The 68,763-nt window shown below is 55.3% G+C and overlaps 2 protein-coding genes across 4 annotated transcripts; both read left to right on the forward strand.

Moving 5' to 3' along the window:
• The first annotated feature begins 22,446 nt into the window (after positions 1–22,446).
• PRODH (proline dehydrogenase 1) lies at positions 22,447–34,908 on the forward strand. The gene is made up of 14 exons (XM_051774146.1): positions 22,447–22,749; positions 23,534–23,730; positions 29,346–29,380; positions 29,672–29,821; positions 29,970–30,034; positions 30,386–30,502; positions 30,650–30,729; positions 30,975–31,056; positions 31,381–31,473; positions 31,564–31,710; positions 31,856–32,031; positions 32,119–32,217; positions 32,578–32,666; positions 33,938–34,908. The coding sequence occupies exons 1-14, from the start codon at positions 22,450–22,452 to the stop codon at positions 34,117–34,119; spliced, it is 1,812 nt and encodes a 603-aa protein (XP_051630106.1). The 5' UTR covers positions 22,447–22,449; the 3' UTR covers positions 34,120–34,908.
• Positions 34,909–38,732: 3,824 nt separating this feature from the next.
• Positions 38,733–59,603, forward strand: SCARF2 (scavenger receptor class F member 2). Of its 3 annotated transcripts, XM_051774144.1 has the most exons (12): positions 39,324–39,397; positions 44,776–44,834; positions 45,730–45,772; positions 46,460–46,561; positions 46,853–47,372; positions 47,477–47,695; positions 48,069–48,197; positions 50,763–50,866; positions 50,946–51,063; positions 52,504–52,625; positions 56,865–57,017; positions 57,345–59,601. In XM_051774144.1, exons 5-12 carry the CDS (start codon positions 46,891–46,893, stop codon positions 58,547–58,549), a joined length of 2,532 nt encoding a protein of 843 aa, XP_051630104.1. In that variant the 5' UTR covers positions 39,324–39,397; positions 44,776–44,834; positions 45,730–45,772; positions 46,460–46,561; positions 46,853–46,890; the 3' UTR covers positions 58,550–59,601. The 3 variants fall into 3 exon arrangements, with proteins under 3 accessions (XP_051630103.1, XP_051630104.1, XP_051630102.1); XM_051774143.1 differs by lacking the exon at positions 45,730–45,772 and having other exon boundaries at positions 38,733–39,397; positions 57,345–59,603; XM_051774142.1 differs by having other exon boundaries at positions 45,730–46,561; positions 57,345–59,602.
• Positions 59,604–68,763: the final 9,160 nt, after the last annotated feature.

Genomic DNA, 68,763 nt, shown 5'->3' on the forward strand with positions numbered 1-68,763 from the left:
TGCCTAAACACACTCTGTGTGGCTGCAGCCCATCCCCTCCACCAGTGACATATAAAATTAATCTTTTCTTAATACAATACGTTTTCATTATGATTCACTAAAAGAGCAAAAATATTTGTTATAATAATGCATTAACCTGTATATTTATTTCCAATATCTGACCTATCAGGCAACTGTTGAATTACGTCTCTAATTAGTTTTCCCATTTGTGAAGGATATGACCTTCCTCTCCAGAAAGGAAAGAATAAATGAGAAGCTCTTTCTTGAAGGCAACACCATGAAAACAACAGTCATATAATGGATAAAGAGGGACAGAAAGATCTGTTATTAGAGCAGAAATAAAAACATTTTCCTTCAAGACTTAACACATTTTCTCCATTTCCATAGTAGGGAAAAAATAAACAATAATACGAATATAGTCTGCTTTTACTGCCAGTTCATGAAGCATAAATCACTGTGGTCAAGAGGGAGTATCTGACTGCAATATCTTTCACAAATTAATTCCATTATTAACTCCAAAGAAATCCCCAAATCAAAGCCCCCCGCCTATCTTCCTGCTTGCAGAAGCTGTTGTGCTTGATGGCCATGCTGGCACCAGCAGTTGTTCCCAAGCCTCTGGCTGCAGCTGGCCATGCTGCCTCACAGCTAGTTGCTGTGTCTGACCTCCAAGGATGACAAGAAAAAGCTCCTGAGGGCAAAGACTCGTCCAGGGTGCTCTTCCCTCAGCACTTAATGTTTTGCCTTCCAGTTCTTCTGAGCATTCACACCTCATATGACCATGTGTTCCACACTACAAAGAGGCTAAAGAGGCTCTCATGCATGGCAGCCACCTCTCTGAGATCATTCCCTCAGTCCTGCACTGGCAGATGTACCACACATGACGTGGAAGCAGTTCTTTCATCCCTTCCCTTGAATCACCCACAGATGAGATGTTATTTTATGCAGGATGGCAAAGCACTGTAGGAGGAATGGCCATCCAGGAGGACGGAGACAAGGACATCATGCCTGCATGCTGTGGATATTCAAGTGTTTGCTACCTTTTAGCACATCTTTATCCAGGAGTCTTTGATCCGCCTCCATCCCATCTGTTACGAAAGCTCTCCTGTGGCACAGAGCATTCCTGAACCTGGGAGAGGGAACCATTGTCTCACAGCCCCCAGCTACTCTCTTAGTCCTGCTTTCACCCAGTCCCAAGAGCTCAGGGACTGGATGTTTTTAATGTACAAAAAGTCTCTGTTCCCACTTGAGGACACGGGGAGGCCTTAGCTGGCATAAGCACAGTCTGCCAGGAGTGTGGTGTGTTTTCCTCCCTTCTCCACACTGAGAAAATAACCTCTCTGCTGAGAAGAGAGGAGAAAGTCATTCCCCAGCCAGGTTGTCCCCTCGCTTCTCCCAGCAAGGTTGCCTACATCACCCATGGCCAACAGCAGCAAAAGGCAAGAACAGCCAGCACCACTGTGGGAGTAGATTTATCTTCCCAGGGGAGTTGAACACCACAGAAAAAACATCTCTGGAGAAGAGGCAGGAAGAGGCCCTACTTGACTGTGCCTGTGCAAGCTCATTGCCAAGGAAGGGGTGTCACAGACAGAGACAGTCAGTGACTGGAGGGATTTAGCTTCCTGCCCCAGATGGAGGCCTCCACCCCTGAATGGCACAGAGAATTCTCAGTGTCATGCCTCTTCCAAGAAAGTCTCCATGGGAGCACAGTGAGTGCTCACACCCAGGTCTGTCCATTTGGCTTTGCATTGTTTTTGCCATCCAGAAGCTTGACCTTTCAGAGAACTAAAAAAGCAAATTTTTCCTGATGCTTCTCAGGATGCATCTGGAACCATCAGCTGTGACTCTACAGCAAGAGCACCCAGCCCCTCTCAACTGTCATCTGTGTCCCAGCTGCCCCATCAGCTCACAGCCTGACACCCTCTGACAGTATCTAATGATACTCCAGCAGAGTATCATTAGAAAAGCCACATGTCTTCAGCACAGCCCCAAAGCAAGTCAATCTGAATGGGCTGAATATGCTGTAGGGACATGGTCACCTGCTTTTGCCTCCCTTGTGCTTGTCTAGACCTATCCATTGTGGCATGTTTGCTTACAGTGTTTAGATTCACCTTTCCAAGGGCCTGAAGGGATGTGTAGGGGCACTTGTGTGGGAGGATGTTCTCCAGAGAAAGCCCTGTATTTGGTGTAGTTGAAGAAACTCATGCCTGCTCTCATCGCCTGCCCAGACACATGCCCACATATCCTATGTGCCTCATGTCATGTCATGTGTGTCCCATGTCAGGAACAAAGGCACTGAGAGATCTGTCTCTGGGGCAACCTGCAAGTATCTCAGGAGACAAGGGCCCTCTCCTGTTTGATAGCCATCATAGTAGTGGTCCCACGGCCCCTCACAGCTTCCCCACGCTCCTTTACTCCCCTGACAACCCAGAAACACCCAGCTCAGCACCCTTCTTCACCTCCTTCCCAGGACAGGTTTCTTCTGAAGGACCAGAATCCCCAACATAAGACCAAGACCCAGAGAGATGCTGTGCCCCCTACTCCTCATCCTGCCCAGTGATCTGCACATCCTCAGGGTCCAGCAGGAGCAGGAGGATGGAGGGATTCTCTGCACAGTTCTCCAGAGAACAAAACACCAGTTGTGGCCTGAGTGTGGGGGTATAGACCAGGAATCTTAAGCTAAACTGGGAGCACCACGTTGAGCAGATGGGCAGCAGCAACTTGATGGATGGTGGCTGGGCAGCAGCACAAAGCGGAGATGCAAAGGAGCTGGCCCAGCCCTGACCTGCCCAGCTCACCAAGCTCTCATTGCTACTGGAGAGCATTTTATTAAGATGTAAATAAAACCATTCCTGCAACCTGGATATTTGGCTGTTTTGATGTCACCTTTGGACTTTTTTCAGTCACAGAGCCTGGCAGCCCCTGTTTCTATTGGGAAGATACCGCTCATGCTGGAACATATTCCAAGCTCTGTAATTGCCCAATAAAACCGTGTTTCTTCACCATCCAGTTGAATTAGTGCCTGCAATATGTTTGAAAGTTTTATAGCCAAGTTAATTGTGAGGCAGTAACAAGAAGGGGCATTATGGCTTTAGGAACACAAGTTGCATCTGTATTTAATGATATTAAACCGTAAGAAGCCTCCATTCGAATAAAGTAATGGCTGCTCTAGTGCCTGTAAAAGCGACAATCTTCGTGATCAGCAGAGATGCTGAGCTTGGTTGCAGCAGGATCAGGGACACCAGTGCCTGAGGCAAGGACATTTCCCAGCTCCTGTGGCAATTCCTGGTGCAAGGACATTGCCCAGCTCCTGTGGCAATTCCTGGTGCAAGGACATTGCCCAGCTCCTGCAGCCATTCCTTGTCCATATGGCTAAGAATACCCAGACATGCACCCCAAAGACCTGTCAGTCAATGCATGTGCCTGTTGCACACATGCTGTTATCCCACAGTCCCCTCAACTGTCCCTTTGAAGGGAAAGATCACCACCCCCATCCTGGCCATCAGACTGCTCTCATCTTCTCTACAGGTTCCTGCCATCACCCTACCCCTCCAGGAAACTGAGACTGGGCATCTGCCCATGTCTCTTCTCATACTTAGTGTGGATGGAAAAACTTCTCTGAGAGTGGTAACTAAAGCATAAGTATTCATGAGTGAGATGTACTCTTTATTTTCATTAGGAGGACACTAATCTGGGGCTGGGGAGGGTCCAGAGCAACAGAGCACTGAGAATAGCCCATGATGATTCTCATGGGCTCAGTAACGTCCTTCCTTGGCACATGAAAATAATTCTTTTGGGGAACCTCTCCTTTCTTCAGTCAGAGGAGTATCTGGACGAAGCTCTGGATGGATTAGGGATGAAGAAGCTGGGGATCCCAGTTGGTGATGAAGAAACATCTTCTGGAACCAGCATCAGGGGACATGAGTGTATTGACGGACTGGGGCTGCACAGCATCTCCCATACATCAAAGGCTGTTTCTGGGCTCATTCTTGTGCAGGAGGGAATTTCAGCAGTGTCATGGATGCTCCCACATCATGGATCCTCGCTGCAGAGACTTCATTTCACCAGTCAAGGACAACCCTAGTCAGACGCAGATGGGACAGAAGGACCCACCAAGGAGGGCAGCAAGGGCTGTGGTTGATGGCAGATGAGCTGTGGTCAATTCAGTGGGTCTTCACAGTCCATTCCACCCCTCTTTACATCACTGAGGGTGTGCACACCTCTCTGCATCTCAGAGCCTGGACACAGAGCTACCACTAAGACAGGAGGGCCTGAAAGATGGCTCAGCACCAGTGGTGGTCATGGACAGAGAGATACAGCCCCATGGCAAAGCAGAAGAGAAATCCAGGGACAGAAAGTGGGCCCTGGTCAGAGGCACTTCCTACTTCCAAACAAGAGGAGAGTAATCCTCTTCCTTTAGATGCTTGGACATTCCTGGAGCAAGCATGAGGCCATGGACACCATTTCCCAGGGTCACATACCTGCTGAGGGTGACAAGATTGGCATGCCTGTCATGAGTCATGATCTTCCTCCAAAAGGGTTTCAACAAACAGAGGGCTGAGAGCCAAGAGCCAGGGTCAGGCCAAGAGACCTGACTGGATGCAAACCCCTGAGAGCACCAGCCTTGGCTCCGTCCTTTGGGTGCAAAGGGTGAGTATTCAGCACCTACCCAAGTGGTTGAAAGGCAAGTGACAAACCTGTGGCTCCATCCACACTTGTGTTTGCAAGTACGTCAGCTCTGTAGAGAATAATTCAATGTGCCGGTAGGGAAGTGAGTTGCCAGTGAGTTCATTTAGAGTGAGATATGCAATCAATGGAAAATTGATACAATTAATTTTCAAATTGTCATTTAATAAAATACCTTTTTGCAAGTGGAATATTAATTAGGACATAAACGCTGAGATGCTGCTGGAATGTACTGCTCCCAGCCAGGGAGGCATTTGTGCCTGAGAACTGTGCATGCACCCCCTCTCCACCACTACAATTTGTTAGACAGACTCTAATTATATATTTATAGTTTACAGAAGTTTCAGCTAACTGCACGATGCCTCTCAGAAGCTGCTGCAAGGCCCTGCTGCTGTTAATGGGGCATTGGTTATTACTGACCTACCCGTAGTTGAGTTTCAGAGAGGGTTCAGTAGATCTGCTGAGGAGCACAAGCCTCAAATCTCCCTGTCTGACACTTTAACTGCATGCAGGGACATTTCCACTGATAGTACAGCCAGAAAATGAAATGTAAAATACCCCAGTTGCTGGTTTCTGTCATGAATTTGGAGAGAAACTGCCCCTTTTCCAAAGTGATGTGTACAGGCCAAGCCCGGAGCCCAGCCATAAGAGGACAGTGATAGGACAGAAACTGCTCCCAAAAATGCTACATGACCCATTCCAAGAAGTTTTTTCCCATGGGGTCATGGGGTGAGCATTGGTATTCCAGGTTAGTAGGCACCATGCGAGATGTACAGGAGGAACTGAAGATGCACAGGGGCATGTGGCTTCAAGAGGATGAAGACATGGGTGCAGGCAAGGGAAAGGGACGTGGAGGAAGGATCACGGCCCAAGCAGCCCCTACACACCTTTGCAGGATTTAGCTCAGACCATCTCTCAGCCTCTCTCTCCACTGAACTTGAAGCTCTGAGGAAGCAAGGCATAGACCCAACGCTCCCTGACAGCTCCCTGGTAGGAAATGGTCAGCGACACCAAATCTGATAGATCCTTAATTGAGCTGTCCATGCACAATTTTATTTCTGGTCTGACTCATCCTAGTGACTGTTTCTACCACGAGCTCTTCTCTATGTGCTGCCCTCACCCAAATACCGGTCTCTCACCAACACTTTTCTCCCAAAGTGAGGGCTCCTGCACTGCCAGCAGGTCACCTGGTGCACCTGCCCCTCACTGCCCAGGCTAAGGCACGTTTTCCAGCCACTCTGCCCTTCCTGCAGCTCTTTTCTGTTCATTTCCCTGTTTATCAACACCATGCCAAACTGGGGATGCCATCCTTGGCAGAGAATCCTGTCACCCACTAAGAGCTGGGTAGGGCCACACACGATACTGGACTTGGCAAACAGCTGGACAGTCGCAGTGACAAAGTGAAGGTAATTAACAGCAATTGCTTCCTGGGAAAGATGCAGTCTTGAATGTCACTTGCACAGCCCACCGTGCAGGGCCACGAGCTGGCAGAAAGGCACCTCAGAGTGTGTGAGTGGGAGAACAAACCCATCCAGGTCCAGTCAGACAGAGATTGGCACTGCAATGCCTTCAGTGTTTCTGGGATTAGTGATTCAGAGCCCCGCTCAGAGTCTGTCTGTGCATCACACATCCCCAGCCCCGGTGCTGTGGGAGCACAGCAGTAGGACCCACACCCTCAGCACCTCCCAGAGGGGCAACAAAAATGGAAACTGAGACTCGGGGAAGCATCATCATTGCTGTAGGTTTATTATATGAATCCCAGAAAGAGATGCAGTGAAATGTGTTATTATGTTAAACGAAAATAAAATGCATTCTGGAAAATGTTTTAGAATTTATTGTGTAATTAAGCTATTAATTTAATGGTCTTTCTTATTTGGAAATTCATATGGGTCTTTATCTCACTCCCTTTATTGAAAAACATGCTCATCACATGCAGTCATTATGCATTTTCACAAACGTTTGATGAACAATAACTGTGAGAAACATAAAATACTGATTTTGTCCTTCAACTGTAATGGCCATATGGAGACACGTGCATGGGAGTCAGCAGTTGTGCCACATCCTTGTTAATAACAACACTTGCTATTTTTACCGTTTACAGCACAAATGAACCCCTTTATGGAGGGAACAAGGGTTTAATCTGTAGGGCCTTTGCAACAATTTGTAAGCGAGGTGCTGTGCCTGCATTCCTCTGTGATTCAGTGCAAGCTATAATTACTCAGTATTCTTGACAGCTCTCCTACAAGATCTCAAGCAGAGTAAGGCAGAGCTTGGGGATATCTCAGGCCTCTCCCCCTATAAACACACATGTGGTTTCCTTGGGTTTGCAAAGAAAATATTTTACAAGGCAATGGAGTGAGGTCTCACCCTGGAAGCAGCGCTGCTGGAGGTCTTGTGGCTGAGCAAGTATATCGCCCTGATGGTGGCCAGGGCACATCCTTGAGACAAGTCACTGGCTTGCACAGGCACCTTGTCTGCTTGTGGTCACCAAGATGGGGATGGAGCCATTCCCTTGGCTTCCCCTCATTTCAGTTGCCCTGTGTTCATTCTTGCTCCCTGGTTGACATGGAAAGGACCATGGTGCTGCTCTGAGGAGAGGAGACTTTGTCAGGGTGGGTAATAACTGCCATGCAGCAAGGCTGATGTACAAACAGGGTGGTCAGGGATGGCTGTCAGCAGCAGGGGAGAGGGCTGTCTCTGGTCTGTGCTGTCAGCAGGCTCAGCTCAGGGTTGCACCAGGCTGAGCAAACCCACAGATGATGTCTCCAGCCCCAGCATAAGAGGCTGAATGAGATCACTCCAGCTCCTCCACTCCCCTGCTGCCGTTCAAATCCTCAGGAGATCCCAGCTGCGCCCAAAGAGAGGAGCCAGGACACTGCTGAGCTACCTACAACATATTCCCCTTGGGCTGCACTTTTACTGCAAGCCTGGAGTGCAGAGCTGGGAACCTTCCCCAGCAGGTTCCTACGGCGGCAGTGCCTGCACCTGCTCTCAGGCACTGCCTGAGACACCTCAGACGACAACCATGCCTTGAAAATGCTTTTACCCGTGGCCCAGAGCACTCCAGAACCTGAAGCAGAGCAGTTTTGTCTACAGAACAAGTGGTTATGTACTGAGGACCAGCCTGGACTCAAATCCTCCACTGAATTCCTAATCTGAGGAGGGATATAGTTTGCACCAGAACAGCTTCACAAATCAGAGGATAATCAAAGTCACAGAAATATGTGCCACTTCCTGTTCCCCCTCCCAACAAAACACCCAGATCTCCTGCCCAAAGAAAGCTTGGGAGCATTAAACGACCCATCAGGAGTGCGAGGATGCTGCAAAAGTGGACAGGACAACCTATAAAGTGTGGAGATGAATGTACCAGTGCATGGATGCATCTGTCTCACTGTGCATAGCATTAATATAAGTATCTCCCAGGGCAGGACACAGATTCAGACACAACAGCACAGAGTCCCGGGCCAGTGTCAGCCCCACGTGGATTTATGGCTTTCTGCACTCGTAAATGCCAGCACTGCCAGTGATGGATGGGAGAGCTGGAAAGCGCTCCCCCCCCAGCTTTGGGAGACTTCTTTATTTTTTTTTCTGATCTTTTACAACAGCCATAAACCAGCTGCTGAGTAGTGACGAGTCTTAAAACTTTAGGCAAAAGCTGTTGAAATCAGCTTTAAGTGCTAAGCTTCTCGCAAAGAAGAGCAGCTTAGTGTTTCCCTTTTGAGGTCATATATGTGATGTGTGGCCCTCTGAACCACTGCTGTTCCAAGAGCAGGACTGGACAGGCCTGACGGTCCGCTGGGTCAGGGACCAGTCATGCCCTCCCTGGTGGCATAAGCATCAGATGTCCCCACACAAGTCCATGCCTGTGGCCCCAGGGCTCACACTGCCCACACTGTGCCAGACAAACGGCAGAGCCTGCTCTCCTCTCAGACCCTGGGAGAGATGTGAGGGGCAGGAAAGCACAAAATGATGGGCATTCCCACCTCTCCATCAGGGCAGTCTCCTCCATCCCCTTGGGCTGGTACAATCCCCATGGAGACAGGCTGTTTCTCCCAGCCTTGATCCAGTGATCTCAGATGATGGATAGAACAGACAAGGACATGGAGTGAAAAAGGCTGTGCTGGGAAAACCTTCCCATTAGGATAATCCTCACTTCCCTGAACACATGACCAGGCTGCTGGTGATTGTTTCTTGTAGCAAGTGGGCTACTGCAATCATATTTGCTCATGTGTTCATTAAGTGTCAAATGCAGAGGCCACAAAATTGCAGAAAAATTTGCACAAAATTATGCAGAACATGTGTTCACACTGGGGACAGGAAATTGTCTTCTGGTGTCTTCTGATTGATCACAATTCCTGGCTTCCTTCCATCTTCCAGCCCATGACTGAGTCCGTGTCCCCACCCCAGTCTCTGTGTTGACCCTTCCTTGGCTGCTCCATGGGGCTGCAACTGCAGTCTTTCCAGGCCACTGCAGCACCTTCAGACACTGTTTGGATTGTGCTCTTTGCCCCCTTGGCTCTAAGGGTTTTGCAGGATATACAGTCCCCTTTCCCACTTCACGTTGTAAAAGATAGCAGAATGTGATGGGTTGGCTTCAGCTGGACACAAGATGCCCTCCAAAGCCACTCCAGTCACTGCCACCCTCATCTGGACAGGGGAGAAGAAATACAACAAAAGTTTTGTGGATCAAGATAAAGGCACAGAGCGATCACTCACCCATTACTGTCACTGGCATAACAGACTCAGTTCAGGAAAAAGGTTTAATTTATTGCCAGTCAAATCAGAATAGGGTATTAAAAAATAAACCCAAATCTCAAAACACCTTCCCCTCACCCCTCCCTTCTTCCTGGGCTCAACTTCACTCCTGATTTCTCCCCGTTTCCCCCAGCAGCACAGGGGGACAGGGAATGGGCTGACACCATTTTCTCCCGAGGGGAGGACTCCTCACACTGCTCCCCTGTTCCAGCATGGGGTCCCTCCCACAGGGTCAGTCCTTCAGGAAAAGGCTGATCCAGGCTGGGTCACCCATGGGATCACAAGTCTTGCTCCCACTGTCACGATGGTTACAGCTGTGGGTCTGTCTCGGAGCCAGCTGGCATTGGCTCCACTGGACAGCAGCTTGTCATGGTTTGAGATGGGCCCCCCGGGAGTCAGGGGTTCAGAGGTGATTGGGTGCCAGGGCAGTGTTGGAGTTCTTGGAGAGCCAAGCACTGTCCATGTTGTTCGCTTCTGCTCAAAATCATATATCACAGCACAGGAAGCTGCTGGCAGTTTTTTGTTGGTGGGGTCTGCTGCATGTAGGGGTAGAAGGCCAGGGGGTGGCTGGGCTCCTTCTTTCCCCCCTCCGGGGGGGAGGGGAGCACTGCATCCCCCCCAACTCTGCCTAGGCCAGAGTTAGAGGCAGCATTTGGAGTGAGTGTTTGTGAGGGACATGACTCACAGCACCTGAGGTAAGAGGAGAGAGGCAGGCTTTGCAGCCAAGCCCTCTTTCCCTTCCTTTTTGCAGTTAAGCTGTGGAGGGGGGGCCTTTTCTTTCCCTCCACTGTAAAGTGAAGAGGAGGCTCAGCATTGGAGCAGAGCCAAGTGGACAGGCTGATAACAAATCAGCTCGGCGCTCGGGAGAAGAATCCCAGGCGAAACTGGAGACAGGCCAAGGGCTCGGGAGTTGCCCTGCCAAGGCTTGACCGGGGGCAGCCAAAAACTGACTTGGAGGAATGAAGATTCCAAATGCCTACTGTGATAAGCTACACTACAGCAACAGCAAACAGAGGTATGAGACTGAGAAAGAGAGATCACACAGCAGACAGAGGAGAAGGGACTGAAAGCTACTTTCTTGGATTTCGTGAGGAGAAAGACTGTAGCAAACAGCTGAAGGTTTGTTAAGGAGTGTTCAGGGGCCCAGAACACTCCCACGAGAGAGAGACTGCGTTACCCAGCAGCCTTGAAAGGCTCTTCCTGGATTAAAGTTAAAGGGAGGTGCTTAAAAGGACTGGTAGAAATGTAACATATATATATAGTTGCCTTTAGTTTGTATAGTATTTATTTGTGTAAAATAAATGTAAATACTTCCCCCTTCCCCTATAGAAGCCTCTGGCCTGAAAGTTTCTCTTCAGTGTTGGGATGAATCGTGGGAAGGGGTGGGGGGAGGCCTGGAAATTGGATTTTGGATTTTCTAATGTGGCTCAAACTGCCACACAGCTTCTCACAGCAGTCACTCCTGTAGCCCCTCCACGACCAAAACTTTGCCACAAAAACCCAGTACACGGACAGATGGATGGAGGGATGGAGGGATGGAGGGATGGAGGGATAGAGGGATAGAGGGATGGAGGGATAGGTGTACACGCTGACTCCAGCTAGAGAGCAAGTGTGGCATTTGGGGCATATTTCCTCTAGGTCATACCCACTTTTTGACCCACCCCTCCTGCCATCCCACTCCCCATTATATGTCAGGGCTGAGCAGAGAAGGAGCCGTGCTCAGACCTGGAAGGTCCCCATCACCCCCACGGCAGGGACAAGGATCTGCTTCCCTGCAGGATCCCTGTTTGGACCATCTGTCCCACATCGAGGCTGGGCACGTTCCCTCCCTGCTGCTGCTTCTCTCCGGAAGAGAAGTTAGTGAAGATTTATCATAGCACTAAACTTCAAATTGAGCACATTTGAAAGAAGAAGAATTTATCCATCAAAAATATAGCTTCATTTTATCTGTAATTATTCTCAAGTTAAGGTTCCATTCAGCAAGCATTTGGCTGGATAAACAGCAAATTTTATGTCTAAACAATCTTATTTTGACATTCCATCACACAAACATATGCAGGAGGACACAGCCTACCCAAAGATCATTTGGAAAATTCTCTGGATACTTTTTATTTTCCAAAGTGCTTGTCTGGGGTGGTAGGGTGGGGGTAGATCTTCAAGTCCTGACTCTGACCACTAAGGAAGGACCAGTTGGGCATCTGTGGGGCAGAGTAATCACCAGCATTGGGTTTCATTAGTTTTGACATTAAAAGAAAGGGAATATCCAACAAAAGACAGATGGCTACACAACCGAACAAACTCATGGGGATGTTTTACCACCAGCAACAGTCCCTCGGTAGAGCATCCTAAGGAAAAAGTCAGAAATACTGGACTGTGGGAAGTTACTAAAAGAGAGTATATGAGGTGCACAGCAGCTAAATATCCTGCTGCAGGGGAACCACAGGACAGCTGTAAAAGACCAGTATTGCTGGATTAGGAGCTCTTCAGTGTCCCGAAAATCAAAAAGGAATACTATAAACTGTGAATGAGGGTATAAGGACAAGTGTAAAGGGAAACTCACATGCATGGTGGTAGAATGAGAAAGGGTAAGGAGCAGAGAGAGTTACAGCCAGCAAGGGGCATAAAAGGCAACAAAAGAAGTTCCAGAAATACAGTGGAATTGCAACGAAGAGAAAAAAAGATTCAGCATTTTTCCATCTTGTGATGGAAAAAAGAACAAAAGTGATTATACAGAGATGTAAACAGTGACTTCCTCAGTATGGCTGCAGAGTAAAAGGCTGTAACCCATGCCTAGAGCAATCTTCAATAGCCAGGGGGTGGGACTGAGGTCAGTGTCTGGAAGGAAGCAGGGACAGGAGGCTGAGGTAAACTCAATGCATATGAGTAGTAAGGGGCCAAGAAAAATCATCCTGGAAAATGTAAGCAACCTTTGAACAGTTAGCAGCAGTTTGTGACAAATTTTGAAGGCTTAGAGGATACTGGGGAAGTGCAAAAGTTTACTTATGAAAAATAAAAATAAATAAAGGAAATTAAAAGTTTGGGGAGTTACAGATCAGCCAGACTGGTTTCAGTTACTTGAAAGATTTTGGAACAAATTATTGAAAAATTCATTTGTAAACACCTAGAGGAAAATAATCTAAAAAATAAAGGATAAAACCAAGACAATACAGTTTTACTGGGAACAAATGATGTCAGAGTGATCTAATTTCCCTTCCTGACAGGGTGTTTGGTCTAATGAAGGAAGAAGAAACAGTGGATGTGATAGGTGTTAGGCAAATCCTCTGGTGTTCTCCTGTGCAGCATTCTCATAAAGAGGCAAGGAAGTACAATCTGAGTGAAAATGTGAGAGAGGAGTAAAACTGAGAGCAAACAAATGCTCAAAGCAAAGCAGGCGGGCTGAGAGCTGGGGATGAGGGGGCTGGCAGGTCTCTCCAGGGTGGGCTGGACACCTTCTTTTCCTATAGCATAGCTGGTGGGCATGTCAAAATGCAGAGGTGACACCTTTGTGGATCCCCAAAGTCACTAGGGACCCCCAACCCCTGACAGACACTCAGTTGTGCCAAGTCTCCCTTGGAAAAGAGGGTAAGAACTTCTTCAAAACATCTGCAAGCTAAAGCAATTCCTCTTAACTGAACATTTCAGGTGATGTGAGATGCCTGGCTGTGATTAAAGCCCTGTTAAATATATATATACATATTCAGATTAAATAAATCTATTTTTATTACTTAATTCTGCCTCATGCACTAGATTAAAAATTCAGTTCTTCCTCCAATCCCACTCCGAAGCCTCCTGGCTTATAAGCAGTGACCAGCAGCAGCTTCAGCTCCGTCTGCCAGCTCAGGCCCAGGGCTGAGAGTCAATGTTGGTGCTGTGAACTCCAGGCAGCTGCAATGAGGGGTGATAATGGATCTTCCAGTTTAAACTAGTCCAGCACAAACCAACAGGAACCACCCACCACCCCACAGGGAGCAGAAGCATAAGTTCCAGCCCCACCTCCCCATCAGGGCAGATGGTTACTGAAGCTCTAAATGCTCCTCTCTGGACAGCCCCAAACAAAAAGTGTTTGAATCAGTCTTGTGACCTTTGCTTCCCTCTTTTCTCTACCAAGACCTGAGAAAATGCCCTGTTTTCAGAATAAAATAGTGCAGAAAACCAAAATGACACAATCTTGTAGTTTGCCATTGAGTAACAGACTCTCGGCCTAAAGAGGCTTGGCAGTTTGAACCGGGAGTAAGGTGTGATGTTGCAATGTTTCTTTGGATGGAAAAAAAAAAGGAAAGCAAAAAGGATGGCTTTTATTTTTAGAAGTTTCAACTGTCAAATTTTTGTCAGACTGTCTGTGCTCTGCTGAGCAACACACAGTGCTGGGCACAGCCAAGAAGACTTCTTGCAGAGAGCAAAATATTATAATAAAATCAGGTTTTATCAGAACCCCAGCACCCTTCATGGAAAAAATGCCAAATTGTGGACAAATTGTGTATTGTTTATCATCTTTTTTTGTTACCATGATACATTTATGGCTGAAGAAATATGGCACTGGGCCTTGGCCTGAACTGCTGTTTTCTGTTGGAACATGCCACATTTCCGTTTGGTGTCCTCTGGTGATGATGGACAGGTAAAAGAGGTCTGAGACTTTAGTTCTCTTCCATCTCCCATCGCAACCTTGTTTGTTCTTTCATTGTTGTCCATCCTCTGCAACTAGAGATATTTACAAAAGAAAGAAAAACTGGATTCTTGTTTCTCATTTCTTTTTTCTGGTCTTAAACATTTGCCCAATCTTTCCAGGGTTTGACACTCTCATTACAGACTCACAGCACAGATGAGGTTGGGGAATATCCGGAGACAGTCCAATGCAATCCACTGCTCAGGAAGGGTCACCTAAAATTGGATTCTCTGGGCCATATCCCACAAGCTTTTGGATATCTCCAAGGATGGAGAGCACCGTTTCTGTCACAATGAGCTCCAGCAATTTAATCATCTTCACAGCTCTTCCTTGGACTCGGTCCAGTAAGCCAACATCTGTCTTGTACTGGGGAACCCACAGCTGGATGGAACACTCCAGATGCCACCACACTTGTCTTTAAAATAAAACTGGTACTCCAGTAATTCTTGCATCAGAAAGCCAGGTTGTGGGACCTGCACCTGTCCTCGTGCTCACAACCACAACTGTACTCATCTCTTCCCAGACTGGCAGATTGGCATGCTGCAGTGTGGCCAAGGGGACTGTAGAGTGTGGGGAAGGGCAGCACCGTCAGCCTGGGCCAGCCAAAGGGTGGTCCTGCGGGAACCAGGAGGGAGAAGGAACAGGCATGGGCTGCGGGGCTTTTGATGAGCCTTTGTTCTTCACGCCAACATCCTGGCAGGTCCCAAGGGGAATTTTTTGCTTCAGATTCCTTATAAAAACCAAGTCAGTGTGTGATGGATGGGCTGGAAGCTCCTCCCAGGATTCTCTCTGCAGCAGATCTCGGGAGCAGCAATAAAATGCCATTGCCACTTGGGCCAGGATGAGGCACAGGCGGGACAGCCTGGCAAGGAGCTGTTTTGGGGAGCCCTGCATCAGCCAGGCACCCCTGGGCCACAGCAGGGACAGGGCTGACAGACCCACCTTGGTCTTGCTGGGCACTGCTCCATGCACACACTCCTTCCTCCTCCCACCCTCTGGACATGTGTGTACCCCAACAAACACCCCCTCCACCCAAACACCCCTCACACATGCACTGCCACTCTCTGTGCACAGCCCCGCACGGGCTCACTCCTGCACTCCAACATCCCCACTCCTTCATCCCACACGTGCAGTGACACTGGTGGAGCTGGACGGCAACACACATGGGACGAAGGCTTGTTCAGAGAGCTGCCATGTCCCATGGCATGTGAACAGGGGCCCCAATCTGGGTGCCCCCAACCCACCTGCCGCCTCCCAGCACCCTGCAGGAGCCCCAGTGGGGGCAGAGCAGGGGAGGAATAGACACAGCCACCCAAGGGCAGTCTGGCACCTCAGTTCCTACCTGGGACACCTATCTTAGGGCTCCTTGGGGACCTTGTCAAATCCCAGACACCTTGCAAACTCCATCCACACTATGGGAGATCTGAACACACCCGCCTCCTGTGCATCCCACTGCCCATGGACACCGGGTTCTGGCTGGAGGATGGACACAAGGACACCCTGGCTAGAGAACAGCTGGAGCAGGGATAACTTGAGTTGAGAAAAGAACGGAAGGGCCCCTAGAGCCGTGCTGACGGCGGGGTAGGGGGAGGCTAGGGCAGAAGGTTGAAGAAGCTTGAGGGGCTGCGGCGGGATAAATTCACGGGAGCAGCTGCTTCCAGAGCGGTTCAGACCTCGCACTGGGGATGGAGAAAGGGGAACGTAAATCAGGACGAGCTCCTCCGTGTTTGAACGCGGGGCTCGGGGGCCCGGCCCCGGTACCGGCCCCGGGCGGGACCGCAGCGACACCGAGCGGAGCAGAAGCGCCACCGCCTCCCAACCGCGTCCTTCCCCCACCCGGCACAGGATCATGGAATGGTTTAGGTTGGAAGGGGCATTTAAAGGCCATCTAAGCCACCCTGCCATGCATAGGGACACCTTCCACTAGACCAGGTTGTTCCAAGCCCCGTCCAACCTGGCCTTGGACGCTTCCAGGGATGGGGCAACCACAGATTCTCTGGGCAACCTGCACCACGGCCTCACCACCCTCACAAGGAAGAATTCCTTCCCAATATCCCATCTAACCCTTGCCTCTGTCAGTCAGAAGCCACTCCTCCTCATCCTGTCACTCCAGGTCGTGGTCCCACGTCCCTCTCAGCTCTCTTGGAGCCCCTTAAGGTGACCCTGGAGTCTTCCCTGCGCTGAACACCCCCCGCTCTCCCAGCCTGTCTCCATGGCAGAGAGGCTCCAGCCCTCAGAGCATCTTCATGGCCTCCTCTGGACTTGCTCCAACAGGTCCACCAGCACACAACCTCACACCAACCCACATCCAGCCCCAGCACATCTTGCTCCCTGTCTGCCCCCTTAGCAATGGACAGCCAGGAACCACTGCCATCACCATGTACTCCCCCAAAATACATGTCCAAGCTGCATTGCTGTCTCAGGTGGGTGATGTGACCCAAGGCGGGGCAGGAGCATCTACTGAGTATAGTCATATCTGCATCACAGTGCTTTGACCATCTCTGCTCCATATCACAGATGTATCCACCTCCTGAGGGATGAGCAGCCCCTTCCTGACAATGCGTGTCCTCAGCCTCTGATTATCCTCTTGATGGCAGAACACGTTCAGCAAAGCAGGGACAAGAGACCTGCAGAGCCAGGTTGTTGGAGCTTTCCTTCTCTTTCTGGGGAAGAAAAATAAATCTGTTCTCTCCAAAATTCAGGGGAAAGGAGGTGCCACAGTGCTCCCTGGAGGGAAGGAGAAGAGAGCAATCCCGCATCAAATTTGGTGATGATTTTTCCAAAGTTACATGGGAGCAGATTCATCACTCATCTTCAATCTGCTTTTTTCACCTTGAATTAGCTGCCTTTTTCTTAAAAGGAAAATAAAAAAAAAAAAAAAAAAGACATTTTTAGTAGTGCAAAAAAGGGTTAAATTCTTGAAATTACTCAGATCCAATCTCCTTGTACAGCTCTTTCTCCACAGGTGAGGCCTTTGGCCTCAGCATTTGGGAGCTTCCTAGAGGACTGACCCGTGGGGTCCCTGTGGATTTAGCCTGCATGAAGAAAAAAAAAATCAGTCACTCCAGTGGAAAGCTGTCACATCGCCAGCTTGTGGAACAGGGACTTGGAGTGTTGCCTTCCCCTGTCCCCAGGAAAACCTGCAGAAATTTGGCCAGTGCAATTGAAAAATTATTTGAGTTCTCATACAGTTAGGGTGCAAGTTTTGGTTGCAGCTGCTAGCGCCATTGTCCCAGGTGCAGTGTCCCCTGGTTGTCCCCTGTGGAGCACTCTGCAGAGCTCTAGGGTGGGCTCTGTCCTGTGCTCTCTCCTGTCCTGCAGTCCTGGAGTGCCTGTTGTGCCTGTGGGACAGCAGGAATTGGGCTCAGCGATGGCAGAGCTGTGGGGGCCTCTGGCTTCTCCAGATGAGCCTCCCCCATGGAGGACCATTAGATCCAGTCACGGCTTGAATCCCTCCCAGGGAGGGATGTTCCCTTGATACTTTCCTGGGCAATGAATTAAAAAATTACATATAAAACTTCAACAGGTTTTCCCCTTCCCTATGGATACCTCAGGAGCACAAGGGAAAAAGGTACATTTTTCCTTTCACTGGAAGCGAAATCCAAGTGCCACTCAGTGCTACCTGCTCGCAATTAAATACACTGAAAACTAAGACGCAAAACTAAGTGACACTTTGAAAAAGACAAGTATCAATTGGCTGCTGTGAGCTGAGAATAGATCTGAAAAAGCCTGAAACCCTCATCCAGCCAGGAGCCATCTCTGGCAGTGGCCATCCAGGCTCTGCAACCAAAGGGGCTCTGCTGGGGCTGCAGCAACCCTTGAATCAATCAGATTTTGCTATGAGATACCTCTGCTTCCTGAGGCACAGCAATTAAGAGCCTATTTTTAGAGAAATGAGTCACTGCATTAATCAATAGGGAGCAGCCAGGTCCTCGAGGGTAAGGGGGGTTGGAGTTGGTCTGCTACAGTGTCAGGAGTGCTGCTTAGCCCCAATCCCATGATGTCTGGCTGCCTCCAAGTTGCTGCAGAGAGCCCTGCCCCATGCCCCCAGCTCACTGGGATCCCACATGGAACTTGGGGATCTTCAGCTCCATTGGCCTTCCCAGGTGATGCTCCTTGCAGGCAAAGGTGCAAAAATGAGTAGGGGGCTCCTCGGTAACATCACCTGGGAGGAAGCTGAAGGTTTGGGAGATGCTTCCGGCCAGCTGTACTCGGAGGCGGCTGGCCCTGGGGGACTCCCTGGCTCAGGTCTCAGCAGCAGCTCTTGATGGGGGCAGGAGGGGCACGGCCAGCCCCCCCCCACATGCTCCCGCTGTCCCTGCCAGGGCTGGCCCCTTCTGCTTCCCACCCACCTCCTGGGGACACGCACCCCTGCTCCGCCTGGGAAGCAGAGCCAAGCAGCTCCTTCCCCGCTGCTTTCCCGGGAATGTTCCCCTAGCACGAGGTGTTTAAATCATTTACAAAGGGCTAAAATAGGGTTGGCTCCCTTCCAGGTGCTCTGACATACAGGTTCTGTAAACAACTCACCCGCCAAGGGAGACAGCCTGGAAAAAAGGCTTTTTATGTCCGTTCCCCAGACCACACTTACACAGAAACCTTCCGGTATGATCCTTTCTCAGCTGTAAGAGCAGCAGAATTGTTTCAGGTCTTTGCTGATCTTCCTTTTCCCCAAGGCATACTTGTGGACATCTCATATGACTCCCTTCTGCCAGGGAATAAAAAAACAGAAGGATCCTCTGCAAAAAAAGTAATTAGCTAACATGGGAAGTCTGATGTGCCTTTCCCTGCCTTGACTATTTCCTAGATGCCCTTTCAGGGAAAATTTTCCCAATATTTTAATAGCGTTGACCTTTACGGAGACAGGAATTCACCTGGGTATTTTCTCATGGCTGCTGAGCTGTGCCAGACCCGGGAACTCAAAGGTGGAATCAAGAGGACATTTATTTCTTAGGCTGCAATGATTCACCAAAAATCATTGGGATGCAAGTGGAAAGTGCCAGGGATCAGAACCCAGCCCAGTTTTCAAAATCTGGACCATGCTGGGAGAGCAAGCTCTGGGATGACCAGGGGATCAGCTGCAAGAGGAGCCATCCAGCCTCCCTGTCCTCTGCAGAGTCTGTGGCAGCTCTGAGCTGTTCTCTCTGGTGCCCCCAATCCACAAAGAACACCCAAGGAGCTGGAGTTCTCATCCTGTGACTCCCGAGGTGACCAGCAAGTCCTCAAAACTCCCTGCTCTGATCCCAAGGAGGCAGGACACAGGGTACTGCACCCTCACTTGCTGACGCCGTGCCAGGATGGGGGTCATCCCAAACCCTGCGGCAGCAGCTTAACCTCCTGGGGCCTCTGCCACCTCAGGTGGAAAGAGAAGGACATAGTTCCCTCCTGGCTGTGGGAGGGCAGGCTGGCTCCTCCACTACACTGCCAGAGCAGAGCCTAGTGTGCATTGTACTGTGGCACAAGCCAGAGCCACCCCTGGGAGAGTGACAGGGAGGAGTTAGAGAACCAACTCATCATCCAAACACACCCCATTCTAGGGCTAGGAGCTCCTGTCACCCCATAGGGGTTTATTTCCTCAGAGTGGGAATAAGTGGATCTGGGGGTCTCCCTGAAGAATTGCACAGCAGGAGATGAAGCATCTTGTGAAGAAAAAGAACCCTCAACCAGATGGGGAGCCACAGGCAGCTGCAATTTGGGAAGCAGCATCCTCATGTCCACCTTCTCTTGGATTTTGCCAGTGGGTCCACATTAGATTCTGACACATATGGCAGAGCCAGATGCCAAATTTCCTCCTCATGTATTTGTCTCACATTCAAATATGCTTCTTCACATCTTATGGTTTCTCGAGCCATACATAACCACTTCTCCTGGATTTATTGCTATCGCTGCTGTGGCCCAGAGTGCCCATGGAAGGACTCAGATGCATGTTATTCAGCCTGGGGCATGTTCCCTGTGTGAGATACAGCAGCACAGTTGTGCTCATGGTGTATGTTCCAGCCATGGGCTGCAGGCACTGTGACAGCTGGAGCAGACCCTGAGTGTGCACTATCCCCTCTGTGCCTGCAGCATCTGCCTGGGTATGGTAGGGATGGGGACAGTGGTCTGAGGGTATAAAGTCACAGTCAAGGGGAATCAGGAGCTGGGGGTCAGTGGTCTGCAAGGTCACGATGCAGTGACCCATGGGGAACCTTGGCATGGTCCCCACAGCAGTCTGGAGCATCCCTTGTTGGTCTCCCTACCATCGACAGAGCTGCTAGCTCAAGGATTTCCTCTGCTTTGTGAAGCACTATCATATTTCACTTTCACCAAGAAATGGCTTTTTTACATTTCATCTCTGCATTTGAATCTGAGACTAGTTTCTCCAGAAACTCAGACCTGGTTTTGCACCACAAAGCCCCAGTCCCAGCTGGATGTTTGGGGCTGCAGCTCTGCTGGCACAGCAGGCAGCACTTGGAAGCTTTCCCTGCTAAGACCACGCAAGTATTTCCCAGGGAAGATTGGTGCCATTAGAGCCTTTGAAGGGAATTTTCTCTGTACCATCTGGCTGAGAAACGAGGTCTGAACTGCAGCCCAAGACTTCACGTGTGCAGCCTCATCACAGTGAGGAACTTCAGGTGAATTTTTTCGCTCTAAATATCATGCAACAGTTAACACAGCACAGGGAATGTTTTGAAGGAAGTGGATTCTTTTCCAGAGCTTTGTACCCACCTCTGTCAGGAGCAATGCCACTGTCTGGCTATCACCCTGGAAGGACAAGATGTTCCCAAAGAAAAGCTTGCAAATGAGCTCAGGGAATCCTAGTGGTTTCACTGCAATGTCAGTGCTGAGGAGGGGAGGAAAAACAGTCGCAGGGACTAATTTTCCCAGCTCCTGCCTGCGCTGAGCATTCCTGGCACGAGATGTCACTGAGGAGCTGGATTTGGGCAGCTCTGCATCAGCCCGGAGTCATCCTCCGGGAACCACTGTAAACAGGGACTGGAGAGGTGGCCAAGGAGAAGGGACACAGAAAGAGGACGTGGGCATAGAGAAGGGACGAGGACATGGAGAAGGGAAGAGGGCAAGGAGAAGGGACATGGGCACAGAGAAAGGATGCAGCTGTGATGCTGTTGTGAAACAATCCTGTGAAAAGGAAGGGAGGTGTCTGCTTTCTGCTCTCCCAGGCCAAGCCAGGAGCGTTTCTGGCCTCAGGGTGTCAGGGAGGTGCTGAGTGATCTCTGGAGCTCAGCACTGGGTGTGCCGGGGAGGAACAGCTCAGGCAAACGCCTACCAGGAACATGATAGGCACTCAGCCCTGCCTGGGAAGATCCCGAGGCCCTGCCAGTCCTCTCTGGGGTTCCACGGAGCAGATGAAACCAAATAGCCCCAGCCCACACTGAGGGAGCCAGCCTGCTGCCTCAAGCACCCCAGCACCCATGAACCCAGACCAAATGAGTGTGGACTCAGGTGAAAACCCTAAATTGTTTATGCACGGACCTGGAGGAGCAAGCGCAGGGGCTGGAAACATCTCTCCCGTGACAGGTCTCCCAGGTCCGAGATCCCCTCCCCAAAGGTCACCCAGCTCTGTAGGCTGGACATGCCACAGCCTACCCCAGGACTGGCCACGAGGGGACAGGGACCCTTTGGGGCATCATTTGGCCCTCCCTGGGGCTGCTCTGAGTGGTCAGGAGACCCCTGGCCCTGCAGGGTTGACCCCAGTTCTTCCCCAGGTCCCTTCCAGGAACCACTCCAGGGTTCCCTTAGAACTTTCATCACTCTACCAACGGCGCCTCCAAGGGCATGGGGCTCTCTTTGCCCCACTCCCAGCACTGCTCCGAGGAAGAAAGTTCCCTTCAGCCCCGGCCCAGGGCTTCCCTCGAGCTGCACCTGCACCTTCAGGCCCTTCTGGGGAAGGATGTGCACCTCTTGGCTGAGCCAAGAGGATGGCAATGGGGAAGGCACTGGGCTGGGGGCTGCGGGAGAGGGGTGCACTGGGCAGGGTGGCTCCAGTCCTGGTTCTGGTCCCGGTGCTGGTCCTAGTCCTGGTCCCGATCCCAGTCCCCGTCCCAGTGCCAGTCTCGGTGCCAGTCCCATTCCCATTCCTAGTCCCGGTGCTGCTGCCGGTTCCTGTCCGGGTCCCAGTCCTGGTGCTGCTCCCGGTCCCGGTTCCAATGCTGGCCTCGGTGCCGGTTCCGTTTGCAGTCCCGCCGCCGATCCCGCTGCCTGTCCAGAATCAGTCGCACTCCCGGTACCCGTCGTCGTCCCAGTGCCGGGGCCGTGGCGGGGCGGAGCAGTGCCGTGGCGGCGGGAGCCCCGGGGGCGGTGCCGGGCGGGCGGTACTTAACGCGGCGGCGGGCGGGGGCCCCGCCGTGCTCATGGCTCTGCCGAGAGCCGCTCGGGCGCTCCGCGCTGCCGTCCGCCTGTGCGACCCCTCCCGCCGCCCGCGCTCCGCGCCCGCCGCCGCTCCCCGCGGGGCCGCGCCGCCGGCGGGCAGGGGACCCCGGCCGGGGCCGCCGCCTCCTCCGCGGGGCGAGGAGCGGGACCCGCCGCCGCCCGCCGTGGATTTCGGGGACTCGCGCGAGGCGTTCCGCAGCAAGAGCAGCGCGGAGCTGCTGCGGGGGCTGGTGGTGCTGGGGCTGTGCGCCGTGGAGCCGCTGGTGCAGCACAACTGGGAGGTGGGTGGCGGGGGGGCTGACTGGGGGAGTCGGGGAGACTGATCTGGGGAGTGTTTGTCCCCGGCTGGTGGGGAGCTGCCGGCTCTGGACCGGCAGGGCTCTCTCTCCGGGGCCGCCCGCTCCAGGAGGCGTCAATTCCTTTCTGGGGGGTTCTTGCTCTGGGGGTGCGAGTCCCGCGATGGGGACTGCCCTTTCCGGAGGTGCCGGTGCGGGCTGGGAGTTCTCTCACTCCGGGGGTGCCTGCTCCAAAAGACTGTCGGTCCTGGGCCGGGGGTCTTTCGCTCCGGAGGGTGTTTTGGAGGATGCCGCTGCGAGCCGGGGGGTTCTCTCTTCAGGAGGTGCCCATTTCGGTGGGTTTCGGTCCTGGACCGAAAGGGCTTTCGCTTTGGGGGATGCCAAACTTATGCCGGGTGAGCTCTCGCTCCGGGGGTACCCATTTTGGGGGGTGCCGGGATCCTGGGCCAGGGGGTGCCGCTCCAAGGCTGGAGGGGTGCCCGTTTCGTGGGGTGCTGGTCCTGAACCGGGGCCTCTCGTCCTGGGAGTGCCCATTTCGGGAGGCGTCAGTCCCCTTCCGGGGGGACTCTCTGTCCGAGGGCTGCGTGGGCTGGGGTCTCTCGGTCCGGAGGGGTTTGGGGGATGCCAATCCTGGGTCGTGGAGTGTCGGTCCTGAGCCGGGGGAAGTGTCACCAGGGGAACTGCCCGTTTTGGGGGATGCCGGGGAGCTCTCCCTCCGGAGGGAAGGGAGTGCCCGCTCCGGGGGTGCTGAGCCGCCGCTGTCCCGCAGCTGCTGCAGTTGTGCCAGCGCGTGCTGGGGCAGGCGCTGTTCGAGCGGCTGATGAAGATGACGTTCTACGGGCAGTTCGTGGCCGGGGAGGACCAGGAGGCCATCAAGCCGCTGCTGCGGCGGAACCAGGCGTTCGGCGTGGGCGCGGTGCTGGATTACAGCGTGGAGGAGGATCTGCGGGAGCGCCGGGACGGGCGGTGAGTGCGGGGCCCGGCCGGGCTCCCATTGGCTGCGCCTGCCCGTCCCACCGCTCCCATTGGCTGCGCCTGCCCGTCCCACCGCTCCCATTGGCTGCGCCTGCCCGTCCCACCGCTCCCATTGGCTGCACCTGCCCGTCCCACCGCTCCCATTGGCTGCGCCTGCCCGTCCCACCGCTCCCATTGGCTGCGCCTGCCCGTCCCACCGCTCCCATTGGCTATATGCAGGGGCCGCGCACCAGTCAATGCCCCGCCCCCCGCCCGCCCCGAACACGGGGGGCTGTGACCCCCATGGGGTGTGTCCCCCCCCAAACCGAGGGAGCGGCCCCGAACACGGGGGGCTGTGACCCCCAGGGGGTGTGTCCCTGCTCCAGCCCCTCTGCACACACCCGGTACTGCCCCCCGGGCTGCTGCACCCCCTCTGTTCCCGTCTATGGGTCTGCATACACCGGGGTCCTGCCCCCGCTCCGCAGTGCTGTAGCCCCCCCCAACCCTCCTGCACACCCTGAGGTGGTTACTACCTCTATGCCCCATCTCCTCTAGGGTGCTGGACCCCCCATTCCATCTTCCCCTTGGGGTGCTACCAATCATGTCCCACTTTTCCCTAGCCCCAGTGGGGTGCTGTGTCCCCATCCCACCCCACCACTCTGCACACAGTGCGTTGCTGCCACCCCTGTAGTCTCCCCTCTTCCCCACACTGGGGTGCTGCCCCCCATTCCTGCTCCCATATCCCCCACCATACAAACACTGGGGTGTGCCACCCCACATTTTCCTGGATGATGATCTTGGACCTCTTTTCCAACCTTAACAATTCCATGATTTCCACTCCCCCACTAGTTCCAACCCGCTCAAACTGGGGTGATGCCCCTCTTTTCTCACTGCTCCCCCGTCCTGGGCAGCCTTCCCTGCCTCCTGCCCTCTGCCAAGAGCGGGCACCAGCCCAAAGCTGCCGGTAACTTTCCATTATTCGGGCTCCAGTTCCGGGCAGCTCCGCTCTCTGGATCGATGTGCCGCTGGCCGGCACCTCACGGTCACGGGGGTGGGCGATGTCTCCCCACCCACGACAAGGGTGGCCCTGCCAGAGGCCACAGGCTGGGGAAGCACCGACCCCCAGGCAAGCCTGCACAGCGCCATGTCCCTGCTCGCAGCTGGGGACACTGTCCGGCTGTCACATGCCTGTCACGTGTTTGTTACGTGATGGTAAAAACACAGCGGAAACGGCTTTTTGGGGTGGTTTGTGAGTGCAGCGCGTGTCAGGGTGATGATACAGGTGCTGCCGCTGGGAGCCTTATCTCTGCTCCACACCCGGGCGCTGCTTATCGGGGACCCTGATGTGCCGTGGTGGTGGGTGGCACTGCTCCTCGCCGCTGCTGCCAGACATCCCCTGGGACTGAAGGGCCAGGATGGGAGCAGGCAGCATGTGAGGGCAGCGCTGGCATGGGAGCTGGACGGAGGGAAGCAGAGGTGCACCATCCCAATTTGGGCTACAAACTTCATATTTTTATATAAAAACTTCAAAACATCCCCCCACTGCAGCCTGGCAGTGGGGGGCTGTTTTGAAGATGTGTAGCAGTGGTGTTTCTTCCCTGCACATGCAGCCATGGTCCAGGCACAGTGTTCAGCTTCCCCGTGGGGGTGAGCTGGCAATGCCAGTGCTGCCAGGCTGGCACTGCTCCCCTCCATGCCTGCCTGTGCCTGTGCCAAGGGCTTTCCTGTGGGAGACCCCAAAAGACTTTCACAGGCAGGCTCTGCCTGCACCTGTATCCTACCTGCTGATGAGTGCCAGTGGTTTGTGAGCTGACTCGACTGTGCTGGTCTCCCCCGCAGCAGGTTTGGCGGTCACATGTGTGGTACTCTTTGCTAGATCCTCAATGGCCCTGTGCTCTGTGGGCCATTCACACCCAAGAGTTTGCAAAGCCCATTCTCTGCACTCCCCAATGCATCCTTGCCCAAGCCCCAGTGGGATTTGACTGGATATTAGGAAATGGATCTTCCCCCAGAGGCTGGTTGGGCACTGAACAGGCTCCCCAGGGCAGTGGGCACAGCACCAAGGCTGCCAGAGCTCAAGGAGTGTTTGGACAACACTGAGGCACAGGGTGGCGATTGTTGAGGTGTCTGTGCAGGGCCAGGACTTGGACTGGATGATCCTTGTGGGTCCCTTCCAACTCAGGATGTTCTATGATTCTATGAATGCCATCCTGGAGGTTACCCAGGGTTGTCACGGAGCAGGGACAAAGCCCAGGGTGGCATTGGAAGGGTTGTGTTGGACCCTGCCCCTTGCCTACCCTTACTCTGGGTCTTCCTTGGCTCTCTTCGGGGCAGAATGCCAAATTCTCAGTGTTTCTGCCAGGGCTGGTGCTGAGTTGGGCTGCACGTGGTTGAGAGGGGTGAGGAATCCTGGGCTCGTGGCTGCTGAGCTCTGGAGCTGTGTCCCTGTGAATCCTTTAGGTTTGGACCCTGCTGCCAACCAGGAAACAGAGGCACAAACCAGGAGCAGGCAGCAGGTCTTTGGGGCTCCTGGTGCCATCTTCTGTTGTTCTTCTGAAGCAAGCTGGAGACAATGGCAGGGAAATACCCTTTCTGCCCCACCAATGGGCTGTGTCCACCTTTTCCACAGGCTTTCCACCTGTGAACAGCAATGCAATGTGGGCAGGAACTGGCTTATCCTGCCCGCCACAGGCTCCTGCCTGCCCTGCCCAGGCTAGCATCCAGGGCTCTGCCAGCTTGTCCCAGGAGGCCTCAGCAACGTGCTGAAGGCTTCTGCCAGGTCATAGTGACACAGCTGCAAAATAAGTGTGCTGCAGGCAAAAGAGCCTGGATGCTGCTTGTGGGCTGGGGGCTTTGACGTGGGTGCCAGCCTGGGTGGGGGCTGGAGAGGCAGTGCCGCAGCTGGGCAGGGGCTTCTGGTACCCATGGGATGAAAGAGACAGTCCCCCTCCATAGTGGAGGTGATTATAGTCAGCAACCTTGGGGCCCATGCTGGCCAGCAGGCATCCCAAGACTGGAAATGGGTTGGGCCTGTGCTAACACAGGGAGGGACAGTCCTGCCCTGAGCATTGTCAGATGCTGTTCAGGCTCTGCCATGTAGCACGTGGACTTGGCTTCCTCTAGAGATTCCTTGTGTGGACACCTGATAGGTGGTCCAGTGTGGCATCACCATCCAGCCTGGCCAATCCTGCTCCCAGAGCTGCCACCTCCTCTTCTCCTGCTCCCAGAGCTGCTGCCACCCCTGCCCAGTGCTCTGTCAGCATGTCCCTGGGATCATGGGGTGCCTTCTCTTCAGCCTGAAGCTCTCCAAGGAGGTCCTGTGGTGGCCCTGGGCTGGTGTGTGCTGGCAACTCATTCATGGAGCAGGTTGAAGGATTAGTCTGCAAAGAGCTTTGCTTTATTCCTACCTGTGGGATTTTAAGCACCTCCTATAGCTCTATTCTGGACTTTTTGTAACCATGAGTTTTTTTCCTTGATGTGGTCATTCAGGATAACTTTGCCAGACCCATTTGCTGATGAGCGAAGCAAACACACTGTGCTGCTGGCACCCTCGGGGTAACCTCCAAGGCCAAAGGGATTATTTCTGACAGCGTTCCTTTGTGCTGTTCCTGAGATGGTTTATTTAGCCTAATCCAAAACTTCCTGAAAGCCCCTGGATGCTGTGTCAGCTGGATTACACTTCCCAACCATCCATCGGGCTGTGGCAAGTCCTCATAACCTGCTTTAGGCAAGTGTGAGCTCTCAGGTCCTGAGTTCAACCTTGAGGTTGCTCCTTTCTGGGTACAGCCTGCCAGGAGTGTTTGGGCAGTGCCTGGAGATGGGTCCTGCTCTGAGAGACATGCTGTCAGTTTGCAAAATGGATGGCCAGGTACAAGCCGGGATCAGTGGCACTTGGTGGGCAAGGGAATGGCTTTGCTGGCCAAGATTAATATTGCAAAGTGAGCAGCTGATATCCAGGATGGAGTTATTTCTTCAGCTGTAAGGAGCTTCCTTTATTTTGCTTGTTGCAGAAGAACAAAGTGAGCACTGTGGCACTGCTTTAAATGCCCCCTGGGGGATGAAGGAAGGGCTGGTGCAGTCATGCAGCAGGAATGCTGCTGGGAAGGGTGTGTTTGTCTTCGGGAACACAAAACCAAGCTCCAAGGGTGCTGTTTGCTAATTGAGCTGTGTGCCTTTGCTGGAGGAGGTTTTGCTCCTGGCCACTTGTTCCCAGCACCTCAGATGTTGGGCCCAAGGTGTGCCTCGGGCTCAGAGCTGTCCTCAGCTGCAGCTGGAACCTGTCCACAGGACCCATGTCTGTGTGTACGACAGGACCCGTGTCTGTGTGTCCTCATGTCACAGCAGTATCTAGCTGAAGCCATTCTCTGCACCACACCGTCTGCTCTGAGGGGACCTTCCACCTGCTGAGGGCTTTGCTGGCACATTCCATCTCTAAGTGTATGATCTCTCCTCCTTCTTTTCATTTACCTTCTGTATTCAGGGCCAGAAAGCTGTTTTTCCTGTCCTCAGGGGAACAAAACCAAAGAGCAGAGCCTGCTAGATGTGATGCCTTCTGCTCCCTGTGAGCTTCAGCTGTTCTTGCCCCAGCTCCTCTCAGGCTTTGTGGCACTTTGAGCCATGTGGAGCTGTTTCTGGCTCCAGGAAGCTGGAGGGAATGGCTTGTTTCTGGTTGTTTATGCTTCCAGCAACTCCTAATCCCTGTCACAGGGTTTCCATGTGGGACAATATGTCCTGGGACCATGCCACATGCCTCTCTGCTCTCTTGTCCAAGCCTACTGGCTCTGGATGGGTGACTTTGCTGCTTCCCTCACAGTGTGCTTCCCCCTCGTTGGGCACGGCCAGTTTTGGGACAGTGATGCCAAGGCAGAGACCTCCTGGAGGAGATGGCTCTGCTGTCACTCAGGACTGCTCTCTGGGGGCTGGCCCTGTTTCTGGGTGAGACTTCAGGTCTGTGGCTAGGTTTAAGATGTCAGCAAGGAGGCTTGGCTGCTCAAGTTCAGGGAGTATCTTGTGCCTTGACCCGCATCCCCCAGGCTACCAGAGCCCTGTTATCTCTGTGCAGGAAAACTTGGGCTTAAAATTAATGAGGTCAGCTGGAATTGAAGCGTAGACGTTGTGAGTTGTTGGCTGATGCCAAGGCACAGAGGAGTGTCCTGAAGCAGCGGGACACCCTTGGCTCTATCTGGGTCTGGAGGAGCTTTGTGCTTCATGGTCCAGCTGCAGGTGCCATCAAGGTGGGGAGGCATTGGGTTGAGGTTTGCTGTTACCACAGCAAGGACCATTAGCTGGTTAGAGAGCATCCCAGCCCCCACCAGGGCTGACCTTGTCCTTGCAATGGGATAGGGTCTTGGAGAGCAGCTCTGGACCCTTGGACAGAGCATCCTCGCTGTGCTGCCTCAGGGCCTCCAGGTCTTCCCTGGATGGATAGTAAAGTCCTGTTCCCTTCCACAGGTGGGTTTGGGGCATCTTACCTGCCAGCTAGATCCCATCAGTGATGGGATGGTGAGGGAAGAGCAGGGTTCAGCACCAGGATGGTGGCACAGGAGCCTCAGAGCTGCCCTGGCCACCAGTGTGGGGTTGCAGGGGGTTACTGACCTGGCCCTTATCTTCCCTGTTTCTCTTCTTAGCTCCCGCACCTCTGCAGCCGAGAAGGAGATGGGAGGTGAGTGACAGGAAGGTCCAGCTCATCTGGGCACTGTGGGCCTTGTGTTGTGGGAGAAGAACCCAGCTCCCACAGCCTCAAAAAACAAGCTGGATGAGGAACAGTGTGATTCCTGGCCCAATCCTACTCCTCGTCAAAGACAGCTTCTGCTTGGGCACAGAACAGGCAGGGCATGTGTCAGCCCTGGGGGCTCTTCCAAGGTCCAAGCCAGAGACCCTCTCCCCTACACCCATGGCAGAAGCTCCGTAGGAGCTTGGCTGCATGGCCCATCTCCATCCTCTTCCACCCCAGGAGCAGAACAAAAGGAGAAGCAATACCAAGCCCATCAGGGATTTGGGGATCATCATGGTGGGGTCACTGGTGCCCACACCTATTTCTACACAGATGAGGCCAAGTGTGACCAGCATATGGAGACTTTCCTCCGCTGCATCGATGCCTCAAGTGAGTGCTCCATATGTCCTGGGCAGCCCCACTGTGTTGGGGACTACAGGGGTGCCTCAGTCCCACCACCACCACCATATCTCAGGTACCTCCTTCCTGCTCAAGTACCCTGCTGTTGGGCTGACTCTGTCCTTCTGGCTCCATCCAGGTGGCAGCTCAGAGGACGGTTTCTCTGCCATCAAGCTGACAGCACTGGCCAGACCTCAGTTCCTGGTGAGTTCCAGGGCTGTGACCAGGTGAGGTGGGGCAAAGCCAGGGCCACAGAGGATGCTTCTACTGGGGCAGGTGCCAGGCTTGCTGCTGTGGCATCAAGTGGGTACCAACAGGCTGTTCCCTGTGTGCCCAAGGCCCCTGCAGACCCTGCCTCAACTTTTGGGGAGACACAAAGGTTTAAAGGTCCCAAAATGAGGGGATGTGGCAGGGGAGAGGGTCTGTGCTGCTCGGCTTGGCCAAGGTGCCCCATTCTAGATCAGCATCTGCCTCAGGCTGGGTATGACCTTGCAAAGCCCTGGCATGACAGGAGGCTCCAGCCTGGGTGTCTCACCTGGAACTCTGTCCCCACAGGTGCGGTTCTCGGAGGTGCTGGTGAAGTGGCGGAGGTTCTTTCTCCAAATGGCTGCAGAGCAGGGCCAGGCTGGGTGGGCAATGCTGGAGATGAAACTGGAGGTGGAGAAGCTGCAGGTGAGGCAGGAAGGCCTGAGGGAGGCTGTGCTGCCAGGGATGTGCTGCAGGAGGTGACCAGGGACACAGAGATCCCAGAGCAGCCCTGAGCTGTGACACCTTAAGCAGGCAGACCCCTGTAGCCCCTGATGTTCCTTTTGGTGGCAGGAGACACTGGCCAACCTCGGCATTGTGACCAAGGCAGAGAGCCAGGAGTGGTTCATGGGCGAGAGCCTGGGCACAAGCAGGTAAGGTGCCTGGGATCTGGAGGTGCAGCAGGGTGGGAACACTGGGGGACCTTGTCCCTGTCCCTGTGGTAGTAGCAAGGGGAGGTCTCTACAGCAACCAAGTGTAGGGAAAGTTTGGGTGGAGGTGACAAGACAGGTCAGGGTAGCACACGTTATGCATCTTGCTTGCTGGTGGGGGTCGGCAGCTGGTAGAGACCCCCCTGCCCCTGCAAGACACCAGTAGGGACTTGACTCTCTGCTCCCAGCACTGTGGACCTACTTGACTGGAACAGCCTGTTGGACAGCCGCACCAAGATCTCCAAGCCTCTGCTCATCCCCAACAGGCAGGTGAGTACCCCACTATGCTAACCCCAGAGAGGTCCCACAGGGAGTTTGGAGGAGCAGAGTGTGGGTCTTAAGCTCTTCCCAGTAGGTTGCTGGTGGCTGCAGTGTTGGTGGCATCTGTGCTACCAGAGCCTGGCTATGCTGTAACCACAGTGTGCATCCACCGGGCTGGCAGGGTGGGCACCCTGTCACACCGTGCTCGCTGGTGCGTGCTGTGAGGCTGGGTTAGGCAGCAACCCTGGGGATGGGTTCCCTCCAGGGGGATTTGTGTCTCCGGTGGGCAGAGCTGGGTGCTGGCAGGGTGCCACAAAGCTGCACTTGTTTCAGACTGGGCAGCTTGAACCGCTGCTCTCACGCTTCAGTGAGGAGGAGGATCTGCAGATGAAGCGGGTGCTGCAGCGCATGGATGTCCTTGCCAAGGTGAGGGGGCACTGGAGTTGGGGTAGACACAGGGGGAGACGTGGTGCAGGCAGCCCTATGAGCCAAATCTGTGTGTCATTCACCGCCCAGAGAGCCATGGAGAAGGGTGTGAGGCTGATGGTGGACGCAGAGCAGAGCTACTTCCAGCCAGCCATCAGCCGCCTCACTGTGGAGACACAGCGCCGCTTCAACAGGAACCAGGCCATAATCTTCAACACCTATCAGTGCTACCTGAGGGTGAGATCCAGCACCTTGCAGCACCTGCTGGTGCAGATGGGTGGAGATCTCCGCTCCTGAAGTCATGCCAATGCAATGGCAGAGCTGCTAAAGTGAAGGGGTGGCACCGGTGTGATGACCTTTTGCCATCCCTTGCACCTGGTAGGAGGCTTACGACAATGTGACAGGGGACGTGGAGCTGTCACGCCGGGAGGGCTGGCACTTCGGCACCAAGCTGGTCCGTGGCGCGTATATGGAGCAGGAGCGGGAAAGGGCGGCTCAGTTGGGCTACGAGGATCCCATCAACCCAACCTATGAGAAGACCAATGAGATGTACCACAGGTAGGGGACAGCTCCAGCCACTCTCCTCTCTTGCCCCAGTGGGAATAGGCACAGGCAGCCTCACCAGAGGCCCATACTGCCTTACAGGTGCCTGGACTATGTCCTGGAGGAGATCAAGCACAGACGGAAAGCCAGTGTGATGGTGGCATCTCACAATGAGGACACAGTGAAGTTCACCCTGCACAGGTGAGTGCCGGGGAGGCAGTGTGGCAAGGCAGGGACTAGGGACTTAAGGGATGTGGGGGCCCAGCAAAGCTGTGGTAAGACCTGCTGTGGCTTCTGAGGTCCCCGCTGAGCTCACCTGGAGGGATCGTGGCTCCCAACTGGTATTCAGGGCTTTAGATGGGGCTTGGAGCTGAGGTGCAGCACCCAGGAGCTGTTGTGAAAACAAATCCCTCAAGTTCTACATCTCAGCATCCATCTGGAATGTGGTCAGTGCTATGCTGTTCTATTTGGAGGTGCTCCCCAATCCTCTGGTGGGACACACTGCTGAGGTGAGCTCCATGCTGTCTCTGCTCTCTCCTAATGCTGAGGCTTGGTTTGCAGAATGAGGGAGCTTGGGATCCATCCCTCAGAGAAGAAGGTGTGCTTTGGGCAGCTGCTGGGCATGTGTGACCAGATCACCTTCCCCCTGGGTAAGTGATGGGGTGGGGAGGGCTTGGCAGAGATGCTCCTGCCCCATCTGGACCCCTGGTGTCTCCCTGAGCAGCTGCTGTGGCGTCCAAAGGAAGGAGCGAGTGAGCCAGGCCTGTCACAGAGCAGGACTGGCTGAGCACAGTGCCTTGCTGTGGGGAGTGCTGTGACCCCTGCATGAGGTTTGGGGAAGATGTAGGTGAGGATGTAGGTGGAGAATCACATCTTTGTGCTGGAGTCCCATGAGGCCATGGTGGCTGGGCAGGGAGATTCCCACTTTGGATCTAAGTGGAAATTGTAGTGCCCTAAAATGGGGCAGAGACTGATCCTGGCAGATAGCATGCCCCTTCTGTACCTCCTCAGTCTGGGGGTGTCACTTGGCTCCATTGGAGGTGCACACTGAGTCCTGGACTCTCTGCTACCAGGGCGGCACCAGCCTCTTGCATGGCCTTGTCCTCAGCCACTGGCCCAGGCAGTGGAGCAGCACTTCCAGGGACCTGGACAGAGGGACACACAAGGGTCCAGCTGTCAGGTCAGGGACTGATCCCCCTGCCCACACCAGTCCAGAGCAGAGTCCTAAGGCCAGGAGAGCAGCAGGAGGCAAACTGGGCAGTTGTCCAGCACAGACACTGCTCTGTCCTGGAGTTCCCTCGGAAGCGGGGTTTGGCCGCCCGTCTGCAGCCTCCTCTGGTCATGCTGGAAAAATGTGTTAACTTGATGTTTCTGGTTGAACGCTCCTTGAGCTGGCCCAGCCCCGGCTGCCGACATTCCCAGGGCTCCTGGTGACCTCAGCCCGCTCCCCCTGGCTTCTTCCCAAGCTCCCGCTGCTGAGCCGGGAGAGATGTGCTGCAGCTCCCCTCACAGGCTCAGCCGCTTCCAGGATTCCCATCTTAGAGCCCAACCGCAGACTCCTGCACATCCATCCCTGCTCCATCGGCACAGCCCCAGGGGCGTGGGAGAGCTGGCAGGAAAGGGAGGGTGGCGCTTTTTTTCTCCTCCCCCTTTCTTTTTCTTCCCCCCGTTTCTCTTTCCCCCTTCCTCCCTCTTTTCCCCCTGTTTCTCCCTCACCCCCCTTTCCCCCTCTTGCCCCCTTTATTCCCTTTTTGTAGCCCTTTGCCCCCTTTCTTCCCCTTTGCCCCTTTTTTTTCCTCTTCCCTTTCACCTTTTTTCCCTTTATTCTTCTTTTTTTTTCTTTTTTTCTTTTTCCTTTTTGCACTTTTTTTTTTTTTTTTTGCTTTCTTGGCACTTCCCTGACCAACCTCTATCCCTCTAGGCCAGGCTGGCTTCCCTGTGTACAAGTACGTGCCCTACGGCCCAGTGAACGAGGTGCTGCCCTACCTGTCCCGCAGGGCCCAGGAGAACAGGGGCTTCCTGCAGCGGGCAAACCGGGAGCGGGACCTGCTCTGGAAAGAGGTCAAGAGGCGCCTTCTCGCAGGAAACCTCTTCAACCACTGACCCCAACCCCGGGGCTCCTGTGCCTTCAGCCGGAACCACTGTCACCATTCCCCATCCCAATTCTGCTGCAGCTCCCCCGAGCACCCTTTGCCCTTTGAGAGAAGTGTCCTTGTTGCTGCTGAACCACACACACCTTCCGGCAGTCGCTGCTGCAGGGTTGCCCCATCCGGCACTGCCCCAGGGATGTCCCTCTGCCATCCCACAGCCTCTTCAGCTGTCCCAGGGGGCAATGCTGGGGCTCTCCTGCCAGCCCTGCCCCATGCCTTGGTGAACACTGTCCCGGAGTTTTCCCCTGGCGGGATTGCGCAGAGAGATTTATCTGTCTGCTTCATGCCATGGGCTCAAGTACAGGTGGGCTGGGTGACCTGGGCACAAGCTGGAGACAAGCCAGAAGCTCCTCCAGCCTCTGCTGGGGCTGGGGCTTTGTCCCTTCCACACTTGTGTAAGGGCTGGATCGGTCCCTGCTGCCTGTCCCAGGACAGCCACTCCTTGCCTGCTCAGCAGCTTTGCACTGATCAGAGCTGGGCAGGTCCAGGCTCTCCCCCATCCCCCAGGATAAGCTGAGCCAAAGCCTCCTGGGGTTATCCATCCTCAGGCAAACGTCCAGTGGAGCAGGAGGGGCCAGGGGAGCGGGCTGGCCCCATCCCTCTGCCGTTCCTGCCCTGCCCACAGTCCCTGGCTTCAGTGATGGACCAGGGACAGTGGGAGCACCCAGAGCTGGACCACAGCCTAGCTCTGCTGTACACTGGATTTGCAGAGAATGGAGATGATTAAATCACAACTGTTCCTGCTCCTGTCTCTCCCTTGGAGTTATTGGGTAGCCACCTGTCCCCAGGCACTGCCCTGATCTCAGAGAGGGGTCAGTGCTGCTCTTGGCCCTCCAGCTGCACACTTTGACCAGAGCCAGGGCTTGGGGAAAGGAGCCAGAGGTGGGCTGTACAGAGTGAGGCCAAACTTCCTGGGCTAGGGATGGGAGAAGCTGTGGAGCTGCCTGTGATGGGCTTCAGAGGAGCTGGAAGCCCTGGAGCCTCCTCCTACCTGCAGAGGAGGGTGTGGCATGGGAGAGCCTCTCCCTGCCCTGAGACCTGCTTTTGGGGGATGTGCACCCTGCAGGCTTTCACACCTCAACATAGCTCCAGTTATTCCTGGGCTCTGCATGACCACAGGCATGCCTGGGATTCCCTGCCTAAAGCTGTGGCACTGTCTCCTTTTTCCCTGGATCAGTCCCTCAGAGGGATGATGTTTAGATTTCCAGAGCTGTTCACCTTCTGCCTTTTCTCTAGCTGAGACTCTCCTGCCTTAAAAAACAACTGGAGCAGAGCAGGGAGCATTGCTGGAGCACAGGGCCGGGGCTGCTGGAATTTAAAAACGGTACTGATGCAGGCAGCAGCTGGGCTCCTTGTGTTTCAGGGAAGAGGGGAGATGCTCCAGACACTGGGCTGCCTCTCCAGCCCTTGCAGGATGCTGCTGCAGTGGCATGCAGCACACCGGTGCCCCAGAGCCTGAGCTCTGCTGGATTCTGGATGCAGAAGTAATCCATTAGGACCTTATGCAAAGACCCCCAGACATCTGTGTACTATGGCAGGAGGAGCCCCTCTTGACCCTCCTTTTTTGTAGTTAACCCCCTTCCCATGATAAGATGACTCCATAACCCGGCTCGGAGGTGTTATGTGCTGCTGTTTGCAGAGGCTGTGTATGGGTGCAGAGTGCTGCCTCCTGAACACCCAAGGTACTGAATGTCCTTGAAACCTCCAAATCCCTGGTTCCCTGCAACCTTGCATGGAATACCCTAAGCTGGAAGGGACCCACAGGGATCATCGAGTCCAACTCCTGGCCCTGCACAAGAAAACCCAACAATCCCACCATGTGCCTGAGAGCGTTGTCCGAACACTCCTTGAGCTCTGGCAGCCTTTGGGCTATGACCACTGCCCTGCAGAGCCTGTTCCGGTGCCCACCCACCTTCTGGGGGAAGAACCTTTTCCTTGATATCCCGCCTAAACCTTCCCTGGCACAGCTGTACCCATGCTCAGCCAGAAAACAGTAACTGCCTCTTCTATTTCTGGGTGCACTGACACAAACAACCCCTACCTCGTGTTCCAGGCTTTCCCCACCCTGCTCAGTTTTAACTCTTGCTGCTGAACAGTGCTTTCTGCTTGTCCTGGAGGAAGAGGAGGCATGGAATGGTGGTGCATGTGCCAGGAGCCATGTTGCAGCATTCCTGTGTGCAAGGATGCTAGCTGCAGCAGTGGGGGAGTTGGAAGGAGAAAGAGCCCATATACTTGCAGCAACCATCTGGGCAGCCTGGCCACATCAGGGTATCCTATGACACCCCATGCCCCTCCATGCAGTCCTGCCCACCAAAGCAGCCACAGGGATTTTTGAGGCATTGACAAAACAGCATCTTTTCCCTGAGTTTTGTGTTCAGAAATACTATAGTTCTGGAGTTCCTTTTTTCTGTGGTATTTTTCCAAAAACAGTTCCACAGAAGACAGACACATGGCAGAGTCTGAAACAGGAAATGCAAGTGGAGTGTGATCGAAAGCATGGGCCATGCTCTGCATGGGCAGCAGCCTTGCCAGGATCACAGGGAGAGGAGGGATGAGTGGCTGGTAACTGTGGGCTGTGCAATCCCCCACGCCCTGGCAGCACCAGCCAGCCCTCAGCTTCTCCAGCCTCTTACACTAGTTGGCAGCATCTTTTGAGGGACCAGTTTATCTCCCTGGCTATGGCCCAACCCCTTCTGTGAGTTAGACTGGTGAAAACAGAGCAGCTGGAGTATGTTGTATGCTGGTGAAGAGGAAGAGAAGTTAAGTTTATAGAAGCCAGAAACCATCCAAAAGCAAACACATCCTCACACAAAGCACCGGCATGGGGAAGGTGAGGCAGCGTGAGGCTGTCCTGCCCCATCATGACCGGGGCAGTGGAGCACCAGGGCTGCTCAGCACTATGAGGAGGGGATCCTAGGATGGAAAGAGCCAGAGCAGGACTAAAATCTCTGGGTGGGCATGACTGCCAGAGGAGGCATGGGAATACCACCACCAAGCCCAGATTCCTGCCTAATTTTGGAGTTGACCCCTCCCCATCCCACTTTCCCTGACAGAAAGGGATGTGGTGAGCTCAGCCTGAGGCTGAGTCATCCTAAGGGAGCCTCCATGGTCTTCACATTCCTGCTCCTGTGAGCAGGATGGGACAAGAAGGACAGGGATGTGAAGGCAGGAGGAGATGGGCAAGGTATGCTGCTTTCAGGTGCTGCTGCCAAACACACGGAACGTACCAGGGCTACAGAGGGGAAAAAGGAGGGGGAAAGGGAGTGCTACACAATGGTTATATTCCCACTGGTAAGACCACTAGAGACTTTTCCACTGAGAGTCACCTGTCTCAGCAGGAGAGAAGCCTTCCCTGCACATCAGTACTGCAAAAACCGAAAGTGGTGAGAACCCACCAAATGCACTTACTCTCTGCTCAATGCAGGGATCCCTGGGCTGGGAAGGTGCTCAGGACACCACCCAAAACTCCCTAATCCTCTCCAAAATGGTGCTGCCCAACTCATGCCTGCTGGGACGGAGGCTCCACATCCACAGGAGAGCCCCAGAGGTATGTGACCCTCAGAGCCAGCTCCATGGGAGATGCACTGTCCGTACACCTTCCACAGTTCTTAGTTTGCAAGCAGCCAGCACTTCACAAGAGATGGATGCAGCTATTCAGCTGCATTTGTGCCACCATGGGGGAGATGGCCAGGGTGTCCTCATCCACAGTTTCCCCATACCACTATCAGATGTCCCAGGAGCTCAGAGAAGCTTGGGGCATCGCTTGCAGTGACCATTGAGCTGAACAGGCAGCTGGCTCGGGGTGGTGGCCAAGGAAATGCCAGCCCATTCAGTGCTACTGCACTGTCAAGCTGAAGCGGTTTATTGACTGGGCTGCCCTACCAGGCCAGAGGTGTGGGACCAGTGCAGGTTCCCAGGTGTCCCCCCAATTCCCAGCTGTGTCCTTACAGTGGGTTAACCAGTGGCTGCTCTGAAGCCCTTGTGTTCCTGTGCCGGGTCATGCTTCCTTGGCACCACTTGGCTACCATGTGTTCCTGCATGGCTCCCAACAATCTAGTCCAGGCTGCCAGATACATGGAGATGCCAGATCACTGCAGCTAGACCTGCAGGACAGCTGGACACTGGGGCTGTCACACACCTGGGGCTACCAGACCTCTGGGACAGCCAGATCCTGGGGCTGTCAAGCACCTGGAGTTACTGGATTCCTGGGTCAGATGGATAATGGGGCTTTCAGGCTTCTGAGGGCTGCTGGACCACCAAGACAGACTGACCCGTGGGCCCTTGGGCACTCAGGTGTGTGGGACCCCTGGAGCTGCTGGAACTCCAGGTCAGACAGATCCCAGGGCTGTTGTGCATCTAAGGCTGCAGATCCCAGATATAGCCAGAACCTGGGGCTGCCAGACCCCAGGGACTCCCAGGCACCTGGGACTGCCAGACCTCTGGGACAATCAAAACCCGGGGCTCTTGGACACCCAGGGTTGTCAGACCCCTGGAGCTGCTGGGTCCCAGAACAGCCAGACCCTGGGGCCATCGGTCTCCCGGGGCCTCCCGGGGACCTGGAGCTTCCAAACTACTGTGACAGCCGATCCCCGGTGCTACCGGATCTCGGTTCCCTCCAAACCCCGGGGACACTGGACTCCCTGGACTCCCGGGAGCTGCTGGACCCCCGGGCTGCGCTGGAAGCCAGGACTTCTCATCCTCCCATTCTCCCTCGGGGACCCTCCCCCCGTTCGGCGGCGCTGCCCACCCGGTGGAGCTTCCCCGGGGCCGTCGGGGCGGCGCTGCCCGGGGCCGGGGCGGCGGCGGCGGCCCCCGGAGCCTGGCCCGCCGTCAGGGGAACCAATGCGGAATTTCCTGGCTGGCGGCGGGGCCCCTCCCGCCGCTGCCGAGAGGGGCGCGGGGGAGGCGGCGGCGAAGCGATCGCACCGCGGCTTCCGCCCGCCGAGCGGCAGCCGGGACCGGCGGGGACCGGGGCGGGCGGGGACCGGGACCGGCGGAGCCGGGGCAGGGGGACAGCGACCGGCCCCGTATGGGCTGTGCCGGGTCCGGCCGGGCCCCGCCGCTCCGCCGGTGATGGAGGCCCGTGCGCTGCGGCCGCCCCGCCGCCCCCGGGCCGGGGCCGCGCTGCTGCCGCTGCTGCCGCTGCTGGTGCTGCTGGTGCTGCCGGTGCTGAGCCGCGGAGCCGCGCAGGAGCTGAGCCCCCGCGGCAGGAACGTCTGCAGGGCCGGCGGGTAGGAGCGGGGGCGGGCAGGTGTGCGGGCTGTGCGGGGCGGGACGGGACCAGACCCCCACCGCGGTGCGGGGTCGGGGCCGCGGGACAGGACACGGGACGGGCTCGCCGGTCCATCCCCCATCCCGGGCAGCCGCCGCGCTGGGCGCCTTCCAAGACAAAGTCCGTCCTGTGCGGGGCTGAGGCGGGGGGAGCCGGCGGCGGGGCGGGGGTGAGAAGCACAGCCTGAGTGGGGCCGGGGCGGGGGATGATTCTGATCCCCGGGGTGCTGCGGGGAGGCGGTCTCGAATGCCCTGGCTCCGGTCCCGCACTCCACCGGGACCGGTCGTGTTGAGGAGAGCCGGTCCTGAATTCCTTTGGAACCGGTTCTGTATACTCCAGGGCCAGTTCTGCTGTGGGGAGCTGGCATTTGGTGTCTCTGGGGATGGACTAAGCGGAAAGGTAGGGGTGGGGGGGAAATCCTGCATCCCTGGGGCAGAATCTGTGGTGGGAAGCTGGTCCTGGGTGCCTTCAGGGATCGGGTTGCACTGCGGGGGGTCGGTCCTGCACCCCCCGGGGGCCGGTCATGCTACTGAGCCTGGACTGGTGGGATGCAGGATGCTCTGGGTATCATGGTGGAGCTGTGCTGGGCTGCTGATGATGGTGGAGTTGGCAGCTTCAGGACCCTCGGGTTTGGCTTCAGAAAGTGGGTGCTGACACTGTCTAGCTGTCCCAGGGGTCACATCCTGCCTGCCTGGCCAGGGGCAGAGTCCTGGGAGGTGGCACTGCTGTGTCCCCACTCCCAGTGCTCTCTGTGTCCCACAGGGTGCTTTGCAGAGCATCACCTCAGCCGAGCTTCTCCACAGAGCTCAGGCATGGTGCTGCCCAGGCTCCTGGGCCAGGCTGGCCACAGCAAAGGGGGAGAGTGCCCACAACTACGGCCTCCTCCTGGGAGAGCTGGATCCCCTGCCCCTGATGGGGGGCCCAGGCCATAAATGCACCTTTATATCTCGCCCATGAGGTCAGACGAGTCCACAAGGAAAACATGTGCTGCGAGTGAGAGGGGCCGCATAATGGCTCCATTCAGCAGGCCCGCAGGGCGCTGGTGCCCCCTCCTCAAATTACAGCCTGAGTTTCCTAAGGAGGCATTTCACGAGCCAGAGCAGCCACAGCTCTTGTCCATGCTGTTCCACAACAGGGGAGGATGCAGGGAGCTGTCCCTCCTCTGCTGCCTGTGACCTGCACAGCAAAGCTGCCACCACATCCTGGGGATGGGGTGCCTGGGTGCTTCCCCTTGCACAGGGACGCCCCCCCCATCCACACTGGATGAAGGTTGGGAAGATGCTGCACCAGCCCTGCAGGGCTTGGGCTCGCTCTCTGTGCCACTCGTGGGGTGTGCAAGAGGCACTGGCTGTTGAGTGGGACAGGATCCATGGGATGGGCAGGGAGTGGTGTCCATCCTCCTGTGGGGACAGGACCTGAAGACAGCCTGGGAGCTGGGGATAGTTGGACAGGGATGGTCTCTAGGAAGCTCAGATGATGTTTGCATCACTTTTCACCCCTCACCCTTCCGCAAACCCTTCTTCTCTCTCCACCCGCCTGCCTGGCACCCACCACCATCATGACCGTGTACAATGGACATGGAGGACACTCCATATGTCACCATCCAAACCTATCCTGTTGGCCCCAACGCCCTGGTGCTGCAGGTCCTGCCCTGGGACTGGGGCTGGGGGCAGAGGGGCTGGAGGTGGCCTGGGGTCCCAGTGTCCCCCACCTGAGCCTGGTGAAGCTGCTGTTTGGACTCTAGGCTCTGCAAAGTCCATCCAGGCATCCTGTGGAGATGCCACCACAGGTTTTGGAGGGCTCAAGGGGAGGATTATGTGACTTCCTGAGATCTGGCTTGCAAGTAGCAATTCAAGAAGCTATTTAGGGCAGAAGAAAAGGGCATATTTGGGGCTCTTTGGGGTTTTGTGTTCTAAATGCAACTTGTCACTAAATTTGAACCTCTCTTATGATTGGTTGCCCATTGGCATGACCCTCTCCAAAGTGCTGGTGGGGATGCAGGCTGGTGACAGCCTGGGCACTGCTTTGTCCCTGTCCTGCTCTCTTGCTAATGCTCTCATTTGTTAATCTTGGGGGTTTACTTACTTTTATTTTCTTTCTTTGTCCAAATGGTTTCTGTTTATGCACATGGTCCTACTTCCTACCTGCCCTGGGGATCTCTGTCTGCCTGCACTCCAAAGCTGGGGTCGGGGAGCTGCAGCTGGCATCAGCTGGGGGTGTGCCACTGGCTGGGACCTGCTGGTACCAAGAGTCCTGTGTCCCACACAGTGGAAGCTGGGTGGCACCAAGTGATGGGTAACACAAAGAAAGAAGGAGATTAGCACTGGGGTGATGCTTGGGAGAAGCAGCGAGGCAGGGATGGAGGAGCTCTGGGGATGGGGAAGGTGCCAGTGATGCTCTGAGTGCCAGGGATATGCTGGGTGTCCACAGGGCTCCTCTGCAGCTCCATCCAGTGGGCCGAGCAGGGGGGTCTCACGTGGGACCATGGGCAGCAGCTCCCACCCAAGCCCCAGGGTCTTGCTCCTGCTTTCAGGGGTGTAAGCCTGCTCCTCATTGTTCAGGGAGGGCTATGTTGGTCTGGGTGAGGAGCCATCCCTCCTGCCTCAGGAGCCCTCTCCATAGCTGTTGGTAGAGAGGACATGTTACAGGGAATGATGTAGAATACTATCCACAAGACAAATATTCTGCCTCTGTGGAAACCCCAAGATCCTTTGCTGAGGTCCCACTGATGCTCAGCATGAGCAGGATGTGGCCATGGGCTGGGGCCAAGGCTGCCGTGGAGCACTTGTCCCTGCAGGTGACAGCTTCGTGTCTGCCCACATCCTGCTCCTCTTCCTCCACATCAGCTGAGCTCCCCAGCCCCAGCCACAGTTTGGAGGCAGTTTTTCCTTTTTCTTTTCCCAGCATTTGTAGCACTTTGAAGGAAAGAGAAAGAAATAGGATATGTATTTGCACTGGATGTCTTCAGTGGCATGTCCATGTGGGTCAGGAGCAAGCTTTTAAACACGTCTCCTAGTTATCCTTTTCCAGTGATCATGGGGCAAGTGGAGCTCTGTTAAGGAGCTGAGGCCATGAAACATCTTTTAGTCCAACATGCTAATGGCGCTGGTCACCTGCAGCCAATACTGCCCCTCCCTGTGGCTGGCTGTGCTCAGGGACCAGTCCTGGTACCATACTGGGAGCACTGGTTTTCCAGTGATGCATTCTTGCCACAAGAGAGGTTGATTGCTGTCAAAGCTGCGAATAAACGAGGCACGGGCTGAGCAGGGTGTGGGTTGCCATTAGCAGGCACAGGCAAAGAGAGATTAGCTATCAGGAAAAAGATAAACCCAAAAGATAAGAGATGGTGGGCTGGATCCCAGCTGGTGGTGGTAGAGGTGCTGCTCGCCTCCTCCAGCTCATGGCAGAAGAGTTTTTTCTCCTGCCGCTGCGTTACAGTGACTCCCAGCTCCCCGCTGTCAGCTTGGGGCTTTCATCAAGAATGATGCATTTTGGCGCATCCCCCATGATGCCCATTTTGGTGGCCAGGCTGAGCCATTGGAGAGAGGAGGTTGCCCAAGTAGAGGGGTTTCCTCTTGCAAACCTGCAACGGTTTCATCTGAAACCCCACCAAACTGAATTTATAAAGAGTGGAGTGGTGAAAGCAACTCCAAGTGGAACAGTGGGGGCTTTGGCCATGTCATGGGAGGGCAGAGGCACTGTGGACCCTTCCCCACCTGAGCATCCCAGCACATCTGACAAAGGTTTTCAGGAAGGGCAGCCTGAAGCCTCTTGCAGAGAAGAACCTTGACTCCAGCCCACCCAGTCCTCAGGGAGGTGATTTGGTGGTTGACCCCCCCTTGCCATTAACCCCGTGCATCCCCCTGCATGTTTGGCAGGATCAGAGCCCTCCACTCAAGCCCCGGGGTCCCCATGATGGGGGGTGTACGTGCCGCTGCCATCGCAGCATCTTGCGACCGCTTCCACAGGCTGCATAGATGGAGCTATTTTGAGCTCTGGCTGCAAGGCATTTTTTCCAGGCCTCGAATCATTTTTGTGGTTCTTTTCTGCCTCCTTTCCAACTTTTCACTGTCCACGAAAAGGGGGACACGATGCTTCTGGCTCGGCCACATGGGTGCTGCCCGCCGAGGGGCCAGGGGTGGGAGCTGCATCCCCAGCACCCCAGTTTGGCCAAGGGGCTGCTGGCAGCTCCCTCCTCGGCCCCAGGACGAGGCGGTCTGGCAGCCAGACGTGGTCCTGTGACTGCGCTGGGTTTCGAGCAAATACTTCCTTGCTGTCTCCTCCTCTTCTGCATTTGTTACGTATAAAGAGGAAAAGGAAAAAAAAAAAGCCAAATGCATTCCAGGCTGTGCTGCAGACCAGCCCGGGTGAAGTTTTCTTTGACTGCAGCAACTGCTTTGACTGTTTGTGACCCTCCAGCATCACTCCCATCACCCATGGGAGCAGGCAGCGTGGGTCACCCTGAGGACAAGTGGGTGGCTCTGGGGATGAGCAAGGGTCCCAAAACAGGGATTTCTGTGAGGTCGTGGCACAGGGATCGTACTTCCCACATTCACTTGCAGCATCATGAGCCCTCGAACATTTGCTTGGAGGAGGCATTGACCAAGTGCGGGTGAGGCGTCCCTGCGTGTCCCATCCAGGCAGAGAGCTGAGCATCCCTGGCTGAGCCTCTGAGGGGGTCTGAGCCCCCATCCTGATCAAGCTTGTGCCAAACATATCTTGCCTGATAACTCTGTGCCTGGTGCTCCCTAGAGGTGGTGGCACTGCAGGACGCCCAGGGGATCAGGGACACATTCCAGTTGCCTGTAGTTGGCATCCCCCTGCTCGTACATGGGCACATCTCCTGGGAGCTGACTGTGCTCCAGCTATTCTGGCCAGGTGGTTCCAGCCTACCTTTGGGGTGCCAATCCTAGGCCACCAAGCAGCAAGCCTGGGGTTCAGATCATGTTTTCCCCTGGGACATTTAGTCTTCCCTTTTTTCCCAGCTTTGGGGAGGGTTTTTTGGATTATTTATTTTTTTTATTGTAGAGGTTGCAAACATGACTTTTGCTGTTTCATCACTCATTAATGGGAGGAAGTGGTCTCATCCTTGCTCCTCTAGTCACCTCAGTGGTTGGTGGGACATCTCAAGCAGCACTCATGGGAGGCCCCCAGCAGACCCATAACTCCCTGAGTGCTGGAGGAAGAGCCAAGAGCTCTCTCTGCCCCATGGGAATGCAGCAACCCCCGGCAGGACCACTCACCATCGTGGTTTCAGTGCTCCTGGTGGGTTCTTGGGAAGGACCAGGACTTTCTGAGGGTTGTAACTATTTGTGATGCTTTTTTTCTCCCCTGCAGCTCCTCGGTGCTTGTGTGCTGCCTAGGATGGAGGCAACAAGGAAGCGAGTGTTTAATAGGTAAACACTGCCATTTTGCTTTGTTGGACACTGCCCATCATTTGCTGAGCCCTCCTGGCCTCACCACCACTGTCAGGGGCCACTCTGATGTGTCCTGTGGCTGGGACCCCCTGTCCTGGGGACTGCAGCTGGGGTCCTGCCTCTCTGCAGTGCTCCAACATCATGTGTATGGAAAGGGTGCTCAGCTCCAGACCTGGGGGTCACAGGGCTGTGGGGGTTTCTCTCCTTGACAGCCAGCTCTGGGTCTAAGGATTTGGGGCTGCTGCACAGGGACCCAAGGGACAACGAGGTGTCCCCTGGGGTAAAGGTGCAGCTGCAGGGATGGGACTGAGATTCCCCATGGGTGCTGCAGCAGCATGGGGAGCTGAGCCAGAGCCTCTGGTGGAGAAGAAGCTGCCCAGACCAGGCACATATGTATCATGACCCCAATGGGGAGAGGCTGCTGGGGCAGGCAGGGACCACCTAGCCTGGGTTGGGGCCATACAACGTGTCACAGCTTTTTACTGGGGCCACAGTGAGCCCAGCATGGATGCTCAACATGAAACCCTGGGAGCATCATCCCCTGCGCTGCCACCACAGTGAAGGTGGCTGTTTAGGGTTCCCTGCAGTCTTGGCTGGCCGTGGGGCTCACCACAGCCCGGGAGAGCCACAGGTGGCAGTTCGCAGCTGGTAGCAAAGCCCATGTAACCAACTAACCCACTGTGCATGAGCCCTGTAACCGTTCGCTGCATGCTTTGGGAATGGGATGCATCCCCTTTGGAAGGGAGAAGGACAGGATCTGCCAGGACAGTGTGGGGAGGATGGTCCCACGGTGAGCTGTCCCCATCTCCTGCCCCCCAACCTGCTCTAACTGTTAGACTCACTGCTTCTAATCTGTGTAATCTGTCTATTTTAGGGGTTTCTATAGTATCCATCACCATAGGTCTAACAACTCCCAGGTAAGGTGGTTGGGGTGGGTGGTTGTCTCTCCCGATGCCTAAGGAAACTTGTCCAGGGTCGTGTGGGATCTGCAAGCACCTGCCTGCACTGCAGTGCTGCCTGTCCATGCTGCCTGTCCAACATAATGTGCCTGCCTGGCTCCAGTCATCGGCCTCAGCACAAGTTCCCCTCAGCAGGAGAGGGGTGGGTGGCCTTTGGGGGCTGGTGGCCATGCAGGAGAGACAGTGGTGGGGTGGGAGTGGCACTGCTGTGGTCCATAAGGAGTGCAAGGAAGGGGACCATGCTCATGGCTGCCCACAACCCCTCTATCTCATGCCCCCATCTCCCCTCTGTCAAGGCGGAGCTGAGCAAGGGACAGTGCCCCACTGGGTGCAGCTGCTGGCATGGACGAGGCTTGGCTGGGTAGCAGGAGGCTGGTGACCAGGATGGAGTTGATCTGGGTGGCAGAGTTGGAGCTGAGCTGGGTGACAGGAGGCTGGTGGCATTTTCCTGGCGGGGATCCCATCCAGCCACTGTGGTTGCTAGGATGGTGATAGTGCCACAGCTCAGCAGCACTCAGAGGGCTACTGCACAGCCCTTCCCCTGCTCTGGGGGCTTTGGGAGGGCTTGGGGGAGCAGGGATGAGCAGGCAGTGCTCAGGGGAGCAGGCACTCACACTTATGCCTGCCGTCTGTTTGTGCATCCAGCCGTGTGCGAGGGGAACTTTACCTGCAAGGAGAATGAGGTGTGCGTCAGGCCCAGCGAGTGCCGTTGCCGCCACGGCTACTTCGGCGCCAACTGCGACACCAGTGAGTACTGGCAGGAGCCCTCCTGTCCTCAGCAGGGTTCACTGGGGTGGCTCCAGCTTATCCTGGGGTGACATTCCAGAGCAGAGCATCAGGGATCGGGCTTTGAATGCTTTTGCTCTGCCCTTACCTGTCCCCTGGGCATTGTCCTTTTGCCGGGGTCTCCTCTGAAATCCAGTGTGCTGCAGGGAAAAGAGGGAGGATGGTGGTCAAAAGGTCCTGTTGGGACTGTGGGTCCCTCCAGTGGTGGGGTTGTCCCCCTGGGTAGTCTTGGGCTGATGGATCTCCCTGCAGAGTGTCCGCGGCAGTTCTGGGGTCCCGACTGCAAAGAGATGTGCAGCTGCCACCCCAACGGGCAGTGCGAGGACGTGACAGGTCAGTGCACCTGCAACCTCAACCGCTGGGGTCCCAAGTGCGAAAACATCTGCCTCTGCAAGCATGGCAAGTGCGACCAGAAGACAGGCAAATGCACCTGCGAGCCCAACTGGTGGGGGCCGCAGTGCTCCAGCTCCTGCTATTGCAGCCACAACTCTCAGTGCGACCAGCAGACAGGCAACTGTCTGTGCCAGCCCGGCTGGTGGGGCCGCGGCTGCAACAACCAGTGCTCCTGCAACAACTCGCCCTGCGAGCAGTTCACGGGGCGCTGCCAGTGCCGGGAGCGGACGTTTGGGCCCCGCTGTGACCGCTACTGCCAGTGCTACAAGGGCAAGTGCAACCAGGTGGATGGGACCTGCACCTGCGAGCCAGGCTACCGGGGCAAGTACTGCCGCGAGCCGTGCCCAGCCGGCTTCTACGGCCAAGGCTGCCGGAGACGGTGAGTGGGCAGACTCTGCTGGGTCTGATCCGGCACTGGTGGGATGCAGCAGCAGGAGATTTTGGGGCTGCACTGAGTGATGGTTTCCCCCTTGGCCATTGCAGGTGTGGGCAGTGCAAGAGCCTGCAGCCGTGCACCGTGGCAGACGGGCGCTGCCTGACCTGTGAGGCGGGCTGGAATGGCACCAAGTGTGACCAACCCTGCTCGCCTGGTTTCTATGGAGAGGGCTGTGAGAAGCTCTGTCCCCCCTGCAAGGACGGCCACACCTGCAACCACATCAATGGCAAGTGCTCCCACTGCAACCCGGGCTGGATTGGAGACCGGTAAGTGCAGCCGGATCTTGGCAGAGGGATGCTTGGCTTCCCTGATTCTCCCTGCGCAGGGAACAGGGTTGCTGTGGGGTTCTGCAGCCCTGGAACCAATCCTGGGTACAAGAGTCTGCAGGAAAGCATCCCAGCTTGAGAGCTAAGCCTCACTGCTAGCACAAGGCATTACCTGGGCATAGGGCACGGGTCTTGCAGGCTCCCCCCAGTCCCATGACTGTGTCAGAGAGCTCAGTCCATCCCTGTACCCCTTTCCTGGCTTCAGAAACCCCAAGCCACCACAGTGACAGCCGGATCTCCCTGCATGTAGGGGGATGCCAGAGGTCCCCAAGTGTTATGGATGCTCCAGTCATCTGCCCTCATCCTTCCACAGGTGTGAAACCAAGTGCTGGAACGGGACATACGGGGACAACTGTGCCTTCGTCTGCAGTGACTGCGTCAATGGCCAGTGCCACTTCGAGACCGGGCAGTGCCTCTGCCACCCTGGTTCCCACGGCACCTAGTAAGTGAGGCACAGTAAGCACACTTTTGGGGGTGATGCTCAGGCACCTACTGCCCCATTGGGTCCTACGTGGTTCTCAGCTGAGGGGTTTCCTACTGTAGAAGCGCTCGCAGGTGATAATTCGGATGATGTGGGGAGCAGAGGGAAGGACATGCTCACAGACCCGTTAGCAGCAAGGTCATGCTGCGAGAGGGATCGTGCTTTAGAAAATGCCTATTTGGCAAAAAAAATTGACAAAATGGTGGTTTGTTGGGTTTTTTTAAGTCCAGGGTGGAATTTCTATCCAAAAAGAGAGAAGAAACCACATCCCAGAATAAGGAACAGCCTCACAGGCATGGCGTCCGCAGGGGGTCCTGCTGCAAGCTCTGCCTCTGGCCAGGGTTTTACCCAGGCTTTCTCCTTCTCCCTGCCCAGGAAAGGGGTGCAAGGGCCTGCTCCCATCCCTGGGTGGGTTTTCACAGCATGGGACTGAAATGTTGTTTGAAAACAAGAGGAAAGAGTTTCCCACCCATCTGGGACATGCAGACAGTTCCTCCAGGTCCTGCCGGGTGGTGCTCAGGATTTCCCAGCAATTAACTGCAAGGGTGATGACAAGGACAGGGATTTGGAGCTGGCATCCTGCCCATGCTGGCATTTCATTCAGGGCATAGAAACGGGGAGCATTTGCGTTTTGGGGTTTATTTTTGTGGGGCTTCACCAACCACTCACAGTGCTGAAAGAGCCACCGGCACAGGCACCAGTTCAGGATGCCCAGCCTGGGCATCATGGCCAACTTTGGTAGTGAAGGCAGAGGTGAAAGGATCCCAGTGCTCAGCAGGGGGGTGCAGTGATGCTTTTGGCACAGTGCCAGAGGACAGAGCATGGATTACAGAATCATGGAATCAACTGGGTTGGAAAAGACCTGAGATTAAACTGTTCTGAGCCCAGCACAGCACGGGACTGTGGGGATGGAGGATGTTCAGGATGCAGCCCAGCCCCAGCAACGTCCTGGTGCCAATAACCGCGAGCTGAGCTGTGTCATGCGGTGCACGCCAGGCGGGCTCAGGGACATTCCCAGCGCTCAGGCAGATCCCTGTCACTATGTGAAAACTAGCGTTTTTGTCAGCAGCGTATAATTTTACTAAAAATGGGATTTCTGGAAGGAAGGCAGAAGCAATGTCCTTGCCGTGAAGGGGTATCCTCTCAGCTCTGTGTCAGGAGGATACTAAAGGAACAGCTGCTAAAGTGTGCACAAAGTGCTTTATCTTTTCCCTGTCTTTCCCAGAGTTGTCAGGACCCTCCTGGAAAACAATCACCCCCCTCTGCTCTCCCAAAACCTCAGCCTGTGGCAGAAATGTGGGGCCAAGTGGTGGGGTGAAAGGTTTTGTGTTGCTGAGGGAATATCCCTGCTCCTGTTCTGTTGCATTTGCTTCCTGGCACAGCCATTGGAATGGACATGGGGGCTCAGCACCCATCCTGGCGGGCACATGGCAGGCACACAGCAGGTACACGGTGGGCACACGGCAGGCACACAGCAGGCACACGGCAGGCACACGGCAGGCACACAGCAGGCACACTGTGGGCACATGATGGGCACAAAGCTTGGCCTAGGCGGCGCTTTGCAAGTCGTTGGAGCGTGAAATGGGCTGAGCCGCCTACAGGCACCGTGCCAGGGACAGGGGGCAGCTGCGTCTCTGGAGGAGCAGGTTTGGGCTGGGGCCCACTGGCTCCTTACAGCTGCGGCTGCTGCAGCCAGGACACAGCTGGTGGAGGATTTGGTGTCCAGCAGTGCTGCTGGCATCTCCAAATCTATCTGAGTCAGGCTCTGCAGTGCCTGGCCCACAGCTGGGGAGACGGGTTGGATTGGTCCCGCTCCCGAGAGGCCCAGGTGCTTCTGCATGTGCCTGGTGCATGCTTTCCATGCTCAAGTCCTTGATGCTCATGGATTGGTGCCCATTCATGCATGTCCCCATCGCCTTGGTGACTCCACCATGGAGGTCATTTTACCAGTGGTGGAGATTTGACACCAGGCAGAGCTGAATGGGGGGGGCCTACTCTGATGGAGTTGGATGCCTTGGGGCTCCTCCATTTTTTTTCCTTCTTGGAGACCAAAAAAAACCCAAAAAAAAAATCAATCAGGGGATCTTTCCAGCTCGTGGCCACTGCAGGTCTGTGCAGCTTGGCAGGGATGGGCCTTGGGGTGCGCAGCCACATCACTGCTGAGCTGAGCTGGAATCCCTGTGCCTGACACCAGGGTGTCTTTAGATGTGACTGCTGGGTTAATGACCTTTCCTAATTACCATGTCTAATGGTAATGGTGAAGGGGAATGGTAAATGGGTGAAGGGGAGCAGTGACACTGTCAGAGATCCAGCTGGGCCAAATCCCCAGAGTAATAGGCGAAACTGCTGGGTGGGCAATGGGCTACTGATCCCTGTAGGTTACAGGGTCCCTCAGAGTGTGGTTGAGTTGGCAGAGCAAGCTAGAGAAGTGCTCCTTGAAGTATGGAGGGCTTGGGAGAAGGTAGCAGCCAAGCAGCCCCACACTGCTGTGCCCGATGCACCACTCATCCAGCCCCTTCCCTCCAGCTGTAACCTGACTTGCCCTGCTGGACGCTATGGAGCCAACTGTGCCGAAGCCTGCAGCTGCCACGACGGCGCCTGCGACCCACTGACAGGCGCCTGTCACATGGGTGAGTGCTGGAGGGCACAAGCGAGGGCTGCCACTGCCACAGGGCTGGCACCAGGCTGAGCCACGGGTCTGCCTTGCAGAGGCCAACCAGAGGATGGGGGTGATCGGGGCAGGGGCCCTCCTGGCGCTGCTGCTCATCCTCCTGCTCTCTCTGCTCTGCTGCTGCTGTGTCTGCCGCAAGAAGGACGAAGCCTGCAGGTGAGTACTGGGAGGGATCTCACCAGGCTGGGAATGTGGGGGACCAGTGGGGTCTGGGATTGACAGGGGGATGCAGGGACCATGCTGGGACAGTGGTGCTGTGGGGAAACTGAGACAGACCAGTGCTGCCCATGTGGCACCATGCTGGTCCCTGGGGTCTGAGCAGGTCCTGCTGCGTCATTGGGGCTGATAGAGGGGCTCGGGATGAGCCCTGCCTGGGGAACCCCTTCCTGCTCTCCCTGACTTTGTTTCCTCTTGTGGGCCAACACTTTATGGAGACCCACCAAGTCTCCTCCAGTCTCCAGGGGGTTGGAACTGATCTGCAAAGGGAATCCTGAAATACAACAAGGGCATTAAGACGTGGTGAAGACTCCCAGAACAAACCCCTGGGCCATGGAATGAGACCTAGGGAACAGGGAGGATGCTGACTGTTCTGCATGAGGATGATCAGGGCTGGGAGAGTGAGTTCCTGAAGCAAGGTCAGGATGTTGGCAGCATTTTGGCATCACCAGGTAACATCCCGCCATGAGGACAGGCATAGGGACAGACCCACAGCAAGGAGAAATGTTTCTGCTGCTCAGCAAGGGACGAGAGGACAGTTGGAGCTCCTCCAGCTGCAGAGAAAACCCCCTCGTGCCACCAGCCACTGCACAGGAATTTTCCAGAAGCCTCCCCTTGCAGCCCTGCCAGCTCAATCCCAGCCCAGCACAGCTGGCTTGGAGAGCCTGGGGGCTGCAGGAAATTATCCTGCAGATAAAGCACAAAGGCAGCCCTGTGGGCTGAGGTATAGCACCAGGAGAAGGGGAATGGCTCCAGTTTTGTCTCTCCCAGGGTGTCCGGACCACAGTGTCCCCAAACCTCTGGGTGACCTGTGGTGCTGTCCCAGTGCAGTCCCTTGCCAGAGCGTCCCGAGGGATCACAGCAGCAGTGGGCATGGCACAGGTTCCCTTCCATCCACATGCGAAGCCACTCACTTCTGCGGCTGCAGAAAATTGCTTGAAAACTCAACCCCGGGAGGCTTCCAAACCAGAGAGCAAATAAAGAGAAGCCATGTGTTTGGCTTTGGATTGGGATGATTTTAATTTTTTTTAAAGATTCAGAGTCTTGACCGGGTGCTGTGGGTATTTTGGGGCTGCACTGCCAATGGCCATGGCTGGTTCTGGTCTTGCCACCATCCCCTGGCACTACTCTGCTTCCTGGTGCAGTGCAAGCTGGTGCCCAGGGCTTGCAGCAGCCTGGGTGGATCCCCAACTCCCTGTGCCCTGGGCATGCCCCTGCTTTGATCCACCCTATTATTGTTCCAAAATCCTCTTTGCGTTTGCAGCATCCCTGAGCTCTCTCTGTTACCTGTGAAGGCTGTCCCTGTCACCCATGAAGTCTGTCCCCACCGCAGGGAGGGGAACGGTGTCTCTCTGACAGTGCCATTACCTTCTCTTGCAGCTCCAGCCAGGACCCAGCAGCAGCCAAGAAGCCGCCAAGACGCTTGTGCGGGCGGTTCAGTCGGATCGGGATGAAGCTCCCCCGCATCCCTCTGCGCCGCCAGAAGCTACCCAAGGTCGTGGGTAAGATGCTGGAGCTGGGGAGGGTGCAGAGAGCCAGTCAGGCTCCAGGGGCTTTATTCCTGTCAGGGCAGTGTGCGTGGCTCCTTTTGAGCTCCAAACCAGGGTGGTGAGCATGGCATAGTGGTGACAGGGACATGTGTCCTCAGGAGAGTTACCATGGTTGGTGCAAGCCTCCTGGCTAACAGGGGCTCAACCCTTTCTGACTGCAGCCTCTGGATCTCCAAGCACATAATTTTGCTTTGTGAGGCAAGGGTGGTACCTGGTGCTGGAGCTCTGCTTAGAAGTTTCAGATTTTGGGTTTACTCTCCTGAGGTTTCTGTGGAGAGGAATGGTCCCTGTCACTCAGCAAAATGCCTCTTTTACCCTTCTGGTCCTGAGCTAACCCTGCCCCAGCTTTGTCTGGAGCCAGAGCACCCAAGGGGGATGCCCCCCCTGCTGCTGTGTGCAGCAGAGTTGTGGGTGGAGGGGCAGAGACTTGGGTTGAGCTCCCCACACTGCCTGGGCACAGAGTGGGCTCGCAGGGGACTGCTCACACCTGGCAAAGCCCCTGACCTGGCGCTGTCAGGGCTGTTGGGGACTCCCTGCATCCAGGCAGCTGGGGGATGCTGTCCGCTGTCACCCTCCTTGCACCTCTGCAGCATGAGGAGCTGGGGATATGCTGCAACTTGGGGTGAAGGCAGCACTCCCCACCTTGTGCTGGATGGGGTTCAGCCCCAGCCTCCTTTCCTGAGCCCAGAACTTTTGTGGGCATGCCATGCTGGTGGAATGCCCCAAGCAGTCACATCCTAGTGCTCAGCATGAGGCCAAATTCCCTATCCCAGATGGGACACAGAGGTGACCCCCATCCCTGCACAACGTGCTTGAGCTTCAGCATCAAAGCTGAGCCCTCACCACGTGGGGCACAGCAAAGCTCTGCCTGGAGCAGGGTGTGTTGGGGCCCAAGAAACATTCCTGCTGCAAGGATAACAGAGGATCATAGAGGCTGTGTTTGTGGAAGGGGCCAGGAAGGGCTCAGGGAGGACAGAAGGTGCCTGTGTGTGGCAAGGGCAGGGGGGGCTCACGGGGGGCTGCCTGTGCCTTCCCCGTACCGGCCCATGGGCAGCTGGCACCTGTCCAGTCAGTGTGTGTACAGAGGGCAGCAGCGGCCTCGGGAAAGACTGAGGATGCTCAGGATGGTCTCAGGTCCTGGCAGGGCTGGGGCTGTTCCTGGCGTCTGTTATGGGGCTGAGGGTTGTTATTTCACTGGAGGGAAAGGCTTTGGTCAGGGCTTGCCTTGTGTTATCCATCACAGCAGAGCCCTTGTGGGTTCCAGCAGCTCCCAGTCCCACTGGTGCATGGTCTGGTAATGCCTCCAGACCCTGTTGGGTGTGGGGACTCCCTGGGTGATGAGGACCTGTTGAGCTGCCTGCAGCAGCTGCATTCATGATGCCTGGTAACCATGCTGCCACATCAGCATGTGGCCCCACCTGGAAGCCGCAGCAGGCGGTATCTGGCGACAGAGGCCACTTGTTCCCCACACTGGTCCTGCCCCAACAGGAGGGTCCAGGGTATGCTGAAGTGCCCCATTGCAAGTGCCAGGTCAGTGCTGGAGGTGCTCAGGACCCCATGGCTATGTTGCAGTGAAACTGGTGCTGGCTGATGCCCAGTCGATGGTCACTCTGGATCTGTTCACATTCTGGGCCATATGTTTACTGGAACCAGGTGGGTTTTCCCATCTGGGCTCAAACACCAGTGAGCACAAGTCTACACGTGGTAGAACCCTCCCAGGTGAGACAGCAGGTCTTGAAGCCCCACTGATGCTCATCAGGTGCCTGGCACCCCAGGTTTCTCCCTCAAAAGCTGCTCCCAACCTTGGCACCAGCTTTGGATCCACAACATCTCCCTAGGGATTACACCTGAGCTGGCAGCCTGCAGGGCCACATCCTGGGCTGATGCAAGCAGCCGTGGTGCCAGGGTTTGGGCGTCCCTGTGTGTGGGATTTGCTCATTGGAGTGTCAGTGGTACCAGTGTGGGTCTCAGTCCCATGTCACCCCACAGATGCTGGGGCTAACCCAAGCTCTGCAGCCCACCACCTCATCTCCTCTCCAAGCAGCAAAGATCAACCAGCCCTGAGGGTGATGCCGATCATGAGGAGCTTGGGCTGACTGAGAGAGGGTGGCCAGGAGGGCTCTGGAATCCCCCTCTCATGGTCCTTCTGCAGCTCCTCGCTGCTCCATCCTGGTCTAGAAACCAGTTGGCCACCGTGCAAGCAAAGTTTGGGTTGGTACCCTGGTGCTGTGGCTCCAGAAGATTTCAGGAAGCAGTGGCAGGAGAGAATATGCAGGAGGCATCCACATTTCTCCCTGCTCCACCAGCCCATGATATTTTGCCCAGGGGAAATAAATCCCTGGGGACCCCACACTTCCCAAAATCTCTGGGTGAGCTGTATATCCTCATTTCATCCTTTGGCTGTATCCTGGGTCTCACTGGAGTCCCAGAGATGCCTCGTGGCTGTAAGTCTCAGTCACTTGTCACGCCTCCTCTCAGGAAGCATCTCCCTTCATCTTCTTCCAGCTGGCTGCTTTTAATTTTCTCTTTTTGGTTTTTATTATAAGGAAAGACATTTTGGAACTGCTGCTTCCCCTTCTCTGGGTCGTTTGCTCTTTAAATATCTCTGCTTGGGTTTTTTTTACCTTAATCCAAGAAGCCAAACTATGCAGGGACAAACGTGCAGCACTGCCATCATATTAACAACCCTGCATGTCTGAAGCCAGATTCCCTAATAATGGATAAGCGTTCCAGGGGGCATCCCAATAACACTAAATTTTATTGTAAAACAAGGATATGGTGCAAGAATCAAACAGTCCAAGCCTGAAATTGCAGCACAACTGGGGTACAATTGGGATTGGGATGCAGTTGGAATGTGCAGGCAGAGCTTACTAATACCAGGAAATATCCATATACAGCTGGGACCCTGTCTGTGCACAGGGTTTTCATAGAATCATGGAATGTTCTCAGTTGGCAAGGATTATTGAGTACAGCTCCTGGCCCTACACAGGACAACCCCAACAATCCCACCATATGCTGAGAGTATTGTCCAAAAGCTTCTTTAGCTCTGGCAGCCTCAGGGCTGTGACCACTGTCCTGGAGTCTGTTCCAGTGCCCAACCACCCTCTAGGACCACACTTTTGCAGCCCTTGCTCCAAAGTAAGGCCCTGCCTGGCCTTGGAGGCAACTTGTCACTGTCCCAAGGGACAAAAGCCAGCATTATAGGGATTGGGACAAGTGCATCTGATGCTGCCTGGCTCTCTGGGAGGGTCCTTCCTCCCAGTTGGTTGCTGCCACAGTCCTGTGGGTACCCAAGGGCAATGCTGAAGCTGTGAGCTTCTGGGGAAGCCCTGCAGGGTGTGTTGGAACATGAACTTATCCAGCAAAAAGCCTCAAAAATTATGAAGCTGAAAAAAAACATCCCTCCAGCCCAGACAACTAACTGCTGAGCTTCCTTATTTCATTTTTTAAACAAGTTTTTTTTCTGGTGGTTTGTCTCTTCCACTCGGCTTCTCTGCAGGTGGCCCCTCGGCAGAGGGGGATTGCTCCTACTCAGCTTCAGAATGGGAGAAGCTGGCAAAGGGATCAAAAAGTTGCAGAATTCGGGAAAAAACAGTGATGTGCATCTCCTGCAGCAGGCATCCTTTTATTATCCTTCTGCATCCTTGTGTAGAAGCAGATGGAAAAGGAAAATGCAGTCAGTGATGCTGAAGTAGGAATTAGTGGAATTAAAGCTGGCAACTAATTTCTTCCCCTGAGAAGGGGACAGCCACAGTGCTAGGACTCTCTTTGTGAGGTGGCTTTGCTAGGTTGCACAGCTCATGGGTGACCACCAGGCCACTCACTGTGTCCTGTGGGACTCAGGGTTTTGGGTGGCTCATCCCTCTGCCATGTACATCCTCAGTCTGGACAGTGGAGACCATCCATGGAGAGGGGGATAGATGGAGGTGTGAGGCTTGAACAGTCTCTGCTGCCCATGGCCTAGGCATGGGGGATGCTGGTCACCACCACTGCAGGTTCTGTGGGCACTTGGCTGGAGGACCTGGTGGGGAGGTGCAGTGAGAGCTGTGCCTGTGCCTTGGATGCTGTCCCTGTCCCCAGTACCACCGGGAAGGTGGGCAAGGGTGTGCAGCATCCCACCCTCCTGGCTGGGAGGGGGGTACTGGGGGATTTGGCAGAATGGGCACTGACAGCAGTTCCTTACCCTTGCAGTGGCCCACCATGACCTGGAAAACACCCTGAACTGCAGCTTCATCGAGCCACCCTCTGTGGTGGACCAGCCTTCCCCATCCTGGTCATCCCGCGGCTCCTTCTCCTCCTTCGACACCACGGACGAGGGGCCAGTGTACTGCGTCCCCCATGAAGGTGAGCAGGGGGTACATCCCCAGGAGACTTTGGGGACATTACCAGGGGCCTGCTCGAAGAAGAGGTGTCACCCTTGCACAGTGGGGATCGTGTCACCCTGGTTTCTTGTGCCCCAGGAAGGGATGCAGGTGTTAGTCTTGCCTCCCACGCAGTTTCAAAGCTCCCTCCTCTGGCATTTGCTGTTCCAGGGTTAAGAGCCAAGAGGTCCCTGACTGGGAGGTGGGAACAAGGGTAGTCCAGGGGGAGCCCACTGTCCGGCAGGAGCATCTTGGTCCTTTCCCTCATCAGGCACATCCCACCTGACATCCCCGTGCTCTCTTCCCACAGAGAGCGTGGGTGACAGCAGGGACAGAGGGACACCTGCCAGCTCCGGGGACAAGCTGGTGGCCCCTACCGGCGGGGAGGAAGCAGGTGAATACACATTCTTGAAGGAGACCGGCTCTGTCAGAGCCTTCCCGGGCGACAGCAGTGAGACACCCCTGCTCAAGTCTTCGGACAGCGAGCGCTCCTCCTGCGGCTCTGGCTCGGCCGGCGCCGCTCTCTACGCTCGGGTCGCCCGCCTCTCCAAGCAGTCCAGGGAGGAGGAAGATGCCACTGCAGAGCCCCGCAGCCCCGGGAAGCCACCATCCCCGGAAAGGACCAAGCCCCGTCCCCCAGACCCAGCCACTAAGCCCAAAGTCTCCTGGATCCACAGCAGGTACAACTCTGGCCAGTCCAACTCACTGCCAGCACCCAGCCAATCCCCAGACAGAGCAGCTGCCAACTCCAGCAGCCCCGAGCAAGGACAGGGCTTGGCCAAGAGGAAGAGGAGCCCGAGCGAGACATCAGCCAGTGTGCAGGGCAGAGTGGAGGAGAAGGGCAGCATGCGGGGCAAAGAGAAAGCGCAGAAGCAACCGAAGGAGCCTGGTGTCCCTGAGGGCAAAGCCAACCTCACCGGGGAGCCCCAGTCACCCTCTAAGCCCAAGCAGAGGAGCAAAGCCAGCTCAGAGCCGATGGAGAGCATCAATGGGGCAGTGCAGAATGCCTTCCGAAAGATGGGCACCTTCCAGCCGGAGCGGCGGGTCGGGGACTCCAAGGATGCTCCTTGCAGCCCCAGCACCAGCAAACCCCGCTCTGAGCCACTGCATCCCCAGCTGGCCTCTGAGCTGGCTGCCCAGCTGAAGGAAAAGACTCAGAGCCTCAACAAGGGGGACGGAGGCACCCGGGTGAATGGGGTGGGCACCCAGCGGGAGAAGCCCACGCCTCCACAGAAAGCCAAGCGTTCAGCAGCTGCCAGTGGCCAGAAGACCAGCAAACCCTTGCTGCCCACCTCTCCCCACCTGCAAAAACTGATCCCTGGGGTGGCCGAGCCAGCAGCTGGGGAGCCCAAGTGGGTGGAGAAGCCAAGTGCTGTCAGTAGCCAGGATCAGGCCCTTCCCAGCGAGCAGGCAGCCAAGAAAACCCCCATTAAGAAGCCTCCAAGGAAGAAGAGCAGAGAAGCCAGCCTGGAGCCATCCAGGGCAGCTTCTGTGCCCGCCCAGGCAGTACAGTGACCAGGAGCCAGGCACCAGTCCCACACTGCCTGGCCGCACACCGGAAAGAAGGACATTGCCAGCACAACCAGTGGATGGGGGAGCCTGGACTGGGCAGGGGGCACTGGAAGAGCCTTGAGCCTCCATTTATCCCCTCCACCACTCATCCTCCTTTTTCCTTTAGTCACCCCTGCCCTGCGACCTGGTCCCTCCATCCATGCCCTGCTCCTGTTCCCTGCCTGGGTCTGGCAGCTCGCCCTCCCTTCCCACGCAAGGCAGGACCACAGGGAGCCGGCCCGGCCGCCACCCCAGGGGAGTCCGTGCGTGGCATATCCCCCCTCTATTTTGTAGCAGTATTATTGATCGCATAAGCAGCGCTTGTTGTACTAGACGTGCCCATGGTATATTCTGCAGTAATGGAGCCGCTCGCTTCCTGCATCCCACTCTGGTCTGTTGGGCTTGCAGAGCACTGGAGAGCTCCTCTCACTGAGCTGCTGTTCAGTGCCCAGGGCAGTGCTAGGCATGGCCCACAACCATCCTTGGCAGCAGACCCCCTGCCCCAGTGCCCTGGGCTCCAGGCACAGCTCTCCATTACCGGTCCTGCCGCAGATGCGCTGTGCCGGCGTGGGGTCGAGCTGGTTTCGACTGATGCCACCCTTCCTCTGCCCTGGGGCTGCTCCTGTCCAGGAGGAAGTGCTATTTATGGACGGAGCTGGACACCCTTCGGGCTCCCGCATCCCATCCAGCAGAGTTGGAGGGATTAGTTTGGTACGAGAGAGCCTGGCACCTCTGCAGAGTGCTTTCCTAATAAAAGTGTATTTCTTCCATAGCTGGATGCCATCTCTCCCTGCCCAGGCTCCCCAGGGGCTGGCAACGTGCTGGAAATTGCCTAGTTTTACTTGAGTGCTATCCTGGTCCCAAGTGGTGTACAGTAGGGAGATGGATGACATTGCAGCAAGTACAGGCAGGTGGTAACAAGCAGCAGACGGGGGGAACGCAGGTCCCTGCTGAGGCTGCTGCTATGTGCTCACCTGGCATCAGGAGACCAGCCCTGGGGGCAAGACAAAGAGCCCCTCATCCCCCAGTATCCAGCATACTCCCGGTGACTGACACTCCCCAGTGTAGCCTGGGTCAAGAACCTGCGGATCAAGAGAGCTCTGGCCACTGGGCAAAGAGAGCCCAGCCCTGGCTGGGTGCTCAGGATGCTGGGACAAAAATGTGGGAGGATACTGGGGGTGGCAGTGGGTCCAAGGCTCTGACCCCAGCTTTCTAACCGCCTGCCCAGAGGCTGCCAACCCTGGCAACATTTGAGGTCTCCACACAGCCCCAGACACGATGCTGCCATGGGGAAAGCTGGGACAAGCCCAGAGGCAGCTGAGAAGCAGGGTCTTCTCCCACATGGCACCTGCCCAAGATTCCTGAGCAGAAGGATGTTTCCTGCCATGATAATTGGGGCTGTCTGCTTCCATGAGAGCCGGGAGCATTGGTGTCCACCACCAAGCTATCCTGAGTTCTGCCCACAGTGGGGGATCATAGAATCATAGAATCACAGAATCATAGAATCAGCTGGGTTGGAAAGGACCTCCGAGATCATCAAGTCCAACCATTGATCCAACACCGCCGTGGTTCCCAGCCCATGGCACTGATGCCACATCCAGTCTGTCCTTAAACACCTCCAGGGACGGAGAATCCACCACTTCCCTGGGCAGCCCATTCCAATGTCTGATTACCCTCTCTGTAAAGAATTTCTTCCTAATATCCAACCTAAACCTCCCCTGGCAGTGCTTAAGACCATACCCTCTTGTTTTACTGATAGCTGCCTGGGAGAAGAGACCAATCCCCACCTGGCTACAACCTCCTGTCAGGAAGTTGTAGAGAGTGATGAGGTCTCTCCTAAGCCTGCTCTTCTCCAGGCTCAACAGCCCCAGCTCCCTCAGCCTCTCCTCATAGGACTTGTGTTCGAGTCCCTTCACCAGCCTCATTGCTCTTCTCTGGACCTGCTCCAGCACCTCAATGTCCTTCCTGAACTGAGGGACCCAGAACTGGACACATCTGGATGATGGCCCAGAAGACCACCAGACCAAAAGGTCAACCACAGCAATCTCAGAGGTGATGGAGGCAGCTGGTGGACACCAGGATGGGATGAGACCACCTGGAACCAGGACTGCAACCAGCCCAGCATGGCACTCAAGAGGGGATGGGGCTCCAGCACAGTGCTGGGCATTGCTCAGCACTGTGGAGCTGGAGCCAGTGCAGTGTCTGACACTGGCTGGAGAAGCATCATCTTATAGCACAAAGCTGAAAAATGACATCACAGGACTTGTCAGTGTTGCTTCCCAGACTCCTGGTCACCTTTCAGAGTTCCTTCACTCTCCCTCCCTTTTCCTTCAGGTTTTACTTGGGAAGATGAAGGACAATGGCTAAAACTACTCCTGGAACAGGAGTGCAGAAACAAAAAATGGGGACACTGAACCTATGAGACCTGGGATGGCATCCAAGCCCCTATCCCTCCACCACAGAGGCTGTTGGAGAAACTGAAGAGGCTTCCAGGAGACTCAGTTTAATAACTATCCATAGATTAGGAAAAGAGAAGGAAAGGAGTTGAATCCAGGCAGTAAAAGTGCAAAAATTGAAGACGATTAAAGCAGAAGAGTTTGTCACAGACATCACATGGTCCTATACACATCTCTTCATGTCAGCACTGAAGAGTATTCAGGGGGAAACCAGCCATGATGCTCATGATGGTGACTCAGCAATGTGAATTTGGGAATTGCCCCAGCCTCCTCTCGGGGCACTTTCTCACTCATGCAGGCAGCAAAGCTGGGGCTGGTGCCTCAGGAAATGGGGCACTGTAAGCTCGCCCCAGTCCCCAGGCTATCCTGGGACAGCAGAGCATCATCCAGGCATGAGCCCGCCCATGGGCTCCGATCACAGCCCCAGCCAGCCAGAGGAGGGCCTGCAAGTGAGCAGCCTATGGATAAATTCAAAAATCCCACGTCACAGACACTGATGTGTGTCCTGGCAGGTCACCAGAGGCTCCAACCCAACCATCATGTCAGGACAGCTGTGGCAATGTCTCACTGAATCTTGGGAATCTCCAAGGGTGGAGATACCCCAGCCCCCTTTGATTGTCCCAGGGAGGAATTTTCTTCAAGGGTCCAACCTGAACCTTCAGTTGGTAGAGGTTTTATCCCATCATACCACCTGGCACCACCAAGAAGTGTTCAACTTCATCATGAAGCTCTCTCAAGGGAGGTTTAGGCTGGATATTAGGAAAAGGTTCTTCTCCTAGAGGGTAGTCGGGCACTGAACAGGCTCTCCACAGCAGTGGGCACATCACCAAGGCTGCCAGAGCACATGAAACGTTTGGACAATGCTCTCAGGGGCAGTGTGGGATCGTTGGGGTATCCTGTGCAGGGCCAAGAGTTGGACTGGATGATCTTTGTGTGTCCCTTCCAACTCAGGATATTCTGTGATTCTGTGATTCTATGATCCTAGTCACTGGCTGTTCTTGGAACCCTTCCTCCAGCCCAGCCCAGCCCACTCCACTTCTCCTGGCCCAATGCGTGCCAGCTCCATGACCATGTTGATATCCTTTGTCCTGGCCTCTCCAGTTTCTTCGCATCACTCTTGAACTAGGAGACTCACAACTGGACCCTTGCTTCAGGTGTACGTATGTGCCTGTGCCCTTCCCAGCAGCCCCCACTGTGGGCTTTGCCTTATTCTGAGGAACAACAAGCTGATGTTCAACCTGAGGTCCTCTGTTGCCTCCAGGGTCTTTTCAATAGAGTCTTTCCAGTTCAGATAGGTTAGAATCTTCTTCAGGCAATGTCCTGTGACGCCATGGACCACAAAGGACATGGATGAGGCATTGCCACACCGCAGCATCATGAAGGACTGATGTCTCCTCATGATGTGACTGTGAATCTCTTTTCCAAGCATCCTGCAGACTTTCCTCCCACTGCCACATATTGGATATCTCTGACTGACAGCTCCCCATGGCAGACACTGGTGAGGGGGCTTTGTTCAGGGGTCCACAAATCAGCAGAGGCTGAAAACCATCCATTGCCCTGCAGCTGAGAGCTTACCAGGAAGATTATACACGCTAAACACACTTACTGCTCTGAGCTGCTTTCCACCGCTCTCTTGGACATGCAGAAAACTTTGACCTCAAGAAAAAACAGCTGAACCCAGTCATAACATGGAGAAATCCAGGTGTTCTGCTCCCCTGAGATGGAGCAGGATCCACCTTCCCTGATAGACAGGTAGGGTGTTTTGTGACAATGTGGTGGCCATGGCTGAGGAGAAGCAGTGGGTGAGGCTGGCGAGAGATGCTGTGATGAAGCCACCAGCCCTCCGCTCCACCAGCACCTCATCCATGGAATCAGAGGAGCGCAGGGACTCTTGTGGCCCCTCTCTTCCTCCACCAACACTGTAACACTGATCTTCCCATTTCCTCCCAATTTCCCAAAGCGAAGAAGGAGCCTTTGGGTTGGACAACAGCACGTTTGTTTTGGCTTGGCCGGCGAGCAGTGATAAAAGCCAGCCCGCTGCCAACAATTCATTTCCTATTTCAGGCCCTACCAAAAATAAACTCAGAAGGGAAACTCCAATGAGAACAAAACACGCAGGAGACAGCTCAGGGCTCCCAAAGCTATATAGGAAATTTATCCCTCAGTGTTCACTGGGAAGAGGTACAGCAGTGTTAGAGGGAATTTCATGCTGGGTGGGGGGATTATGAGGGGCTTGGGGAACTCCATCAGGGTATAGGGATATAAATATCTATTCAGCTGACACTTCCTGTAGTGGTTCCATGTGGCTACATTACACATGGGGAAATGGCTGTTTCCATCTTTGCCCCCCAAAATGGATGCAGGGGTCCCTGACTGCCTTCCCCAGGACACTCCAGGGACGGCTAGGCTGGGGGCACTGGGATGTCCCCAGGCCACATGGATGAGGTACTTGTGCAGCCACATCCAGCTGGCACAGGGCTCCCCACTGCCAGGCTGTGCGGATCACGCCACAGACCGGGACCCCAAAGAAGTGCAGCCACTGCAACACCACCATAATCATTTCCCTTTCATCACTACAGCCATCGGCAACCTCAAGGCCCTGGAGGGCCCCGGTGGCATATGAGTGGCAATAAATAGAAGCCTTTTGCAGGCCATCACCTCCTGCTTGCGTGCCCACCCTCTGCCCACCAGCTCCACTCCCATGCAGGGAGCATGAAGGAGCCCACAGAGCAACAAGGATGGGCACTGTGCTCCTGTGGGATGCCGGCTCCTGAAGGAAGGAGAAGGCTGAACCCAGTGCTCTGGGGGTTCCTATGAGTGGCTCTGGGACCCTGTGCCACCAGCCCTAGCATACGTATATATACACCCACACACAAAAATATGTATGTATATATATTACATGCATATTTTTGTGTGTGGGTATATATATATATTTGTATGCCCTCCTATACACTCTAGGAGTAATTTTTCTTTATATTTCTAGATTTATTTTTATATATAGACATAGACATTCTCCTATATACTCCTGGAGTACACAGTACATATACTCACAAATATATAAGAATATAAGTATGGCTATATACCCTTCTATATTTTTATATATATGTTTATATATTTATATTAATTTCTATTTTTATATACATATGTGCATATATATACACACATACACACACATACAAACACTTATGTACTTATCTATTTATCTAGGCTGGAGGAGCTGAAGGTGAGGATGGAGAGGTCAGGCTGTTCCTGCCCCCAGCCTGCAGCATCCAGGTGCCAGCTCCATCCCCACTGGCCACATGGCAGTGCCACCCAGGCACCTCCCAACACCATGCCCACAGACCTGGTCTTTGTGATGTTGAATCCAACAAGTGCTGTGCTGGGCACTTCCCTGAGAATTTGCAGTTCATGGGGCTCCAGCAAGGACTTGCTGGGAAACAGGGCAGCAGGATGCCTGGCAGGGATGTTACCTCCTAGCAGCAGCTCCAGGTTCTGCAAGCGGGACCTGGCACCACTCTAAAGTCATTTTGTCCCCACTGATGGGCACTTGGAGCTACGCAAAGCCACAGTTTATGCTTCTCTGCCCTCTGCTGCCATGCATCATATGGGCTTCAAACTGGGGATGGACCTTCAGGTCATTGAGGTCTCCAGGGGACCCTCTGCAGCCTTCAACCCTCCAGCCTGAAGGACAGGGTGCACATGAATGTGCCTTTTGCAGGGCACAGTGCAGTGCACACTGCAGCTGGAGCTCCCCACTCAGCAGGCATCACGCACACAGGGAGCACCTCCCTGGGTTGCCCACCCAGCAACCCCACTTTGGCTCCATTTTAAGACTTCCTAACCCCCTGGAGTAGTGGAAGCATTTCCATGTGATCTGGAGCACCAATTAATCCCTGGCCACAATGAGCTGCACAGAGCAAAGGGACTTTAGCACATGGAGACATCACTGGGCAGACCCAAGAGCCTGAGCCTTTATTTCAGCTTCTGAAAGCATCATTTGAGAAAAATCCCTATTTTTGCAGGGGAAAGCACAAGGGCACTCTATCAAACTGCTTTGAGCAGGAGAGGAGGGATAATTAGATGGAAGATAAGCAGAGGCTCCGGCACTGCGGGTACCTGATTCACCTCCAGGCCTGTGCTCCCAGCCACAGCGCATCCGCTCTTGTTTAGTCTGTGTGGGAGCACAAATCACGGCACAGTGTCATCACTCTGCCCTGGTCTGGATTTCATTAAGAGCTACGTGATCGGCCCTGGCTGCTGGCCGCACTCCCCCTGCAGAGCTGTGCAGGATGCCAGGGCGGGGGTCGGGGCGTGGGGCTAAATGGGTGCCTCTCTGCAGGAGAGGAGTTGCAGCTGCCTTGTTGGAGTTTGGTCACCCTCAGGGCAAGGGAGTGCAGCCTGCAGCTGTGCCCTGCTCAAGTGGTCCTCAGGAGTTGGGGGTCTCTGCTCCTGGCCAAAGTCAGGCTGCTGACATAGACGGGCATGGATGGCAACGGGGCAGCCCCAGCCAAGGGATGGAAGGGACTGGCTGCAGGCTGCTGCATCCCTGCATCCCATCACAGCCTTCACATCCCTTGCAGCTCACTGCAACTCTTGCATCCCTTGGATCCCTTACATCCTGTAGCACCCCTTACATCCTGTTGCACTCCCTGTATCCCTTGCAGCCTCCTTGCATGCCTTGCATTCTTTATAGCCTACTGCAGCCTTTGCAGCCCTTGCAGACCACCACATCCTTTACATCCCTTGCATCCTTTGCAGCCCACTGAATCCCTTATATCCCACTACATCCTTTGCATCCCTTGCATCCTTTGCAGCCCACTGAATCCCTTATATCCCACTACATCCTTTGCATCCCTTGCAGTCTGCTGTGTCCCTTGCATCCCATACATCCTCTGCACTCTCTCACCCCTTGCAGCCCATGGCCCCTGCACACAACTCCCAGCCAAGCCCACACACTTCTGTCTCTTCACGGCTCATTCTTGGTTACAAAGCCCCATGCACTGACCTGGGAACACCCACACCAGCCATCTGGGAGCCCCTCCAGCATGTCCCAGGGGAGCAGCTCCTGCCCCTTGCTCAGGCTCTCCAGGCAGGGCTGTTGTCCACAGGGTGGTAAAGACCCATCACTCCACCTCAAACAGACCTGACACCCCTCTCTCTGCAGGTAATGAAGACACGGGATGTTTGTGGGATGCTGAGCCACAACCAACAAGAATTTGCCCTGGCTGAGCATCCATGTCCCATCCCAAGGAAGGTTGTGCAGCCAGGATGTGTATGTGCAGCACCTTCTCTGAGTTCCCAAGGAGCTCAGCCCAGACAACCAAAGCCTGGACATGTTCTCCAACATGTAACAATGCATGCTCCTCACGGCAGGTCAAGCCGAGCTCTTCCAGCCCAGCAGCCCTTGCTCTCCCGGCTACACCCCCAGCCAAGCCGGGAAGGGAGCACGGAGGCTTTACCCAGCACCACTGAGAGCCAGCAACCACCTCAATCCAGATCTTATTTTAGTTGCAGCTCAGGGGTGAAATTCCCATTCAGATACTCAGCTCCAGAGGCCAGAGCAGGGGAAACACTTTTACTCCACAGTGTTTAAATTGAAATAAATCCAGTGAGCCCGAAGCTGAGGCTTTGGTGGTCCCAGTCATGTGCTCCCCTCACCTGGGGGATGTGGTTGAGGGCCCACACAAGCTTACAATGGCTTGAAAAAGGAGAGGGGAACTGGGGATGGGTATCAAAGCCTCTATGGTGGGTGACTATGCACCCATTGCAAAGCAGAGTCAGGGGACTGCTGCTGTAGCCCCTTCCCCAGGGCTGCAGGGGGCTGGTACAGCTCTTGGAGGATCCAAAGAGGAGCTGGAGGAGACCTGGGGAAACCATCCAAACCAAGCCAGCTGAGGAGAGACAGATCCAGCCCTTGGGGATAGGAGTCCCCCAGACCTAGCCCTGTGGGGGGTTGCTGCTCCAGGAGCACCCTGGCTCCATCCCTCAGCCAGGGACTGACTGGCTTGGATTTGGGCTGAGGGCACCATGGCTCGGGCTGAACTGCTGTCGAGTCATCAGCTCTGGCACGTGCCATAGAGAGCAGAGCCACTGGTGGCATGCTCATCAGCTCCCAGCCCAGGCATCAGATGATCCTGACTTGTCCCTGGCTCCACAGTAAAGGCAGTAAAGCCATGTTTGGTGCAATCAGCACTGCAGTGGCCTCTTTCAGTGACAGCTGGCTGCCCAGTGATACCACTCTCACCAAAGGCTGTGGAGGTGCTCAGGGCTCTGCAGCAGTGATTCAGAGCCATGGTGACATGGCGGTTCTCCCACAGGGACTCCAAGCTTGGACAGCCATCTCCTGCAGACGGGTGTGCATTCAGGGTTCTCTGGAGGTGTGCACTGTGCTCTGTGCACACCTCGCTCCTGTTGCCGTCTCTGCTCAACTCAAGATCCAGCAAGGCCCTAAAAATGCTGTTTTCCAGCATTTCTGAGTGTGCAAATGTGCCTACTTCAGGAAAGGGACATTGAGGCATCCCTTCCCTAAACAAGCAGTGGACAATTTTGCAGATCTCTCCATCCTGGGAGATATCTTCCATGCAGGTGAATATAAGAAGCCTGAACCCAACCCCTTGCTTAGGGCCAAGGCAAGTGGCTCCGGTGGGATACCGAAACCTTTGGCCCTCTGGATGACCCTGCTCATCCCACACCAGGTCACAGGCTGCATCCCATGAAGTGTTCTCATTCCTCTTCTTCTGCCCACCCTCCTCTGCACCAGCAGTGTGAGGAAAGCCCCGTGGCTGGTTTGAGGGCTCAGGAAGCAGCAGAACAGGATCAGCCACAGATTCCTCTGTGCCAAGGTAAGGACCATCCTGCTATCCCACTCAGAGCTCCCATGGCCATGACCATGTGGCCTCATCCTGCCTGGCAGGGCACAGCACTCCATGCACACTGGCCAGAGGCAGCTGGAGCAGGATGATGTGGTGGAACCATGTGCAGGTCCCACTGGGCCCTTCCCCAGCCCCTCTTACTCCACCCAACATCCCCACCAGCATCCTGGCCCAGCAATGATCCCTGTGCAAACCAGGGCTGGGTACCTCGTGGAGCACATGCCAGCTCAGTTCCCCTCCCTAGGACCCCCAAAATCCTAGCCTTTGAATCCCCGACCCTGCAGGATGCAGAGGCAGCACCCGGAGCTGCCAGGCTAATGAGGAGCGCATGGGACTCACATCTGGTAGCGATTGAGGCGGCAGCAGTGCTGGGAAGGGAGGAAGCACAGATTTCCTGCAGCACAAAGGAAGGGAGAGGAATGTCCGCGGCAGAGCAGAGGGCCCGGCGTCCCCCCTCCCTCTGCCTTCACAGGGGTGCACAGACACCAGATCGTGCTCACTCCTTTGCTGGCACAGCTGGAGAGTGTCCTTGAGAATGTGTCCCCCTCTCCCCTGGGCTGAACCCCTCGGCTGCCTGGCTGTCCCCCTTTCTACTTGCAGGAGTGACCCCCATGGCCCCTGCCCACCGTCCTGGCCATGCACCACTGAAGCCTCCACGGCCTCTTCCCTCCAGCCTGGTGCCGCTCAGGGTCTGGGGTCGAGACAACCCTCCCCACAGAGAGACACCTCCAGGCTTGAACCCCCTTGAAGAGCCTTGGGAAGGGAGCAAAGCCTAGTGAGTCCATGGGGGCAGTGACGTCAAGGCAGGGGCTGCTCTATGCTGTGCCGATGGGGATGTGACTCTTGGAGG

The sequence above is a fragment of the Manacus candei genome, unplaced genomic scaffold (assembly GCF_025592945.1).
Source record: "Manacus candei isolate 608988 ecotype Guabito, Panama unplaced genomic scaffold, ASM2559294v1 h1tg000189l, whole genome shotgun sequence".
Classification (NCBI taxonomy): domain Eukaryota; kingdom Metazoa; phylum Chordata; class Aves; order Passeriformes; family Pipridae; genus Manacus; species Manacus candei.

What these genes read in the sequence shown, in the direction of transcription:
- PRODH (XM_051774146.1), top strand. Translation starts at nt 22,450, where the DNA reads ATGGCTCTGCCGAGAGCCGCTCGGGCGCTCCGCGCTGCCGTCCGCCTG. An exon ending in TGCTCATCCCCAACAGGCAG is followed by an intron (nt 31,057 to 31,380) that starts GTGAGTACCCCA and finishes CACTTGTTTCAG; the next exon opens with ACTGGGCAGCTTGAACCGCT. An exon ending in ACCAATGAGATGTACCACAG is followed by an intron (nt 32,032 to 32,118) that starts GTAGGGGACAGC and finishes ACTGCCTTACAG; the next exon opens with GTGCCTGGACTATGTCCTGG.
- SCARF2 (XM_051774143.1), top strand. Translation starts at nt 39,009, where the DNA reads ATGCGGAATTTCCTGGCTGGCGGCGGGGCCCCTCCCGCCGCTGCCGAG. An exon ending in AGGAAGCGAGTGTTTAATAG is followed by an intron (nt 44,835 to 46,459) that starts GTAAACACTGCC and finishes TTGTGCATCCAG; the next exon opens with CCGTGTGCGAGGGGAACTTT. An exon ending in CCTGGTTCCCACGGCACCTA is followed by an intron (nt 48,198 to 50,762) that starts GTAAGTGAGGCA and finishes CCTTCCCTCCAG; the next exon opens with CTGTAACCTGACTTGCCCTG.